At 49.0% G+C, this 70,687-nt stretch overlaps 1 protein-coding gene, 1 long non-coding RNA gene and 1 other non-coding gene across 3 annotated transcripts; 1 reads left to right on the top strand and 2 right to left on the bottom strand.

Annotated features, from left to right (window-relative positions):
- Positions 1 to 21,289: 21,289 nt before the first annotated feature.
- Positions 21,290 to 56,177, top strand: CD9 (CD9 molecule). The gene is made up of 8 exons (XM_020916561.2): positions 21,290 to 21,492; positions 43,525 to 43,627; positions 50,699 to 50,796; positions 51,570 to 51,644; positions 53,213 to 53,311; positions 53,421 to 53,510; positions 54,345 to 54,428; positions 55,647 to 56,177. Exons 1-8 carry the CDS (start codon positions 21,427 to 21,429, stop codon positions 55,710 to 55,712), a joined length of 681 nt encoding a protein of 226 aa, XP_020772220.1. The 5' UTR covers positions 21,290 to 21,426; the 3' UTR covers positions 55,713 to 56,177.
- On the bottom strand, positions 28,411 to 28,517 carry LOC139030731 (U6 spliceosomal RNA). Its single transcript, XR_011483134.1, has one exon. It is a non-coding gene; the product is annotated as a U6 spliceosomal RNA (small nuclear RNA).
- LOC139030540 (uncharacterized) lies at positions 43,334 to 46,271 on the bottom strand. Its single transcript, XR_011482875.1, has 2 exons — positions 46,150 to 46,271; positions 43,334 to 45,822 (listed from the first exon to the last, which is right to left on the bottom strand). It is a non-coding gene; the product is annotated as an uncharacterized lncRNA (long non-coding RNA).
- Positions 56,178 to 70,687: the final 14,510 nt, after the last annotated feature.

Below are 70,687 nucleotides of genomic sequence, written 5' to 3'. Positions count from 1 at the left end.
CTGTTTATAATAGCCAGGACATGGAAGCAACCTAGGTGCCCATCAGCAGACGAATGGATGAGGAAGCTGTGGTACATATACACCATAGAATATTACTCAGCCATTAAAAAGAATTCATTTGAATCAGTTCTAATGATGGAGTTCTAATGTATAATGGAGCCCATTATACAGAGCGAAGTAAGCCAGAAAGATAAAGACCATTACAGTATACTAACACATATATATGGAATTTAGAAAGATGGTAACGATAACCCTATATGCAAAACAGAAAAAGAGACTCAGATGTATAGAACAGACTTGTGGACTCTGGGAGAAGGCGAGGGTGGGATGTTTCAAGAGAATAGCATCGAAACATGTATATTATCTAGGGCGAAACAGATCACCAGCCCAGGTTGGGTGCATGAGACAAGTGCTCGGGCCTGGTGCACTGGGAAGACCCAGAGGGATCGGGTGGAGAGGGAGGTGGGAAGGGGGACCGGGATGGGGAATACATGTAAATCCATAGCTAATTCATTTCTATGTATGACAAAAACCACTGCAATGATGTAAAGTAATTAGCCTCCAACTAACAAAAATAAATGGAAAAAAAAAAAAAGAAACAAAAAAAAAACATAAGGTGTCAAAAATCGGGGAAACTGGTTGTTGATTATATGGGAATTCTCCGTACTATCTCTGTGCAGTAATTCCGTGAATCCAAAATTAAAAGTTTATTATAAAAAATGACTCATGAACTCTGTTTCATCTTCACTCACCTCTGAAGCACAAAGTACCAGGCTTAACTAGAGGACAGGGCAGCAGGCAGCTGAGAACACAAGCGCTTGCCTCAGACGCGTGAACTCTGAGACCCGGCTCTGCCACTCACCGCTGCTGTGTCCTGGGGTGGGGGTGGGGGGCTGCTACTGGGCCCCTCTAAGCTTCCTATTCCTTCTTATTTATGAGAAGAGCTGACAAAGAAAGCTGAGTGCAGAAGAATTGATGCTTTTGAACTGTGGTGTTGGAGAAGACTCTTGAGAGTCCCTTGGACTGCAAGGAGATCAAACCAGTCCATCCAATACTTTGGCCACCTGATGCAAAGAGCTGACTCATTGGAAAAGTCCCTGATGCTGGGAAAGATTGAAGGCGGGAGGAGAAGGATGACAGAGGATGGGATGGTTGGATGGCATCACCAACCCAATGGTCATGAGTTTGAGTAAGCTCCAGGAGTTGGTGATGGACAGGGAGGCCTGGCATGCTGAAGTTCATGGGATCACAAAGAGTCAGACACGACTGAGCGAGTGAACTGAACTGATAACTAGGGCATCTATTTCATGAAACTGTTGATTAGTGTGTAAAGCTCTTAAGCAGTATCTAAGTCAGAAAACATTCCCTGTGCTGTTGATCTGCCGTGTGGCTAAGATCTAAGGACGTCTGGAGCATGACTGCCGGTCATGGGGAGAGCTGGGCGGCCGGAAGCCTCTTCCATGAAGAGAATGGAGTCCGGAAGAGGAGGAGGAAGGAGGGTCTGGGAGACCTCCCGTAAGTGACCACACTGTAGGCCTCCTTGGAATGCGGGGAAGTACATACAGGGTGTTACTGTGTCTACAAAAAGGCTACAAAAGCATCCTGAGCACAATGGCCGGAAGAGCCACTCAGGGCGCAGGTCAGCAAAACACACAGCGATTTTGCCTCCCCTTCAGGTTCCCCCACCCCTAGGACCCATCACTGCACCACCCCCAAAGAAACGGCAGGGAACCTGGGCCTCCAGCGCCCTCATCAGCCAGCCTACAGCAGCAAGGCCACCTCAGAGTGGCCAGGCCAGCAGGGCCCTGAGCCCACCCCTTGGCATTTCTGGGCCACGTCCATCAGTGAGCGACCCTGGGGGGCATTTGCTATTCAGACCAGCATGGTGGGTGGGAACAGAGGCTGCGCTGGGCCAGTTAGGGTGTGCAGACACAACACTTCACAACGTGGGAATCAAAGGTCCCAGGTGGATTTAGGGGCTGGGGGAGCCCTTCAGGCCCCCCAGCTTTCTCACTCCCTAAGAAGCAGCAAGGGCCCTGGGAGACTCTGTGTGGTCTTGAGCAAATTTGTACACAGAACATGCTGGTTCCTAAAGGTGAAAGTTGTGGCCCTATTTGAAAGATGTGGAAACTGAGGCCCGAGGGCTGAAGTGACCTCAAGTCACCCAGCAGGTCAGTGACAGAGCTGGTCCCAAGCCAGTGCTTATTCCTCATCTTAGAGCTTAGAGGCTTTACCGCTGGCCTCAGCTGAGCCCGGACACTAGACTCCTGCGTCCACGGCTGCCTGGGCTCGACGCTTCATCTCTGAGCTTCTGTCCTCCTTCACCGTATGGAGAGAATAAGCACAAAGAACAGTCAGTTTCTTTGAGGGACTTTGGCAAGTCTCTGTAGTTCTACAAAGCAAACAAAACCACCTCAGTTTCTGCCCTCATGGAGAGTGAAATATAAGAATAACTAAATTAAAAAAAAGAATAAAGTTTGTTTTACAAACAGGGGTCTGAGACAGAAGTGTCAACTCACAATGCTCTGGCTGAATACCATCATACTTTCTACCTGAGGCACCATCTCCCAGGAGAGCTAGAAAGTGAGACAGAATTTGACAGTGACCATCACTTCATGTAGTATTCTCTCAGCTGCAAGTGACCAAAAACTAAATAAATAAAGGAGAAACAGAAACCAAATGGGAGCTCACATAGGTGAAATCCAGGAGTCTGGCTGGGCCGCCTTCCGGTGCAGGCTGCCTGGGGCTTACGCTACCTCAAAGACCTGGTTTCTCTCCATTTCTCAGCTGCCATCCCCTCAGGCCACCTGTGATAATAAGGGCAGACAGTGGTCCCAGTGTCTAATGAATCCAGGTTCAAGCCCATCAGGGAAGAGACCCTGCATTTCCCCCTGGAACCCTCAGCTGAAGTCTCTCTGCTCTACTTGAAGCCCAATCTCACTACCCCAGACGCTGTGGCTTTGATGAGCCAATGGAGCTTTGGTCAATGGGGCTGAGTTTCAGAGATGCGTCAATCTCACCCAAAGCAAAAGGGCAGAGGGTGGGGAGGGAGAATCTTGAAGGAAATTCAAGATACCGTTTTATCCAAAGGAGGTGAGGTGGGCTGACTGTTGTCATTCAGTCACTGAGTCGTGACACTTTGTCACCAACTTTTTGTCACCCTATGGACTGCAGCACACCAGGCTTCCCCGTCCTTCACTATCTCCCAGAGCTTGCTCAAACTCATGTCCAATGACTTGGTGATGCCATCCAACCATCTCATCCTGTCGCCTCCTTCTCCTCCTGCTTTCAATCTCTCCCAGCATCAGGATCTTTCCCAGTGAGTCAGCTCTTCACATCAGGTGGCCAAAGCATTGGAGCTTCTGTGCACGTGTGCAAAAATGAATTAAACATTGACTGACCTCATCTGAGTCCAGCGGTTTTGTCTCTGATTCTCTGAACTTCCTCCCCCAGATAACAATTTCTCCCTTTCAATGTCTAAAGCACAATCTTGAAATTCTGTGGAAGTCCAGTGGCTAGGACTCTGCACTTCCACTGCAGGGGATCATGGGTTGGATCTCTGGTCATCGAGCTAAGATCTGACAAGCTTCTTGGTGCAACCAAAAATCAAAACAAACAAACACACAAAAAAACATAATCTCCAAGGATACTTAAGTATTTTCAAGACAGGGGAAGCTGAGTAAAAACTCCACAATCCTAAACTAACATAACATCATAAAGCAACTATAACTCCAAAAAAAAAATTTTAATTAAAAAATAAAAAATAGTGGGAGAAGGTGAGGGTGGGATGATTTGAAAGAATAACATTGAAACATGTATATTATCATATCTGAAACAGATCACCAGCTCAGGTTCGATGCATGAGACAGGGTGCTCAGGGCTGGTGCACTGGGAAGACCGTGAGGGATGGGATGGAGAGGGAGGCGGGAGGGCGGTTCAAGATGGGAAACACATGTACACCCATGGCTGATTCATGTCAATGTATGGCAAAAACCACTACAATACTGTAAAGTAATTAGCCTCCAATTAAAATTAATTAATTAATTTTTTAAAAATAAATAAATACAATTTTTTAAAAAATTTGCAGTCCTCCTGAATTTGAATTGGAAATCTCAGAATTTACAGCTTGCTATGCAGCAATCATGGAGGCCTCTAAGGCCTTTTTCTGGTGGCCTCTCCTCCATGCAGACTGGACCAAGTCCCGAACTCAAAGTATCTCCTCTTCCCACAGCACTATGCAGAGCCCATCAGAGCCGCCATGACCTTTTCCTGGGACCGTTTCCTTGTCTATCTCCCTTCAATAGTCACTGAATCTATGAGTGATGAGGAGGAGACTTGTTTCCTTCTCATTCCCTACCCCATCTGGGGTTCCACAACAGAGAAGCAGGATTGGGCAGGGGTAAGAGAAAGAGGGACATGTACCCAAATATTCCCCCGCACTTTACTCTCCCAATCCAGTTCCAGGCTCAGACTTATAGACTAAAAGAAGACTTTCTTCTTGGCCTTTCCACTCTGGACAAGTGCTAGGTGTGAATTGTGTGGACCTGTTATCCACTGGGCTCCCTGCCCTGCCCCCAGGGCTCCAGGGCTACTCCGGCAGCCTCTGCAGGGCTTTCTCCAGAGTATCCCTCCCAACTCTCTCCTGGAGGGTGTCGAGGGGGACTCTGCTGCCCCTGCTTATTATTATTATTTGTTGTTGTTGTTCAGTCGTTAAGTCCTGTCTGACTCTTTGCGACCCCATGGACTGCAGCATACCAGGCCTCCCTATCTTTCACTATCTCCTGGAATTTGCTCATATTCATGTCCATTCAGTTGGTGATGCTATCTAACCATCTCATCCTCTGCCACCCACTTCTTTTGCCTTCAATCTTTCCCATCATCAGGGTCTTTCCCAGTGAGTCAGTTCTTCCCATCAGGTGGCCAAGGTATTGGAGCTTCAGCTTCAGCATCAGTCCTTCCAATGAATGTTCAGGACTGATTTCTTTTAGGATTGACTGGTTTGATCTCCTCATAGTCTGAGGGACTCTCCAGAGTCTTCTTGAGCACCACAATTTGAAATTATAAGCACAGACTTTTGTCAGAGCCTCTTAATCAGCCCAAGGGGATGAAATTAATTCTTTCCTTCATATATTCATTCATTTACCAAAGTGTGCTGAGCACCTCCAGGGTGCCAAGCGCTGAGGACACAGAATCAAGTGAGCACAAAGGACCTATAGTCTAGTGCAGGTGACAAAAACTGAAACAGCAAGCAATCCCTCTGATGAGATGGGGAGAAGGGGACAGACAGGGGAAACAGGACAATAGGTAAAGAAAGCCTGAAGCGGGAGGGTTCTCACAGGCAGCTCTCCCTCCCCTTCCAGCCTGAGCTCCAGAAATCAAGGGACCAGGAGACGAGCATCAGCAGTCAGGAGGTCCCCTCTTTGTTTCCTGGGTTCGTCACACAGGCCCACAGGCTGGGGGCTTAAACACCAGGCATGCCTTCTCTGCCTTTCTGGGGCCAGCAGTCTGAGATGGAGGTGAGGGCGGGCCAGCTCCTTCTGACCAGCAGAGGGCGAGGTGGGTGAGCGGGTTCTTATTTTGTTGACCCCTGCGCCCGTTGTACTCCTGACAGGGCCACTTCCCTAGTGTGTTTCCCAGCAGGCTGACTCACGGACAGGAAGGGAAGGGCAACAATAGCTGGCTGCTGAGCAGGGACCCCTCACATCTGGACACGCCCAGCACGACCTCCAGGGGAGCGCCCCCACTCCACACACCAGCCCTCCCTACTCTATGTGTCCTGCCTGGCTAGCAGGCAGCCACCCACCCTCCAGGGGCCAGGGGAGACCACATGCATGCCCCCCCACTCTCCCTCCCTGGACAGGCTTTCATCCAAGGGCCCAGCTGTCCTGAGAGGCTTCCATGCAGGTCACTCATTCATACATATGTACTGAGCCTTCATTTCCATTTCAACAAATGAGTATTAACACCCACATGGGCACGATCTAGGTCCTGGAGATGTAGTGGCAAACAGAAGGAGCAGCCATGGTCCCCATGAAGTTCACTTTCAAGTGGATGGAGACAGAGACCAGGAAAATCAACATACCCCACGTCGGCTGCTGAGAAAAGCAATGAGGAGACAATACATGACAGGCGACAAGGGTGCCTGGGCTGGGCTGGACCACACGTTGAGGGGAGAAGCTGATAAGGGTCCTTTAGAGCAAGGCTCAGAGAAGTATCCTCAGGGAGAGGATCGAGGCTGAGGGACCAGCAAGACCAAGGCAGGAGGCACAGTGTGCCTGTCAGTTTCAAGAAGCATTCTAGAGTCTGGGGTGTATGTTTTGGGAGAGGGGGAGAGGGGACCAGACGCGCCATGTGGTATGGGCGTCATATATCACAGGCCCTGAGGAACTGAGGTTTTAACCTGAGGGACTGGAAATGTTAAAGGTTGAGAACAAGATGTGCCATGTCTTCAAGGAGTTCCCTGTCTAGAATCAGAAGTGGGGCCAGGGCTATGTTGACAGTGCTTAGAGAAATACTGATGATTACATTAGACATGCTAAGGATGCTTACAGGAACTTCCCTGGTGGTCCAGTGGCTAAGACGCTGTGCTCCCAATGCAGGGGACCTGGGTTCCATTCAGGTCAGAGAACTAGATGCTGCCTGCCTCAAGTAAGACCTGGCACAGCCAAATAAATAAATAACAATTTAGAAGAGAAAAAAAGCTTGAAACTCAGCCTCAAGATGGAAAAGTGTCCTCTGCCAGGCTCAGGGAGACACTGCCCGCCTCGGTTCAGAAGCCTGCTGTTCTGCATCAGTGTCAGCTCTGGACTCTTTTGTCTCCAAAGGGAATGCTTGTTTGCTCATCTTAAATTTAAATCGAGGGGGAAAGTGTTGTAGACTCTTGGTTAACTGCCTCAGAAAACCAAGCTGATCCAGCCACAGCCAACCTTATGCCCATGGAAAGCAGAACATAGTATGTGTGGGTGTATGTGTGTGTGTGGTGTGGTGTGTGTGGAGTGTGTGTGTGTATGTGGTGTATGTGTGTGGTGTGGTGTGTGGGGGGTGTGTGTGTGTATGTGGTGTGTGTGTGGTGTGTGGCGTGTGTGTGTGACCTGTGTATATGTGGTGTGTGTGTGTGTAGGGTGTGGGGTGTGTATGTGGTGTGTGTGTTGTGTTTGTGTGTGTGGTGCATGTGTATATGTGACGTGTATGTGGTGTGTGTGTGTGGTGTGTGTAAATGTGGTGTGTGTGTGGTGTGTGATATGTGTGTGTGTATGTGGTGTATGGTGTGTGTGTGTGGTGTGTGTGTATGTGGGGTGTGTGTGGGTGTGTGTGTGTGTGGTGTGTGTGTGATGTATGCGTGTGGTGTGTGTATATGTGGGGTGTATGTATATATGTGGTGTGCATATATGTAGTATGTGTGTGGTGTGTGATGTGTGTGCATATGTGGTGTGTGATGTGTGTGTATGTGGGGGTGTGTGTGTGTGATGTGTGTGTGTGTGATGTGTGTGTGTGTAGGGTGTGGGGTGTGTATGTGGTGTGTGTGTTGTGTTTGTGTGTGTGGTGCGTGTGTATATGTGATGTGTGTGTGGTGTGTGTAAATGTGGTGTGTGTGTGGTGTGTGATATGTGTGTGCGTATGTGGTGTGTGATGTGTGTGTGTGGTGTGTGTGTATGTGGGGGTGTGTGTGTGTATGATGTGTGTGTGTGTGATGTGTGTGTGTGGTGTGTGTGTATGTGTGATGTGTGTGTGTGTGATGTGTGTGTGTGTGTGTGTAGGGTGCATAAACTCATTGCCATCTTCCCTCGCCCCTTCCAGCTTTGAGGTTTTCCTAGGGCTGCTCCTTCTTCTGGAGGGAGCGGCAGGGGAGGGGGACAGGAGAGAAGGAGGCGTTGGGAGACACTTTGGAGAGTGTCTGTGGCAGAAATAGACTGTGTACAAGCAAATGGGGCCGAGAGAGAGAAGCTCGAGCAGGGCCCATGTAAGTGTCGAGCCGGGAGCATTCCTGCGGTTCTCAGGACTGGGGAAAATGACTTGCAGATCTGGACAAGCCCAGGCAGGGAGGGGTGCAGTGAGATGGACTAAGGCCAGAGCTAAAAATAAGACGGTATTTCTAGCCGAGGAGAAGAGTTAGCATCTGTGGGACCGTGTGGGCATAGGAGAGTGTTGGCGCCACCGGGCACAGTGAGGCCAGAAAAGTGGGGAGGGGTCGCCGGGCCTCAGTCTCAGCCTTGAGAGAGGATGACGCTGCCCCCAAAGAGGAGACTGCTCTCCTCTTCCCAGCCCAGAGAAGCCCAGAGTCTGGGCAGGGGAGGACCCAGGCAAAGCCTGTCCCGCGGCAGGACAAAGGCTCGGGGCGTTACTGCAGGCCCACCCCCCAGACTGACCTGACTGCCCCTCCCCCAGAGTAGCAGAGCCAGGAGGGCCGGCCTGCAAACCTCCTCCCCATAGACCGTTAAGGAACCCAAGAGTGGCCTGCAGTCGGGGGAAGGGAGGCAGTATTTAGTGAGCATTCACTGTGCAGAGATGTTTCCCATAGGGCCCCACAGTGATCCTGGAGGTGGGTATTTTGTTCCTTTTCTACAGATTATGAAAACATGGTTAAGGACTTCCCTGGTGGTCCAGTGGTTAAGACTGGGCTTCCACGGCAGGGGGTCTGGGTTCAATCCCTGGTCGGGGAAGTAAGATCCCCACATGCCATGCGGGGCAGGAGAGAAAGAAAGGAAGGAAGGAGAGGAGGGAGAGTGAGCAGAAGACAGAAAGAAAAGCAGGGGGCTGGGGGGCACAGAGGACGATGGCAGGGTGGAGGTGGGTAGAGTTAGGGAGCCCAAGAGTCCGGCATTCTAGGGGGTTTCCCGGGCTGCTTGGCTTTCCTTCCCGGGTGGAAGGGTTGGTAAGCTGGAACAGCCTGAGGAAAGTCCCTGAGGCCAAAGATAATGCACTTTGTTTTTTTTTTTAGTGCAGTTTTATCTAAATGTGCAGCTGCTGTGAAACCACAGGAAACCCTCCACCCACCAAACCAAGCCAAGTGTTACACCAAAGCACCCCCAGACCGGGCAGTGCAAGAACATGGGGGTGGATCATCACACACCACAGAGGAGCTGATGAAACTCCCAGAGGTCAGAGACCTGGGCTCTGTTCCAACTCTGCTTCCAGCCACCTGCGCGATCCTGAAAAGCTCACCTGTAGATGCAGGCTCTTGAGTATGGGGGAGCAGGGAGTGAGCAGTAATACACACTAGCTCGGATTTGCATAAAGTTTACATCAAAACCAGGGCTTTCCTGGTAGCTCAGAAGGTAAAGCGTCTGCCTGTAATGCAGGAGACCGGAGTTCGATCCCTGGGTCGGGAAGATCCCCTGGAGAAGGAAATGGCAACCCACTCTAGTATTCTTGCCTGGAAAATCCCATGAACGGAGAAGCCTGGTAGGCTATAGTCCATGGGGTTGCAAAGAGTCAGATATGACTGAGCAACTTCACTTTCTTTCTTTCTTTCTTTCTTTCTTTCTTTCTTACATCAAAACCAAATGAGAACGGCTGGGGTGGCGGGGGAGAAGGAGATAGTGGGAGGCATGGAGAAAGTAACATGGAAGCTTTCCTTACCATATGTAAAATAGATAGCCAATGGGAATTTGCTGTATATGACTCAGGGAACTCAAACGGGCTGGATAACAGCCTAGAGGGAGGTGGGAGGGATGTTCAAGTGGAAGGTAACATGAGTAAACCTATGGCTGATTCCTGTCGATGTTTGGTAGAAACCAATGAGGTACTATAAAGCAACTATCCTTCAATTAAAAATAAATAAAAAACCAAATGAGAGTCAAATGAGATCTTGAGTATAGAAGGAACAGTGGAAATTCTCCCCATTTACTATTACAGCCAGATCTAACCCACTCCTATCATCCTCCCCCACGGTATCCCTGCTGGCAAGAGGGCTTGTAGTAGGCTAAATAGGACTTCGACCAGAACTGGGAATGGGAAAGTTATTATTGGTTTTTTTGTGTGTGTGTTTGGGGGGGGAAGTTATTGTAAACGAAGTAAATGACAGGGTCAAAGGTAGAAAGGCAGGAGGGAGCCCAGTTCATTCATAGAATTAAAAGGAATGCAAAGTGTTAAATCCCTGTAGGCTCTTGGATTGGACTCTGGGAGAGAAAAAGAATGTTAGTGGAAAAATGGGTGAAATCTGAATAAAATATGCAGTTTAGTTAGTAGTACTGTATCAACATTAACTTCTTAGTTTTGACAAATAAACGATGATTTTCTTAAAAGATGTGAACATTACTACTTCCCTGATGGTTCAGTGCTTGGGAATCCACCTGCCAATGTAGGGTAGACGGGTTGGATCCCTCCTCCAGGAAGATCCCTCAGGCTGCAGAGAAACTAAGCCCAAGTGCTGTAACTGCTGAGCCTGTTCCCTAGCGCCTGCAAGCAGCAACTACTGAAGCCTACACACCCTAGAGCCCGTGCTCCACAACAAGAGAAGCCACTGCAATGAGCAGCCTGTGCACCTCAACTAGAGTGACCCCTGCTCACTGCAACAAGAGAAAGCCCAAGGGCAGCAATGAAGGCCCAGGGCAGCCACAAGTATAGAAATAAATAATTTTTTTAAAGGATGTGAATATTAGGGGGAAGTTGTACTATCTTTGCAACTTTTCTGTAAACCTAAAATTATTCCAAAATAGAAGAGTTATTAAGAAAGAGAGACCTGGGAAAGGAAATGGCTACCCACTCCAGGATTTTTCCTGGGAAATTGCATGGACAGAGGAGCCTGGCAGGCTACAGAATATGCAGTCACAGAGAGTCAGACATGACTGGGCAACTAACACTTTTGCCTTCACTTTTTCCTTCAATTCTAACTCATCAACATTAAGACGCTGTTATCTGTCTATGTCAGGTGACAGCTTCCCGCCTGAGGACATAGCTGTTGATGGCTAATGTGTGTTGTACAAGATCACTTGTGCAAATATGTATTCTCTCTGAAATTTTGTTTAAAAAATTTATTTACAATGCTATTTGAATGATTTCTTATAAATGCTGTGAATCTATGTTTGTTGTTTTTGTATCTGTATATTAAAGCTAATTTGCAAAAAAAAAAAAAAGAGAGAGAGAGAGAGAGAGAAGGAAAAAAGACAAAAAGTATAATTGTACAAAAAGGCTAAAGCAGATAAGATGCCAGAAGAGGGAATGGGTGCTGGACATTGACAAAGACCAGGTTACGGTGAACTCTTGGGGGACACCATGAGGTCCAGATTCCATCTTTCTGCAAGCGACACTCCAAGGCGATGTCCCCTCTCATCTCCCTCTCCATGGGCCCCAGGGGGCCACAGCGTCTTCTGTTCAGGTTCATCTTAACCATATTTCACCTGCCCACATGTGTCCAAACCCACACACAAAGAACCCAGGAGCCGCATTCAGTGAGCAGCTGTGGCACCAGTCGGAGTACCGGAGTCTTGGGTTGGGGGTGGCGAGGATTGGAGCTGACTTGGGGGAGAACAGGGGTCAGGGGAGGGGGACAAGGAGAAAGGAAGTCAGCCTCTTGTACAGAGAGGCCCTCAGAGATTACGAAGTCTGATCTTGATGTTTATTTTGAGACAAGTCTTTCAGTTTTCCATTGCTTCTGTGACAAAGTACCGCAGATATAGTGGCTTAAAATAGCACATATTGGGACTTCCCTGATGGCCTAGTGGCTAACACTCCATGCTCCCAACACAGAGGGGCTCAGTTTCTATCCCTGGTCAGGGAACTAGATCCTACAAGCCACAGCTAAGAGTTTGCATGACTCAAGTAAAAAAGATCCTGCATGCCATAATGAAGATCTTGTGTATACAACTAAGACCCAGCATGGTCAAATAAACAAACATTTTTTTTTTTTAAATAGCACATGTCACTTTAAAACTCTGCAGGTCAGAAGCCTAAAACAAGTCAGGGAGGCTCTACTTTTTGCCTCTGGCAGCTCTACGGGAGAATCTTCTTCCTCGCTATTTCCAATTTCCATTGTTGCCTGCATTCCTTGGCTTGTGGCCCCATGTCCCTCCCATCTTTGCTTGCCTCCTTCTCTGGTTCTGACCCTCCTACCTCTTCTTCTAAGGACTCTTGGGAGTATACTGGGCCCACAAGCACACTCCAGAATAACCTCCTCACCTCAAGATCCTAACATAATCACATGTGCAAGATCCCTTCTGATGTGGAAGGTGGTGTCTTCACAGATTCTGGGGGTTAGGAGGTGGGGATATCTCCTTTTCCTATTTGGAACCAGTCTGTTGTTCCATGTCCAATTCTAACCATTGCTTCCTGACCTGTATACAGATTTCTCAAGAGGCAGGTCAGGTGGTCTGGTATTCTCATCTCTTTCAGAATTTTCCACAGTTTGCTGTGATCCACACAGTCAAAGGCTTTGGCATAGTCAATAAAGCAGAAACAGATGTTTTTCTGGAACTCTCTTGCTTTTTTGATAATCCAGCGGATGTTGGCAATTTGACCTCTGGTTCCTCTGCCTTTCCTAAAACCAGCTTGAACATCTGAAATTTCATGGTTCACATATTGTTGAAGCCTGGCTTGGAGAATTTTGAGCGTTACTTTACTAGCATGTGAGATGAGGGTAGTTTTGTGGTAGTTTGAGCATTCTTTGGCATTGCCTTTCTTTGGGATTGGAATAAAAACTGACCTTTTCCAGTCCTGTGGCCACTGCTGAGTTTTCCAAATTTGCTGGCATATTGAATGCAGCACTTTCACAACATCATCTTTTAGGATTTGAAATAGGGGATTTCTAGGACTAAGATCATGGCATCTGGTCATCACTTCATGGCAAATAGATGGGGAAACGGTGGAAACAGTGGCTGACTTTATTCTTTTGGTCTCCAAAATCACTGCAGATGGTGATTGCAGCCATGAAGTTAAAAGACACTTACCCCTTGGAAGAAAAGTTATGACCAACCTAGATAGCATATTAAAAAGCAGACAAATTACTTTGCCAACAAAGGTCTGTCTAGTCAAGGCTATGGTTTTTCCAGTGGTCATGTATGGATGTGAGAGTTGGACTATAAAGAAAGCTGAGCACCGAAGAATTGGTGCTTTTGAACTGTGGTGTTAGAGAAGACTCTTGAGAGTCCCTTGGACTGTAAGGAGATCCAACCAGTGCACCCTCAAGGAGATCAGTCCTGGGTGTTCATTGGAAGGACTGATGCTGAAGCTGAAACTCCAATAGTTTGGCCACCTGATGTGAAGAGCTGACTCACTTGAAAAGACCCTGATGCTGGGAAAGATTGAGGGCAGGAGGAGAGGGGGACGACAGAGGATGAGATGGTTGGATGGCATCACCGACTCAATGGACATGAGTTTGGGTGGACTCCGGGAGTTGGTGATAGACCGGGAGGCCTGGCCTGCTGCAGTTCATGGAGTCGCAAGGAGTTGGACATGACTGAGCGACTGACTGAACTGAACTGAGGGGAAGATTAGAGTAGAAATGGCCAACAGGCCCAAGAATATCATGATGAACTTAGGGAGAGGTCAACTCAAAAGAAAAATGGAGGGAGGGAAAGGGAGTGATGCGTGTCCAGGGAGGGAGGGGAGTAGAGAGCACAGGACAGGAGCTGTGCCCTGAGGAAGACTCACCCCCTTGCAGCTTTTCCACCTGTTTGCAGAGGGCTCCTCTGGACCATCGAGGAACTGGATGCTTGTAGAACATAGAAATCAACCATGCAAGTGTGTTTAAAGGAGTTCACCACCAAAGCATGGACACAGATGTGTGTGTGTGTGGCAGTCAGCCATGTTAAACTCTTTTGTGGCCCATGGACTGTAACCCAACAGGCTCCTCTATCCATGGGATTTTCCAGGCAAGAATGCTGTAGTGGGTTGCCATTTCCTACTCCAGGGCATCTTCCCAACTCAGGGATCCAATCCAGGTCTCCAGTGTCTCCTGCATTACAGGCGAATTCTTTACCATGGAGCCGCCAGAGAAGCCCAAGGAGCAGCAAAGAAGTTTCTAGAAGGAAAAAGAGTGAACCAAGATGGTGCAGCACCTGGGACAGTGAGTGGGAGGTGTCTAGAAGGAAGGGCTGGTCAGCAGGGTTACAGCAGGAGAAATGGCCACTAGTGTGGCGACTCGGAGGCCTTAAAGGCCCTGGAGAGTGGGTCCTTCTGCCACCTTCTGCATCGGGAGGCGGAAACACCCCACGCAGATGGGCGTGGCCGGTCTTCCTCGCCCCAGCCCTGTTTTATGTCTTACCAGCAGGTGGGGCACAAGAGCCAACGTGGACCCTCAGCCCCAGGAGCAGAGCTTTCCAGAAACAGGATCCCCTGAGGGAGGGGAGGAAGTCTTCCCACTCCTTCACCCTTCACCGCAGAGCCTGGAAGACCTCGCTGCCTCCATGTGATCTCTGACTCAGGGGCTTACCCAGATTTTCCCCTTCCAGTTAAAGCAAACCATGTTTTTTCCATCGCTCCATTTCCCGGTTGCCTGTAGGACAAAACACTCGTCACAAACACTCTCTGGAACAGGGATTCGTGGCACCGGGAATGGAGCTAAAGGCTAAAGGTGCGTGCTCAGTAATGTCGGACTCTGATCCACACTGTGGACTGTAGCCCGCCAGGCTCCTCTGTCCATGGGATTCTCCAGGCAAAAATACTGGAGTGAGTAGCCATGCTCTCCTCCACAGGATCTTTACCATCCAGGAATTGAACCCTTGAATGGAGGAGACCTGTTGTCTCCTAATTCAAAAAGTCATGGTACGGCTACTATGTCTGAAGTGGATGGCTGGTGAGAGCCTACATATAGCACAGGGAGGAGAAAAAAGAAGATATAATCTGTTTGTAGGACATATACTAACTTAATCCTAAAAATGCATTTCAGTATACTTTGTTGTTCTTCTTCAGTCACTGAGTTGTTCCATCTCTTTTCAATCCCATGGCCTCTAGTCCATCAGGCTCCTCTGTCCATGGGATTTTCCAGGCAAGAATACTGGAGTGAATCCACTATGAGGATCCTAGGATCCTTATGAGGTACCTAGAACAGTCAAATGCATAGAGTCAGAAAGTACATTGGTAGATGCCAAGGGCTGGGGGTGGTGGGGATGGGGACTTAGCATATCATGGGGACAGAGTTTCGGGTTTAGGAAGCTGAAAGATTTGGGAGACGGATGATAGTGAGAGCTGCACAACTGTGTGAATATACTCAGTGCCACTGAACTGTACAGTGAAATATGATTAAAATGGTGTGTTTTATATTATGTGACCTCTGGAAGAGGAAATGGCAACCCACTCCAGTATTCTCACCTGGAAAGTCCCATAGACAAAGGAGCCTGGCGGGTTATTGTCCATGGAGTTGCAAAAGAATTGAATGTAACTGAGTGACTGAGCACATATTATGTGACTTTCACCACAATTTAAAAAAAAAAAGACATTAAAAAATGTTATTATGCAGGTGAGGAGCCTGAGGTGATTCACTGGATATAATCCAGAGTTGGACCAAGAACAGAACTTGGATCGCCTCATTCACATTCTAAGGACCCCCTTGATTTTAAGTAATTTGATGTTTCACCATGGCCCCTCCCACGGTTTCTTGAGGGCAAATGATATCAGTAATAGTACAAATAGTAACAGTAACTGCCACCAACATTTCCTGGGCACTCCTGTGGCAGGTGAATAAAACAGTCAGTGTTCAGAATCACCCTAAGAAGGAGTTTAGGTTAGAAACTAAATGTTTCCTGAGCTCTTCCCATCTGGGCTTGTGAACAAGGGAGGGAGAGCGGTTCAGGGATTTGTTGTTTAGTGGTTAAGTCATGTCCTATTCTTTTGCAACCTCATAGACTGTAGCCTACCTGGTTCCTCTGCCCAAGGGATTCTCCAGGCAAGAATACTGGAGTAGGTTGCCATTTCCTTCTCCAGGGGATCTTCCCAATGCAGGGATCAGACCCAAGTTTCCTGCATTGCAAGCAATTCTTGACTGCTGAGCCACCAGGGAAGCCCAGTACAGGGTGAGGGTTATATTAAAAAGATAAAATCTTTCCTCTCCTTAGACCTGTTCTCAAAAGACAGGTGGACTCTGGTTGAGCATATGAGCCCTTGTCTGGTTTCCTGCCTTCTTTCAAGCCTGCCCTACATGTGGCTGGACCAAACCGTCCTAAACCCCAGTGGGTGAGGGGCAGTGACAGAGGGAAAACTCCTATGTGTGGCTGCTCGTGGCAACATTAAGGAAATTCTGTTTTCTCTGCTTCTCCTTCCCCTCCTCCTCCCTTCCCTGTCTCACCCACTGTGGTGATTCCCCAGCAGCGACCTGTGGTTTCCTGCCGTGTGCCTTTGCACGTGGCTCCCTCTACCTGGAATTCCTCCCCCGCCACCCCTGTCCCCCCACCACCCCCTTGTCTACTGGCCCGCCTTCCAAAGTTGGCTGCCGAGTCCCCCACAGAGGTTGGAAGCCTCTTCCTTCCCAGGCAGACCTGCGGGCACACCCCGGCCCCTGTGAGTTCCTAGGCCAAATCTCCCCTCTACAAGCACAAGTTCGTGCGCCTGGCACACAGGGAGGCCAAATAAACTGAAACGTCAGAGTTTGGAGCAGAGAAAGATTTATTGTAAGGCCATGCAAGGAGGCGGGTGCCATGTGCCCTAAAAAGCCCCAGGCTCTCCAAAGGGTTTCAGTAAAGAATTTTTAAAAACCAGGTGAGGGAGGTGGGAGGGATCACAGGGTCTGTGAGCAGCTTGTACACAATTCTCTGATGGGCTGTTGGTGAGGCAGCAGGTGGTGTCACAGGGGTGAACGTTATCAGTCCTTAGGCTTCAGGAGGCCTGGGGCTGTGTGATCTTGGTCATCTGGTAGTTAACATCTTCCTTTTGATGAGGAGTTTTCACATCTCTGAAACAACTCAGAAAATGTGCTTCAGACACTGTCATGTAAGTACCTTAGAGGGCTTCCCAGTTGGCTCACTGGTAAAGAATCCACTGGCCAAGCAGGAGATGCAGGTTCGATCCCTTGGTCAGGAAGATGCCCTGGAGAAGGAAATGGCAACCCACTCCGGGATTCTTGGCTGGAGAATTCCATGGACAGAGGAGCCTGGCAGGCTACCATCCATGAGGTCACAAAGAGTCAGACGTGATTTAGTAACTGAACAGCAACAACAGGGTACTTCAGAGAAGAGCTAAAGCAGAGGATATGGGGAAGACCTGTCCTGGGGAAGACCCCATAGGGTCCTGCTCAGTTACACTCCGAACAGAGACTCCTGGGGCTTAGTCTGGCCTGCACTGGGATTCTTCCAGGTGAGACAGAGGGCGTTGTCCTCTCAGCACCCCCTGTGTCCAGGACACACAGCAGGCTCCCCAGAAACACCAGAAGAAGTGAATGAGCTGCCCTGACTCTGACCTCCCCCAGCCACCCCCTCACACACTCATCCCCTCTCCCCGTTTGCCGCCTTCTCTCCAGCCTCCACTCTGCTGTCCCACCTCAGTGCCCCCCTGGGTCTCTGACCTGAACCCACATCCTCCTGATGTACCTCCGAGGGTCCCCAGATCACCTCCGTCTCCAGCTGCCTCAGTCCCCGACGGCAAGTGTGCCCACCTTTCAGTGTTAGCCACTCAGTTGTGTCTGACTCTGCGACCCCTTGGATTGCAGCCCGTCAGGCTCTTCTGTCCATGCAATGCTCCAGGCAAGAATACTGGAGTGGGTTGCCATTCCCTTCTCCAGGGAATCTTCCTGACCCAGGGATCGAACATGGATCTCCTGCTTTGTAGACAGATTCTTTACCATCTGAGCCACAGTCTAAGCCCCCAGTGCTCTGAGCCAAGGTCCGGAGACACAGACAATGGTCCTTATAGTCAAGGAGCCTTCTGCCTGCCCCTCCTGCTCCCCCACCACCCAACTACCCAAAACACAGGTTCCCCTCACTTAAATCCACCAGTGATCCCTCACCCCTGAGGGCAGAGTCCAGTGCCAGGAGGCACCTCTAGCTAGATGTCTGCCTCACTTCCCCACACACCTCCCTACTACTGTGAGCTTCAGCCCAGACTCCAGACAGCCCCTGCCCAACTTTGCCCAATTCTCCCTTGATTACAACCACTTTTCAAGGCACTCTGCAGCCTGCTTCCCTGTTTGGGTCAAAAGTCTGCTTTGAGCTCCCCTGGCCTTCAAGCCTCACTCCTTGAGGACATGTAACAGGCTCAGTCCCCTCCTGCTCTAAGAATATACCCTCATGTGCCTGGATACTGAAACCACATTTGGCCTGAATGAACAAATTGATAAGACAAGTGTAACAGTGATAATAAACAGAGCAAAACATAATTTCTAAGTGGTAATACAAGCTGTTTTGGGTGGGTGTTATTTTGAGTTATGTTCTTTTTGCCTATTGGTATTTTCTGATGTTTTGGTAACCAAGGAAGTTTTGCTTTTGTCATTTAAAAAAAGGAAACTTCATTTTGGAAAAGAAAAAATGTGAAAGGTTTTGGATTTTTAAAAGTAGGGGGAATCTCCTTATCCTTTGGTGAGAACCAGGAAAGGAATGTTTAAGGAGGCATGGAATTTTTACAAGTGAAGACAGGAAGGTTAGCCAGCCAGAGGGAACACACCACATGCCACATGCAGGGCTGGGGTGCTGTGGAGGGCAAAATAAGGAATTTTGACTTAAGTCATTGAATGTAGGAGAGCTGCGGAAAGTATTTTTTTCTTCTAGCTTCTTTGAGATGTCAACTACAAACTGGCACTTGCCAAGAGCATTGCAAATGACTGAAGAGCAAGGGCATTTGCCATCTGCCTCTGCGGAGACTGAACCCTGCACTGCTGTAGCTACTGACCTTAAACATCCCGAGGGGGTTCGGGGTGGAGAGTGAGGCACTCTGTGCTCCAGGGAACCTGGTGGAACTGGTTTTTAGATAGTTGGATATTTTCAGGAACAAATTTTATGATTCCAATCCTTGCCATCTTCTCATATCTAGAAAAGCATTAAATCCCTTCATGATGACATCAGATCCTCGTGACTAGCAGAAAACCTTTTGTAAAATGAGTGCGTGATGGTATCGAACTCCCCCTTCACCAAAATCTCATATATTGACCTTCCCCTCACTGCCCCTTTGGAACAGTTTCTCGGAGCTATCTGCGGTGCTGCCTCCTGGGCTACAGTCCTCATTTTGCCCCAAATAAAATTTAACTCACAACTCTCACACTGTGCATCTTTTTTAGTCAACAGAGATATAATTGATGTACAGCACTGTATATGTTTAAGATGTATGACAAAATGATTGACTCATATACATCATGAAATGATTGCCACAACAGGTTTAGTCACTATCCATGTCTCATATACATACATGAAAGCAATGGGTTTAGTGAATGTCCATGTCTCATATACATACATGAAAGAAACAGAAAAATATTTACGTTTTTTGTTGTCCTGAGAACTCTTAGGATTTGTTTTCTTAACAGTTTTCCTTATAACTTACAGCACTGTTGATAATATTTATCATGTAAGTTGTACATTAAATCGCTAGTACTTATTTATCTTATAACTGGAAGTTTGTATCTTTTGATCACCTTCATCCAATTTCCCTTCTCCTACCTCCCCACCTCCACCTCTGTTAACCACAAATCTAATCTCTACCTCTGAGCTTGTTTGCTTGTTTTTGAAGTATAATTGACCTACAACATTGTGTTAGTTCCTGATACATACATAACATAGTGATTTGATATTTCTATACATTTCAAAATGATCACCACAATAAGTCTAGTTATTATCTGTCACTGTCCAAAGATATCACATAATTATTGACTATATTTCCCACACTGTACATTTCATACCCATGACTCATTTATTTTGTAACTGAAAGTTGTACCTCCTAATCTCCCTCACCTATTTTTCTCCTCCCCCTACCCACCTCCACTTGGCAACCAACTGTTGGTATCTCTGTATGTATATCTCTGTTTCTGTTTAGTTATATTTGTTTTGTTTTTTTAGATTCCATTTGTCTTTCTCTCTCTGATTTATTTCACTTAGCAAAATACCCTCTAGGTTCATCTATGGAGTTGCAAGTTTTCCTTCTTTTTATGGGTGATATTCCATCATATATATTTTTTTTTTTTCTTTATCCATTCATCTATTGATGGACATTTCTGTTGTTTCCATATTTTGGCTACTAGAAATAATGTTACAATGAACATAGGGGTGCAAATATATTTCCAAGTAGTGTTTTCATTTTCTTTGGACAAATACCCAGGAGTGGAATTGCTGCGTAGTTCTATTTTTAATTTTTTAAAGAACCTCCATACTGCTTTCCATAGTGGTTGTATCAATTTTTTCCCCCTCAACAGTTGAGGGGGCTTCCCCGGTGGCTCAGATGGTCAAGAATCTGCCTGTAATGCGGGGGACCTGGGTTCAATCCCTGGGTTGGGAACATCCCCTGGAGGAGAGCATGGCAACCCATGCCAGCATTCTTGCCCGGAGAATCCCATGGACAGAGGCGCCTGGTGGGCGACAGTCCATGGGGTCGCAAAGAGTTGGACACGACTGAGCGACTACGCACGGAACAACAGTCTTGGAGGCTTCCCTTTTCTTCACATCCTAGCCAACATTTGTCATTTGCTGAACATTTTGGAGCAGAGGAGAAACACCCTAAGAACTCTGGCACAGGAGCTCAAAGATGTGGCAGTGGGCAGTGTCAAGGGCAAGAAGGAGGGCGATGAGAAGAGGCAGAACAGAAGCTAGGCTACAGCCCTTCTCTTCTCTGGGGCATCTGAACCACAAACCCAGGAAGCAATCCCACATTGCCCAGCTCTCAGACTTATTACTATTCATTGATGGTATTTCAGGATTACTTCCATAAGCCTCTACCGATCCTCCCATCCGGAAGGTAAGCCTCCGTGTGCCGAGTGAAGCGTGTGCTTCAGAGTGGAAGTGTGCAAGGAGCCGCCCAGGGAGACAGAAACCGGGCGGCTTCTCTTCAAATCGGGCCCCAAGCAAGAAGAGCCCTCATTCTGCGGGCCACCTTGGGTAAGGGGCCTCTGCCCTCACCACCCACAGGGGAAGTTCTCCCCAGAGCAGAGGGCTCGGGAGGGGCAGAATCCAGGAGAGAACCGAAAGGGCGAGGCCTTCACAAAATTCCAGGATGAAATCGGCCAGGGATGACGGCCTGGAAAGACCCCAGGACGGTTGGGAGGAAAGGGAAGGCAAGGCGGGAAGTCAGGTCCGGCCGTCTAGGTGGGGAGCATCAGCCAGAGGTGGGACCGGCGGCGGGCCCCGGACCTGGGCGGGGCGGGGCAGGTGGGCCAGGGGCGGGGCCTGCTGGGCGGGCGGGGGCGGGGCCCGGCACATGCGCACCGCGGCGGCGCGCGCCCGAGGAGTGGCACTTTTTAAAAGTGCAGCCCGGAGGCCAGCTCGCAGCCGCGCGCACCTCGGTCCCACAGCCCGGTCCCGCCCGTCCCGGCCTCACGCGGCCCCGTTTCACATCAGTCCAACCCAGGCCACTCTAGCTCGCATCATGCCGGTCAAAGGAGGCACCAAGTGCATCAAATACCTGCTCTTCGGATTTAACTTCATCTTCTGGGTGAGTGAGTGCCACCGCCGCGCGCGCCTCTCGGGGGCCACCTGTCCGACCCGCGCATTCCGTCCGCGATCGGGTTTGCGGGCACCCGCACCGCCTGGGCGGAGAAGACTCCTGGCGGGGAGGAGAGGGCACTGCGGCCGCCAGCTAACTCCTCGGCCCGAGCCGAGACGGGCGGGGCGGGCGGGTTGGTCCGGGGCGCGTCCGAAGCGAGGCGGGCGGCCGACGCGCGGCCCTGATGAGTTGCGGGTGGGGCTGGTGTCTGCTCCCACCCCGAGTCCCTCTGAGTGCAGGAGGAAGAATCAGAGCACCCCTCTGCTGGGGACTCAAGGCCCTGGTCGTGGGGGGCTGTGGCGGACTGTGCGGCTCGTGACTCGGGCGGGGTCCCCCGAGTGTCCGGAGCCGCGAGGAGGGAAAGGATGCGGACGCGAAAAGGGACTTATGTCCCGCCGGGGGCGCTCAGCCAAGAGCTGTTGGCACGTTTGCGCGAAGAGGGAAAGGGACGCGCCGACCGCGAGTGTTGGCGTCCCGGGACCCCATCCGTAAATGAAAGTCGAGGTCCCTCCTGCACCCCCGAGCTCTCAGACCGATCCTGAGCCGGCGTGAGAAAGTCCGAGCTCCCTCGAAACAACCTGAAAGACTAGCTTGTCTTGATTTTCTTTTTCCCCCAAGGGCGATAAGTATCTGGACTTGAGAGAACTCCGGGACAGTTGGGGAGAGCTGGGGCCGATGCTTATCGGCGCCTGTGTGGGATGAGTCCCGTGTTTCTCCATTTCCGGGAGGGATCAGGTGGCCGCCCCACCTCCCCCGCCAGCCCACCCAGAAGCCGGGTGGGGCCCCCGGGAGTTGACTGTCACCTGGGGAGGACGCAGGCCTGAGAGTTCCAGGACTCCCGCTGCCGGCCACGGGCAGCCTCTCAGCCTACGGCAGCCTGAGGCGGGCAGCAGGGAAGGGGAGATGCCCCTCGGAGCTCTCCCTAGGGCGATTAAGGGGCCACCCAGAGACAGAGGCAAAGAGTAGGGGACTTGGTGTCCTAGTTCCAGGGCCACATCCCCCGCTCACAGGTGGATGATTTTTGCCCCTTTGCCATCAGGAAGGTATTTGGAAAGGCAGGCCCTGTGCCGCTCTCCAGAGGGAGATGGCTGTAGAAGCAGGGGCATGCCACAGGAGGCTTGTAGCAAAACTGTACTTATTCACCGGGATCTGTTTCCCCATGAGCCCCAGGGAAAATCTCCCAAGATTTACTCCTCTCCCTGGAGCTGACTGAGTATGAGACGGACCTGCCCTTGCACAATTCATCACACCAAACACCTGCCCTAGTGAAGGTGGAGCATGGATGTGCCCTGCCCAGCCCAGGGCCTCCTCTAGGGAGACCCTCCTGCGCTGGGCACCCTTTCCTTCTGCTGTTCCCACCAGTCCCAGCAGCCAGCCAGCTAGCTGCCAGCCTCGCTTCCTCCTCACCCCAACAGAGGCACCAGAAAAGAATGTGGAAAGCCAGCTAGCCCCGCCTTGCCCCACCCTAGTCCTTTAAGGAGTTTTCCTCTAGCCCCTCCCTAGCACCTTCTCTCCCCTGCTCGTCGCCACCCCTTGGCTTCCCAGGTGGCGCTAGTGGTAAAGAACCCACCTGCCAGTCCAGGAGATGCAAGAGATGGGTTCGATCCCTGGGTCGGGAAAATCCCCTGGAGGAGGAGGGCATGGCAAGCCACTCCAGTATTCTTGCCTGGAGAATGCCATGGACAGAGGAGCCTGGCAGAGCCTGGTGGGAGACTCCCAGACCTCTCTGGCAGCCTCTGGCCTGCCACCCCACCCATGCCCATAGCTGCCCTCACCTGGGCTCAGTACTGCTGATGGGCAGTGTCACCTGAAACAGAGATGACTCACTCTGGGAACAGTTGGGTGTAGAATTAGGAATGACTCGGGGTCATCCTGTCCCACTTCTTCACAGTAAAGAAGTGGGAACCGGAACTGGGCTGATCGATCAGTGTCATAGGAACCAAGCCAGTACCTCGGCTCCTAGATCCTTTAGGTCCTGTCCTCTTCTGTCTCCATCGCAAAATCAACAAGGGGACCTGGTAACAGGTGGCGTGGGGGGTAAGCAGTAGCTACATAAATCTGAATCAGCTGTTGTTAAGTTGTGGTCGTTATTGTTGTTTCGTCGCTAAGTTGTGTCCAGCTCTTTTCTGACCCCATGGACTGTAGCCCACCAGGCTCCTCTGTCCATGGGATTTCCCTGACAAGAATACTGGACTGGATTGCCATTTCCTTCTCCAGGGGATCCTCCCAACCAGTGATCAAACCCACATCTCCTGCATTAGCAGGAGGATTCTTTACCACTAAGCCACCAGAGAAGCCCGTCGTTCGGTACTCCTGTATTAAGGTCTCTATAGAGATGGAGCCTTCATCTCCTAGGAGGTGATGGAGTAAAGGAACACTGTGATCCCTTGTGCAGCACGGTACAGCCTTCAAAGTCCTTTTCCAAGTTCCTCAATACGGTCAGAGCAGAAAGCATTATCCCCATTTTTACCAATGACCAGGAAACCAGTCCCCAGAGAGGTTCCATAACTTAGCCAGGGTCAGGTGGCTGGAAGAGTGTCAGAGGTAAGTGAAAACAGGTCTGGTGGGCTGCAGTGTACCCGATGCACTTTATGCCACTGCTAGCCACCATACCCAGCTGGATGAGAATGACAGGAGGGTGGCAACAAGCCCTCAAAAAATGATTTTTAAGGGAAGCTGTGGCCTGAGGGAACTGCTTGCTTGGATCATTATGATGTCATCACTTCCCTTTCTCTCTTGAGACCCAGAATTTATAAATTCAGTGTTTGGGACCTGATATGGGCCTCGAAGAGCAGGAGTTGGGAGGGTAGGAGTCACCTATACCTCATGGACAGGGGATGCTGAGAGGGGTGGTCCAGCAGGGATCCAGAGAGGAGAGGCCCACCTCAGTGGCAGGGGCAATCAAGGAGGGAGGGTGTACCTCTTCCCTGGCCCCCATTCTCATTCCTGAGGGACCCTCGGTGAGAGCAGAGCCTGCACAACCTGCCCCCCCACCTCCAAGTAAGACCCCCGGTGCCTGCAGCCAAGTCAGCAGTCAGTCTGTACTTCCAGTGGCCCCAGGACTCTTAACTTCCCAGTTCCATTTCAGTTGTTTTTGGGTTTCCTTCGACCTGCTTGCCCAACCACCCTCCAGAAAAGGTTGAGAAGGGGAAACCTGTTATGATGCCAGAGTGGCAACCTCCGCTGTTTAGTGGGGAACCAGAGCTGGGCCAGGCCAGGTATTCCCATTCTACCCTCACCTCCCTCTGCCCCTTTGCTCACTGTGTCACCCCACCTCATCCCTGTCCCCTCCCTCACTGATGGGAAGAGCAGGGAATTTCTCTTTCCCAAGAAACGCTATCTCCTGGGCCTAACTCTGGCTTCATGGAAACCAGAGTTCAGGGACCTGGGTATTAGTCAGCTCTGCCCTCAGCCCACTTTGAGCATGTCACTTTTGTTTGTGTGTGTGTGTGTTTTATTTAGCTGTGCCAGCTCTTAGTTGTGGCATGTAGAATCTAGTTCCTTGACCAGGGCTCAAACCCACACCCCCTGCATTGTGGGAGCACAGTCTTAACCACTGGACCACTAGCGAAGTCCCAAGCAGGTCACTTTTTTTTCTTCTTAATATATACATTTTATTGAAATATAGTTGACTTACAGTGTTTCAGGCACACAGCAAGATGATTCAGTTATACACATACACATTTATTATTTTTGAAGTTATTTTCCATTATAGGTTATCAGAAGATAGTGACTATAGTTCCCTGTGCTATACAGTAACCAAGCAGGTCACTTTTGAACTCCACAGCTCAGCTTCCTCATCTGTAAGACCAGTGAGTCAGAGCAAATGGTCCCCAAAGTTCAGCCTCACAAACCAGTCCCATCCCCATGACCTACAGCAAAGGACTTTCCCACACAACCCAAAATAGGAGTCCGGAAATGGAAGTGTACAGTGGGTACCCAGGCTTGGCTCAGAGAGTGGCTTCATTTGACCTTTATTTCTGGGACCTGAGTATTGCCTCTCCTGTTAACCCTGGAGTTGCCTCCACTCCCCCTGGGTGAGGTCTCCCCGTGGCTGAGCCTTTCATGGCAGTGCTGCCCAATGGTCAAAGCACCAGCAGCTCTGGGTTCGATTTCCCCGTCATCACGTGGAGCTGGTGCCTGCCCTCCCGGGATGGCAATGGGTTACACGAACACGTGCTTGTGATGCACTTGGCCCAGGAGCTTAGTCTTGGGTGTGGACTAAGCTTCCAACTGTAGCTCTTATCCCTGTGGGGAAAGGAGGTAGGGAGGGTGGGAGCCACAGCCTGAGAAGTGTGGCAGTTGAAACCAGAGAGATAGCCAGGTGCACACCCCTCGTCCACTCACGTCCGGGCTTCTCCTCCTCCTCCTCCTGCGTCACTACCAGCCTCATTCCATTTCATGGGTGGCCCCACCTCTGGAAATAAAACTGCAGAGGCGCCGGTATTCGGGGTCTGGGTGGGGGATGGACCAGCAGGGGTGGCGCTGGCTGGTGCCCCTCCGACCTAACCTGCGTCTTCCCCGCAGAGGATGTTTGCCTTCTGTGTGGCGCTCGGCAGGCCGCTGGGCTCTTGCATGAAATGGCTTCCACCCTTTGGCACCCGGACAGCCGGAGCCCGGCAAGAGCCGGCTGTGTTTGCACAGAGCCTGGCAGGTTAGGGGAGAGGGGAGGGGAGGCCAGGTGTCTGCCTCTGCTCCGGAAAATAGGACTTCTCCCTGCCTGGCTCCTGATGGCTTTTACCCCCTCCACTTTGCCCTCCAGTGGTTGTCAACAACAGGTCTGACTCCTGATGGGGGGCCTGGGGGCGGGGACGGGATTCCTACACAGGCGCACACACTCAACTCTTTCTTTTCAAAGTGGCCCACAGCACCATTCCACACCTTCCTCTTTATGCTCAAACGAAACCACTGCTGGTTCAGAACCATTTCGATAGATAGACAGCCCTTCCAGAGGGCTGTCCTCACTGGAATGCTTACTCTGCTAAATGAAGCCTTCTGCGGTTTTAGACCTCACCCATCAGAGTTCTCACGCTTTTCCTTTTTGTGTCCGAGGCGAATCTTCCCTCTTACACTCAGAACTGTGTGTCTGTGTTGGATGTGTCTGTTTTCCTGTTCAATTCCATTTTGCAAAGAGGCCCGCCCTTTGGGATCTGTTGCACAGTCTGGGGCTTAATACTCCTGGGACTTAACACAAGCACCTTTTCTACTGAAGAACACAAGCCTTGATTGGCTTTCTTGGGTACCTCTGGCTGTGAGGTTAGGGACCTGAAGTCACAGGTCACCATGGCTTCTGTGGTCCTGTAGCCTCCTTGGTGGATAGTCTAGGCAGAGGAGCTTGGAGAAGTTTCTGGAAGCTGCATATATATAGTTTATATATAGTGTTCCTGCTGCCCCCAGAGTAGAATCAGGGGAACTTTATTGGGAGCCGCTGCAGGTCTTTTCAACCAAAGTCTTGCAGAAACCATCATTCCCTCTAACCTACAGAAGAGCACTGACTTCATGGTTCAGGAACTTGAAAATCTGGGGAAGAGACTGTCGAACCCGGATTCACCCAGAGATCATCATTTGCAACTAAGGGAATTCAGGAGATCAAAAGCGCTAAACAATACATTTTTTTTTAATTTATGTTTTCCAAGTCTAACTGCAGATACTTGCCTGCTTCGTTCCGTGGAAAAAGTAACACTGGTCCAGGGACATGTTCGTTTTCCGTCAGACAATGGCAGGCAGCTGTGGAAAGCAACATCCTGTGTCCAGATGAGATAATTTTATTTTAATTACATCCATCCAGTAATTCTTCCCCGCCACCAAAAAAACACTGACTTCTGGATAGTTTTTAAATACTGCATGCTGTCATCCTTGACTGGCAGGTCTGAATTTGGGGGGGCAGGCAATCCCATGAAATCAGTAGGACTTGCCTCCAAAATCATAATGATTTGACATTTGTATACCCTGAAAAATGAAGGTACCATCTGTCACCAAAATCACAGCATTTTTTTTCTTTAATATATATATACCACATCTTTTTATCCATTTACATAGGTTGTTTCCATACCTTGGCTATTGTAAACAGTGCCGCAATGAACATCAGGGTGCATGTGTCTTTTTCTTGAAATGAGAGCGACTTTCAAATTCGCAAAACAGTATCACTGACTATAGTTGCCATGCTATACGTCACATTCCCATGACTTATTTATTTTATAACTGAAGATTTTGTACCTCTGGATCCCCTTCACCCATTTCTCGCCCCATCCCCCAGCCTTCTTCCCCTCTGGCAGCCACCCATCTGTTCTCTGTGTCTGTGGGTTTGGTTTGTTCATTTGTGTTGTTTTTCAGATTTCACCTAACATAATACTTTCCAGTTCCATCTGTGTTGTCACAAATGGCACAGTTTCTGTCTTTTCTTTATGGCTGAATAATATTCTGTTGTGTATATGTATGTCTGTGTATATATATATACATGTATGTATGTATATATATATACACACCACATCTTCTTTATCCACTTACATTGTTACCATATCTTGGCAATAGCTGTTTACAATAGGAAATACTATTTACAATAGTAACTAGTGCTGGAGTGAACATCAGGGTGCCTGTAACTTTTCAAATTAGTGTTTTTATGTTCCTCGGATACGTAACTGCAAGTGAAATTGCTGGATCACTTCCATTTTTAATCTTCTGCGGAACCTCAGTACTAGCTGCACCAGTTTACATGTCCACCAAGACTGCACAAGGATCCCTTTCCCCACATCCTCATCAACGCCTGTTACTTGTTGTTCTTTGGATAATAGCCTTTCTGACAGGTGTAATATATCTCACTATGGTTTTTTTTTTTTTTTTCCATTTATTTTTATTAGTTGGAGGCTAAAAAATATGGAACGCTTCACGAATTTGCGTGTCATCCTTGCGCAGGGGCCATGCTAATCTTCTCTGTATCGTTCCAATTTTAGTATATGTGCTGCCGAAGCGAGCACTCACTGTGGTTTTGATTTGCATTTCCCTAACGATTAGTGACTATGTGCATCTTCTCATGTGCCTGTTGGCCATCAGAATGTCGTCTTTGGGAGGTTTGGTGTTTTTAAGAGATAGTTTGCTATAGGGACTTCTTCGGCTGTCCAGTGGTTAAGACTCCTCACTTCCACTGCAGGGGGCATCGATTTGATCCCTGGTTAGAGAACAAAGATTCCATATGCCATGGGGGCATAGCCAAAGCATTTGTTTAAAAAGATAGGTTGCTATAGACTGTGTCTCTTCACATTCATATGTTAAATCCTAAGGTCTAATGCAGTGGTATTTGGAAGCATGGCCTTTGGGGTGATGAGTTCATGAGGATGGTGCCTTGATCTTGGACTTTTCCACAGGTCCGTGGTACTTTGTTATAACAGCCTGAAAGGACTAAGATGTAGTTATTTAAAGGTCCCAATCGAGAACACCTCTTCCCTTCTAGATGAACAATTGTAGTGTGCCCGTTTGCTTGCAGTCCTCATATCCATGTCTCCCTCTGATGGGTGGGAAGCTACCCCAGCAGAATGTGCCCTCCAGGGACAGGAAACTGTCCCCATAAGGCTCTTACTGCTGCTCATCCTGGTGCACTTATAAGCGCCTTCTTCTGATGTGGGGCTGTGGATTTCGTCCTGTTTTACTATTGTGCTCAAACTTTTTAAAGCCTCCTTTCTACCAGCCTACTTTCCCCCACTTCAATCACATTATAGCCCTGATTCCCCAAGACAGGTAACCCTTAAGAGACCAGAAAACTCATTTCAACTAGGCATTTAGATGCTCTTCCAGTGCTGGGGAGGAACCCTTAGGCTAGGGGGCTGTGACATGACCCTCATGTCACAGGTGCCTCCCAGAGTCCCATGCCCAGGGCTGTAACACAGGCATCTGCTGGCAGCATGGGCTGTGGGGGAAGGGCACAGGCTCTGGGTCCCACCGTGGGGCCATGCCTCTAAGGGATAGAAGGACGGTGGGCAGCTGCAGCAGTATCTGCCTGCCAGGCTTGCAGCAGTGGCAAAGCTAGGACAAGAAGGAAATGTACTAGGTTACTCTGGAGAATCTCTTTCCCAGAGCAGGGCTGTGTCCATACTCAGTTTCTGGCCAGTTCAGCAAGAGCATGGGCAGAGCTTTCCTGCCAGAGGTCAGGAAAAGGAATCAAGCCTCCATCCATCAGGCAGCTCCCCTAGAGAGAGTCCAGGCTCCCACGTCACCTGCAGGCCAGGTGGAGTGGCAGGTCCCTTCCTGTCTTGAGAAGGTAGATGCTCTGTTCATACACGGGGGCTCTCTTAGGGCCTTTAAGGTGAGAAGATGCCACTTTTGAAATAGAATCAGACGTGACTAGGAAGGAGAAAAGGCAAAACTGAGAACTTCTGACCCTGAAATTAATAAAACGGATCCACAAGACTTAGCAACATGAGAATTTAGGCTCTGTAGTCAGACTGTACTGGGTCCATGTTGTAACTCAGATACCTATGTGATCCCAAGACAAGCTGTTGAATTTCTGTGCCTGAAGTTTCTCATCTCAAAACTGGAAGTTAATATTACCTACCTGGAGAGTTCATTGAGAAAGTATAATGATTGAGGTGAAGTGCTTCGGGTGGGACTAGGAACCTGGCAGACAACAGACAGCTTGTTGTCTGAATGTTGGGACTAAAATGAAGGGGGCATCCTGGCAAACGAATAGGACAGGTACATCTCCCACTACTCAGGGTTGTGCAAGCAAGTGGTAACTGGTTCTACAGATGGAATGAGAACCAGGTCCTCATGGCTAAAGTATGTCAGCAAGAATGTGTGTGTGTGTGTGTGTGTGTGTGTGTGTGTGTGTGTGATCACCAGGCATCTTAGTGAGGCGTACACAATGGAAAACACAATGGTATTCTGGAATTTAAAGCCAAACAGCCCCAAAACAATCTCCCACATCAGATGATTTTGGTTAAAATCAGAATGCCTGCTTTCAGCAGAAAATGGATTTATGGGCTGGCTGACGTCTGCTACAAGTCTGGCAAACAGGCAGTGGAAACTTGAAATGAGATTTCTTGTTTAGAAGGAAGTTACCTTGGGCAGAGGCCTCCTTCCCATTCCCTCAGCCCTAAACCACTTAACACCAGCACCTCATAGGAACTGAAACTTTCTCCTCTTAGACAGAATAAGGGCTATGATTTTTGTTGTTGCTGCTGTTCTTTTCATTTCTATGGCTGCACCAGGTTTTAACTGTGGCACATGAGATCTTTTAGTTCGGCATGTGAACTCTTAGTTGCAGCATGTGGGATCTAGTTCCCTGACCAGCGATCGAACCTGGGCCCCCTGCAGTGGGAGCATGGAGTCTTAGCCACTGGACCACCAGGAAAGTCCCAGGGCTCTGGTTTTTTAAACGATGCTGGCTCAGTCCTCAGAAGGGAGGATTTCTCAAGTCTCGAACTTGTTCAAACGAACGTAGTCACTGCAGAATTCCCATAAAGATGTGCTATATAAAAGAAAAAGCTTTTATAGGTCCTTCATTCTCCACCACACCCCAGAGAGGGGACCAAGCTCCCTCCGTTCCACCAAGGATGAGACAGGCAGTCAAGTAGCTGACCTGTGCCTGGCACATGCTGTGCATACAACAGGGAGAGAGCTGTCTGCCAAGGCACTGCATGTCTGCTCTGTGACCGTGGGCAAGTTACTTTACCTCTCTGAGCCTGTTTCCTCATCTCAAGCTGGGATGATGGGAACTACCTCGAAGAAGGCAGTCCCACCGGCAACCTCAGGTTCAGAAGGGGTGTGCATGCATGCTCGGTCGCTCAGCCCGACTCTTTGCCACTCCATGGACAGACTGTAGCTCACCAGGCTTCTCTGTCCATGGGATTCTCCAGGCAAGAATATTGAAGTGGATAGTCATTTCCTTCTCCAGGGGATCTTCCCAACCCAGGAGCAGCAGGACCCAACAGTAGGACTCTAGTTTCCCATTGTTCCTCTTCTCCCCTGGAAATCCGCTCACTGTGCGCCTCCGGGGACTGTTCTCCTGTTAGCAAGCTGAACACAGTTGCCCAGGAGAGCAAGAAGGTGGCAGCCACCGACAGTAGCTATTGAGCCACCTCCCCTCCTCCCCCGAGGAGGCCCTCAGGTGTTTTAATATCCCAGGAAAGGGAAGCGAAGGGTCTGTAGGCAGGCTTAGCCTGTGCTCAAGGGACCCTGGGGAAGGTTACTTCTTTAGACTTAACATTTCAATTTTGATTTTTTTTGTTTTTAAAGTTGAATTATCTAGGTGGTAGGGTAGGTGCCATGATCTTCTTCTCAGTGTGTGTGTTAGTCATTAAGTCGTGTCTGACTTTTTTGTGACCCCCATGGACTGTAGCATGACAGGCCCCTCCTGTCCATGGGATTTCCCAGGCAAGAATACTGGAGTGGGTTGCCATTCCCTTCTCCAGGGGATCTTCCTGATCCAGGGATCAAACCTGAGTCTCCTGCATTGCTGGTGAATTCTTTGCCATCTGAGCCATCAGGGAATCATGTTAAGGGCACAGAATATCCATAAGAAGGGCTTCGCGGGGACAGCCAGTGGGTGACTCTCCTTAGGTCTCACTTCACTTAGGTGGGGAATGAAGGTAATGTGGCAACCTTCCTACAATAATTCAAGGTCATTGGGAGCAGTAACAGGATATTTAATGTAAAACTCCTATTGTGACATATTAGCCAGAGCTCAACTTCTGCAGCTTTCTGTAGTTGCTATTACGTAAGCTGCCTCTCCTTAGAAGTTTTCAGAAATTGAGGTTGCCCTGAGCTTTCATGTTCAGCCGCGTCATTCCTTCAGCTCTGTCAACCCGCATCCCCCAGCATAGCTCAAAGCTGAAATTTTGCCATAGGCTTCATCCCTTTCAGAAGGTGAAATAGAGAAATTATCTTTCCATCTGACTGCAAAATGCCCATTTCAGAGATTTCCCCAGTTTGGGAAAGGCAGGGGAGGGAGGTGTCAGTTGGGGGCACATCAGGAGGCTGGGTTGGCAGGAGCCCCTCTTGTGGAATCTGTCCCAGAGGAAAATCTGAGGAAGAGTTCACTTCCATTCGGGGCTTCCTTGGTGGCCCAGTGGTGAAGAATCTGCCTGCTGGTTCAGGAGACGTGGGTCCAATCCCTGGGTTGGGAAGATCCCCTGGAGAAAGGAATGCCAACCCACTCCAGTATTCTTGGAGAATTCTATTTACAGGGGAGCCTGGCAGGCTACAGTCCATGGGGTCGCTGACTAAACAGCAAACAACAACCCCTTCCATACACAGCTCAGCCTGTCCTAGGGAAATCGCAGGCTGCAAACATTAGGGATGTTTCTGCCAAGGATGCCCAGGTCGTTTTGGCATCTCAGGGAGGAGGGTTCACCAGGTGAGTCTGTGGGTGGAGGCATGTGGGGAAGCCAAATGCAGGTTCTGACTTGAGCATTTACTATGACTTCTTCCCTGCTCAATGGGTTCAAGAGAGTGTTGTCCAGCCAGTATGTATCTTTCTTACCTCTTCCTTCCTGCCTACCTGTCCTACATCCTCCCCCTTACCTGTCGCCGTGTAGCCGCCGAGGTGGTCCTTGGGCTCAGGCCCCCTGGCTTTCCAGTGCCAGCAGAGTAGCCGTGCGCCCAGGGGAGGCCCAGACCCCTATTCTGTGACTTTGTGCCCTTTGGCACTGGCATTTCGAAAGCTAGTCTCTGGGTTCAGAATCACCCCCCTGCCAAGAGAGCTTTACCATGTCCTCCAGTTGTTCGGTGTTTAAATGAAAGTCTCAGAGCAGTGGTTCTCAAACTCGAGTGGGCAGCAGAACCATCTGGGGGTGCTTGTTAAAACATAGCTTGCTGGAACTTCCCTGGTGGTCCAGGGGTTAAGACTGTGCTTCCACTGCGGGGAACTAAGATCCGACATGCCACGTGGTGTGGCCAAAAAAACAGCACAGTTTGCTGGGTTTCACCTTAGTTGGTGTGCTCAGCCGCTCAGCCGTGTCCGACTTTGCAACTCCATGGACTGTGGACTGGAACCTGCCAGGCTCCTCTGTCCATGGAATTCTCCAGGCAAGAAGACGGGTAGGTTGCCATTCCCTTCTCCAGCTCAGGGTTTGAGCCTGCATCTCCTGCATTGCAGGTGGATTCTGTACCACTTGAGCCATCGGGGAAGCCCACCTTACATGGGTTTCTAATCAAATAAGTCCAGGGTGGGTACAGCAAGTTTGCACATCCAACAAGTTCCCAGGTGATGCTGTTGTCACTGTAGCTGATTCAGGGACCACACACTGCTGGCCTGGAAAGAAGTCTCCCCGTGGCCTTTGAGGGTACTGGTTTCTGTAGATCCGCAGCTCAGCAGAAGCCCCAAGGGAACAAGATGGCCCCTGGGATGATCATATGCACGAGGAAGGAGGAAGTGGGGATCGGTCATTCCCCAGGACTGTGGTCTCTGGGGCTTTTCCATCATCTCTAATAAAACTAAGGTTGGTAATAGGCCCTGGTTGGCCTCTTTCCATTCTGCCATAACTAACAGTTTACTTGTGAATGTTGCAGAAAGCAAGTTATGGCAGTTTTTTTTTTTTTTTATCAGAGTGGAATTTGGTTTCTGTTCTTGTTATCTTGTCTGGCAGACCTGGAGAAGGCAGAACCCCAAGATCTCTGCTGTTGCCAAAGGGCTTCCTCCTTCCAGAGACAGCAGCTCGGGGGAAGTGGGCACCGGGAGAGGGTGAGAGAGGAGGTGGGGATCTGGCTGCTGTTTGCTCCTGTTTGCTCCTGCCGGCAGCACCCAGCCCAGACTTCTGACTGTGAATCAGCCCATCCAGCCCATCGAGGCTTGCCGCCCTGAGCCCAGGTTGCCATGGAGATGGGTGAGGCCGGAGCCCACAGGCCTAGGTGGCCCGACTGGTTTTTAAAGGCCTCATGAACACCGAGCCGCTTATCTGCACTCCCAAGGCTTCCATCAGGCATGGGCGGTGGGGCTGCTTGCATCCTCTTGCTAGCCTCTTGGGGCTCCCTGGGTGCCTCTGGCAGCTATGCCAAGATCTCCCAAGCCCAGTAAGTTAACAAAAAAATTCCAGGGCAGATACAGATCTTATCCAAGGAGGAAAGTCAAGAGGTCAAATCCCCTTCCTCTCTGTGATCTGCCCCTTTAATAACTGCCTTCTGCAGAGTGACTTTGCTCTGAGACGGAAGCAGCCTGGATCCCAGGAAGGACAAAGGCCTCCACTCTCAGCCAACCGTCTCCCTAACCCTCCCCGTCCCACCTCTCTCCGGCTGATTCCAGCTGATTCCAGCTGGTGTCTGTGGAGCCCTGGGAGGCGTGTCCCCAGCCACCACACTCAGACTCACAGAAGACAGACCTGCTCTGTCCTCATTTGCCTTGTGCCCACCCGGCCACCTTCTCAGATCAGGGAAGGACACACCACTGAGGTCGTACGTTTCCCCACTGTTGTCTTCATGTCATTTTCAAGGTTTATTTCTTAAAACAAAAACTCCTTATTTTGTGTTGGGGTATAGCCGATTAACAGCGTTAAGATAGTTTCAGGTGAATAGCCAAAGAACTCAGCCATACATATACATGTATCCATTCTCTCCCAAACTCCCATCCCATCCAGGCTGCCACATAACTTTGGGCAGAGTTCTCTGTGCTATTCAGTAGGTCCTTGTTGGTGATCCATTTTAAACATAGCAGTGTGTACATGTCCATCCCAAGCTCCTTCTCTCCCCATCCTTCCCCCCAACTCCGGCAACCATAAGTTCATTACCTAAGTGTGAGCCTGTTTTTGTTCTGAAATCATTTGTCTGATTTCTTTTGAAATTCCATATATAAGGGATGTCACATGATATTTCTCCTTCTCTGTCTGACTGACTTCACTCGGTATGAGTGTCTAGGTCCATCCATGTTGCTACCAATGGCATTTCATTCTTTTAATGACTGAGTAATATTCCATCGTGTATATAGGCACTACATCTTTATCCATTCCTCTGCCGATGGACATTTATTATTATTATTGTCATCATCATTGTTTTCCCCACAGAGTCTGGTTAGCTCTAGCACTCACAGTTTTCAGAGTGTTTTACATGCATCACTGCATTTATTCTTCACCTTCAACCTGGGTCAAAGGCAGGAAGGTATCAAACGCCTTTTTTACACATGGGCGCTCTGAGGTTCAGAGATGCTAAGGAAAGTGCTGAGTGTCACACAGCTCCTTGGAGGCAGCTCCTTGGAATCAGACCCCGAGGCCATGCCATCACGCATGCAACCCTTCTCAGCAGAGGTGTGCATTCTCCTGGCAGCACCTGGACGCCCTGGGGTGGAGCTGCAGCAGGGGCTTGCTTAGAGCTCCGCCAGGTGACTCACATCGTGACAGGGACAGAGCCAGGGCCCCTGCTCCTTGCCCTTCATTCTGTCCCGCCACCTGTCCCCTCACTGAAAAGTCTGCCGCATTCCTTAGGGACCACAGGCTCACCGAAGTCACAGATAGCCAGGGCTTCGTAGGATGGTGGGATGAAGGAAAGACAGCCCTGCCTTCTCCCCCACCTGCTCCTGTCACCACTGTCACCTCCAGCCGCTCCCAGGGTGGCAGGTGGGACCCCTGCCATCTGTGGTCGGCCCAGAGATCCGGCTCGTGAAGAATGATCTGCCCTGCACCCCCCGGGCTAGGACTGCTGGGTGGAGAAAGAGTCAAGAGTATGTGACCAGGGGCTTCCCTCGTGGTCCAGTGGCTAAGATCCCACACTCCCAAGGCAGTGGGGGACGGGGTACCATCCCTGGTCAGGGAACTAGATTCCTTGTGCCACAACTAAAGATTCAGCATGCCGCAAAGAATATCGAAAGGCCCTCGTGCCGCAGCCAAAGAATTTTTTTTAAAAAGTGTGTGACTAGTCAGCTAGTATTACAGAAGACAGAGGGGACTGTGTGGAGAGAGGGTAGAGCTGAGACGAGCCAATGTGTTGGCCGGAGTGGGGGCTTGTCCCATGGGGGGACATGGTTCCTTCTACCTGACAGATGAGGTGCAAGGCCACATGCACGCATATACACACATGCATGCACATACACACACACATGAAACCTCTTCAGTCAGCCAGCTGCTCTTCTCCTCCTCCTCACGTCCCATTTCTCAGACTTCAGGTGTTCTTGTTGGTGGGTCAGGCCCTCCTCAGGCTCTGGCTGGAAGCAAGCAGCCTTGCAGACTTGGCAGTGGGTCCAGGGCAGCCAGGAGCCTCTGAGCAACACTGTGCTTGGATTTGTTTTCGGTTTCCCCCTTGGAACTGGAGATTTGCAGGTCTGGCACTGTCCCTTTGGGGGTGACTTGCTGAGATCCCCATCGCCACATGGGCGTCTTAGATGAGTGGTGCTTTCAGCCCTTGCCAAGGGCCTGGGCCTGGGGTAGGGCGCGGCTTTCATGTCTCTGGGGGGAGAGCTGGCACACGCCCCCAGAGACTGGGGCACCTGTGTGCTCGGCAAGGATCGCAGGGTCTAGCTAGACCTCCCTGGATGGTGAGGACAGTGGGCCATGGCCTTTTTATAAAAACTCTCATTTTCCAAAAGAACTGATGTGGATCTGCCCCTAAATCTCCTTGTATACCGTATGACTCTTTCTCAGTGTTTATTCTGGGCAAGTAATTGTTCTTTGTAGTTTCTGACTCTTGCTGTGAGATGTTGGGAAATGAGTCTGGATGACAAGCCAGTGGGAAAGGAGGCTTGTCCAAGGGAAGAGAACCCAGGAGAGGAAATTCTGGAGGGCCTCAGAGATTCTCTCTTTGGCCTCAGAGATTCTCTCTCTTTTTAATATTTATTTGTTCATTTCTTCTATTTATTTATTTAGCCAAGCCAGGTCTTACTTTAGGTACACGGGATCTCTGATCTTAGTTGTGGTATGTGAAATCTAGTTCCCTGACCAGGGATTGAACCTCGGGCCCCTGCACTGGAAGCATGGAGTCCTAGCCACTGGACAACCAAGGAAGTCCCAGAGATTCTCTTTCATTGAAGTCGTCCTTCACTCGTTGTTCAATCACTAAGTCATGTCCAACTCTTTGAGACTCCATGGACTGCAGCACACCAGGCTTCCCTGTCCTTCACTATCTCTTGGAGTTTGCTCAAACTCATGTCCATTGAGTCAGTGATCCCATCCAACCATCTCATCCTCTGTCACCCCCTTCTCCTCCTGCCTTCAAACTATCCCAGCATCAGGGTCTTTTCCAATGAGTTGGCTCTTGGCATCAAGCGGCCAAAGTATTGGACCTTCAGCTTCAGCATCAGTCCTTCCAATGAGTATTCAAGGTTGATTTCCTTCAGGACTGACTGGTTTGATCTCTTTGCTGTCCAAGGAACTCTCAAGAGTCTTCTCTATCACCACAGTTTGAAAGCATCAATTCTTTGGTGCTCAGACCTCACTCACTGAATAATGATTTACCAAGAACTGTTTGGTCACAAGTGTGGATGGGGCAGGGGAGCTACTCAAATGAATTAAGAAGTCACCCTGCCCTCCAGGAAACTGTGGACAGAAAGGGAGGGGGCAAGGATGCTGGGGAGACCAGTGTGGAGTTAGGGGTCCTGTTTCCTGGGGTGGACATCTTGGTGGGGAAGCAGCTGGCCTGGATGGCCAGGGCAGCTGGCCAGGAGGAAGGGCTTGCTTGAGTGATTCCATCTAAGGGACAGAAGAGGAGGCAACAGCAGGGTTCCACAGAGTCACTGCTCAGAGATCCAAAAGTGTGAGGACGCAGTAGAAGCCTTCACACTTGGTGATGACCCAAGCCATCTGATCCTTTGAACAGCCGCCATCCTGTGTGAAGGATGGGGGACAGGGAGAGGAAAGGGGACCTCACAGGGACTCTTCACTGAGTGAGTACTCGGAGATGGTTTAGCTACAAACTCGGGGTTAAAGCACCGAGCAGCCGGGAGGAGCAAAGCGGTTGGAGGAAGAGAGGGCTTATTTTCTGATGGGTTTTTTTAGGACAGACAAACCTTCCTCTGTGTGTTGGCAGAAAGTGAAACAGTGGCTGCGACAGGCCACAGAGGCAGGAAGGAGGTGGATTAATGGAGCAGGTTCTTGAAGGAGACAGGAAGTTTTGAAAGAGAGGCCCCACCATACACATACACACACACAGTTTTATGACAGCTTTTGATTTACAGAAAAGTTGCAAAGATACTACAGAAAGTTCCCTTGTACTCCCCACCACCCCCATCTTCTTTCTCATCTACAGTTCATATTCCCAGGGTACAGTTGTCACAGCGCAGAAACCAACATCGCTGTATTACCCTTAATTAAACGAGACTTTCTCAGATTTCACCTGTTTTTCCGGTCCTGTCACCTTTCTGGTCCAGGATCCCACCCAAGATACCAGGTGATGGGTGTGCAGTCTCCTCTATCTCCTCTGGTCTGTGACAGCATCTCTCTGACCTCATTGTCCTCATTTTTCATGACCCTGACAGTTTTGAGATGTTCTGGTCAATTATTTTGCTAGGTTTGTCTAGTGTTTCTCTCTCCTGGCCCATCCTCTTAGAAAATGAACATTCTTGAAGAAATAAAGAAATCTCCAATAAAACGATGGAAAAAATTATACTCTTGCCCCAGTCGATCAAATGTGTAGGACTGTTTCTGGCCTAAAGGTAGAATCTGTCCTGTGGGCTTTTGTTATCGGTGATTGGGGCCTGGAGCTGGGAGTGGAAGGGCCGTACTTTCTACTTCATCCCCACCAGACAGGTTGGTGATGGCAGGCAGGTTGCTTCTCTCTTCCCAAGACCCTGTGAGCAGGGAATCGTCAGCATTCATGATCCATGTGCTCGAGTCCTGCCATAACGGGTGAGAGGCAAGGCTGCAGCTGCAGCATCGGTGTGGTCGACATTCCTGCCACGTGCTGTGCGTTAACCCGGGAGGAAACCATCAATTTCTTGCCCCACCCCCACCCCAGACCCCTATGTCCTTATTTTATGGAGTCCTTCCATAACTTGCTGACACCCTTTTAATTGAAGTATTGTTGATTTACAATGTTATCTGTTTCCTGTGTATAGCAAAGGGACTCTGTGATACAGATATATACCTATTCTTTTTCATATTCTTTTCCATTATGGCTTATTACAGGATATTGAATATAGTTCCCTGTGCTATTCAGTAAGATCTGTTGTTTATATATTTTATATATAGTGGTCTGTAAATGTTAATCCCAAACTCCTAATTTGTATCATTTTCTTAGATTACACATATAAGTGATATCATGTGGTGTTTGTCTTTCTCTTCCTGACTTGCTCACCTCGCTTAATAATTTCTAGATCCATCCATGTTGCTGCAAATAGCATTGTTTCATTCTTTTTTTGTGCCTGAGTAATATTCCATTGTATATATGTTCCACATCTTTATCCATTCATCTGTTGCTGGACACTTAGGTTGTCTTGGCTGTTGTAAATAGTGCTGCTATGAACCTTGGGTGACACTGTTTTTTAAACAGTAAAGCTCTTTTTGGTTCTTTCTGGTCGTTCCCGTTTGGTTTCTCCTAGGACTCAGGTAGCTAGGGGCGAAAGCCAGGTGTGGGGCTAGGGAACCCTCTGTGCACACCAAACAGTGGGCCCTCCTGAGAAGTGCTCTGAGCTCTCTGGATAGCACTGTCTGCACACCCAGGGAGGCTACTGTTAAGTGGTATCATGGCCCTGAGCTGTGCTATGCTGTGCTTAATCACTCAGTCATGTCTGACTCTTTGTGACCCCATGGACTGTAGCCTGCCAGGCTCCTCTGTCCATGGAGATTCTCCAGGCAACAATACTGGAGTGGATTGCCATGCCCTTCTCCAGGAAATCTTCCCAACCCCGGGATCAAACCCAGGTCTCCCACATTGCAGCCGGATTCTTTACCATCTGAGCCACCAGGGAAGCCCATCATGGATGGCCTTGTGACCTCTAGCCAGTTCCAACTGTTTATCCAACAGCACTACAGAAAACAAGGCAGTTGTTGACAGTATCCCCTCAAGCCAGTTAGCTCAACAATTCAATCAAAGCAGGCAGCAGGGCTCATTTGTCTGTGATTTTTGGTGAGCGTATATACAATGGAATATTACTCAGCCATAAAAAAGAGTGAGTGGGAACTGAGCCTCTCAGTCCTACCCCTGATATCCTTACCTCCTGAAAGGCTGAACCTTCTTCCTTGCTCATGGTGAGTTTTTAGGCATCAGAATCTGAGATCTATTACTACTTTTTCCACTTCTGTAGAACCAGTCTTTTCCTTCCTCTTGATGTTAGGTTTGGGATGGGGTCCAGATATGGCAGGACCCTGGACTGTCTCCTGTGTCTGGCCTTGTCCTTGGCCAGGTTGGGACCTTCTGGGTCCAGTTGTCACCTTGCCACCTGTGCACGTGTCCTTGAAATTACAGAATGGGAGTTTCATTTATGTGTCATTACCCATGCATGGAATCATTCCCCAAGAGACCCAGCTCCTGCCATGTGAAGCTTCTGGACAGAGTGTAGCCATCACCATCTTTTGTAGCTTAGTTCTTTCAAAAGGGATTGTTTTTATTTTGTGGGTGTGTGTGTGTGTGCTGACTCATTTAAGAATTTTCCCGGCAGAATAAAGGGTGGATGAGTACATTTATCCACAGGGAGAATGACTGGAGGATAATTCTTGGATGAGAGCAGGCAGCCTGGAGCAGAAAGGACAGGAAAGGACAGGCCTCTCAGGCCCAGGTGTTCTCAGCAACATCCCTGCCAGGATGAGGGCAAGAGGAGATACGGAGGCCAGGATTTGTTCTCAGTGCTAACCACGGTCTAGGACTACCTGCAAGTGCGCTCAAAGCTCCAGCCTCCAGGCTTTTCAGGTTAATGCTTTCACATCCCAAAAGAAGCCAGTGGCCTTCCATTTTCCAGGGGCCCAACTTGGGTCTCCTTGTGTTGGAAGTGGAGAAGGGGAAAGTCTTGCCTTCTTTCTTGTAACTCCAAGATCCCCAGATAGGTAGGCCAGGATCTTGGGCCTTAGTCCCCAGTGCATGGACATTTTCTAGCTGGGCCCCTGTTCTGGGCAGTCCTGAGAGTTGGGAGAACCCAGACTGAGTCAAAGGATCTGGGCTTACTATTCCTGTTTGCCAGATGGGAGAACCAAAGAGATAGAATTCTAAGGAATTCCAGACCCTCACTGTGGACACCCGCTGTGGATATAGACAAGGTTTTGTTTCTACTGCAGTCTGAAGTCTTGGGTCACCCCTCCCACTGTAGCCATCTACATGCTCCACTGAATATACCCAAATGCTGCCACTCATGTTGAAAAGGAGAGAAGCAGAGAGAGAGAGAAGAAGCCTGTCTACACCGCAGGCTGTCCTGGCCTCTGGGGCAGAGAACCCAGCTCCCTGAGTAGGGCTCTGACGCAGGGCGCCTGTCTCTGTTGAAGAGGGTGGGCCGGTAAAACCTGGGGCTGGGTGTTGGCCCCAAGCCCACACGCCCTCATCCAGCCGGCCACCACCCACAGCCTGTGAGTCACTCAGGCAAGCCCTGGTACAGGCCAGCTGTGGGGAGGGGAGCCCAGTTAGCTGGGGGGCTGGGCAGGGAGCCTCCTCCTGGCACCGAGTTCAGCAGTGCCTGAGGCCAGGACTGATGCCTCGGGCTTTCCTTATTGGGGAAATCTGCCCTTTCAGGTCTAGTATCTCAACTTGCCCACCTCTGAAATGGGCATGTGCATGCTTAGTCATGTCCAACCCTTTGTGACCCCATGGACTGTAGCCCACCAGGCTCCTCTGTCCATGGAATTTTCCAGGCAAGAATACCTGAGTGGGTTGCCATTTCCTACTGCAGGGAACTTTTCACTAAATTGTAGGATCGAATGATCCCTTGAAGGCTTCTTGTCTAATGTTTATGAGGATCACTCATAATGATGTGTCCAGCTAACCCTAGAGTTGGGTGGGTCAGGTTGTGAGGCTTCCCTGTGTGAACAGAATGGGACCAGATATGGGGGAGGCTTCACTGGGTGACATGGCTCAGGAATCACAGCTGCCTGAAGAGCCGGGGATGTGCCTGCTCTTTGGGTGACTTTTTTCTTTTCTTTTTTTTTATTGTATGGTATATGTACAGAAGAGTGCAGAAAACAGAGTAAAGAATAATTGTGAGGTGAATATCTGGACCACCACCACTCAAGTCAAATCTAGAACACTGCCAGTGCTATAGACCTACCCACCCCACCCTACCCCCACTGCTGTCCCTCATCAGAAACCCCGCCTCCCTACTGAGCACCACTCACTTGATTTTACCATCGTCACTTTCTTCTTTTTCTGTTATGATTGACATGCACCCCTAAATAGTCATTTTAACTGTTTGGCATCCTATTGTGTGTGTTTGTTGCTTTTTGCTTCTTCTGTGTTTTTGTTTTTTAATATTTATTTATTTATTTATTGTTGGCTGTGTCCGGTCTTGGTTGTAGGGTGTGGGATCTTTGTTGTCGCACTCGGGGTCCAGAGCTCATAGGCTCTGTCATTGGTAGGCTCTGTAGTTGTGCTGCTTCTTCTGTGTTTTTGTTTTTTAATATTTATTTATTTGTTTATTGTTGGCTGTGTCCGGTCTTGGTTGTAAGGTGTGGGATCTTTGCTGTCGCACTCGGGGTCCAGAGCTCATTCGCACTCGGGGTCCAGAGCTCATAGGCGCTGTCATTGGTAGGCTCTGTAGTTGTGCTGCATGGGCTAGTTGCCCAGAGGCACATGGGATCTTAGTTCCCCGACAAGACATCAAACCTGTGTCCCCTGCATTGGAACCACTGGACAGCCCGGGAAGTGCCTGCTTCTGTTTAACATGGTGAGATGCATTCATAGTGTCACAGCTGGTTCGTGTTCACTGCTTTATAATATTCTGTCCACACAATAACCATCCCTGTACTGCTGGTAGATAATTGTTTATTCCCCACTGGTTGTTATTTTTAGCAAATGGCATGATCCCCTGTCCCCACCCCAGCCTGGCTGCTGCTGCTACCAGGTCCCTGGTGAGGGGCAGAGGCCAAGGGCGGCTCCCCGGGATACCACCATGGCCCCAGCAGCCAGGCTCACACCGACGTCCTGTGTGTTTTGCAGCTTGCCGGGATCGCGGTCCTTTCTGTCGGCCTATGGCTCCGATTCGACTCACAGACCAAGAGCATCTTCGAGCAAGAAACTAATGATTCCAGCTTCTACACAGGTGAGTGGGGGGCCTTGCTGTTCCCTCCATCCAGCTTCAGAGAGAGAGTCCGTGTTGATCCAGGGACTTGGGCAGGGGAGGACTTTTGCTCTGGCCCACATTGCCAGTCGGGTCCACTTCCAACCCTGCTTTTGTGTAGTTGCGCCCATGAATTTGCATTTGACTGATGTGGTTTCTTTTTCCAAGCTGACCGAGCCTGGCACTTGGACCGTTCTCTGATGTGAAATTGGCTCTGCCAAAGCTGCTGCCACTCCTAGAGGGCTACAGAGCTTCTGTTCTCGTCCCTGGGTTTCTCTCTGAATTTCATGTCTGAGAAGGTTCATTCATCTCCTTAATTTAGAGAACTTGGTCCTGGAGACCCACGGTGCCAGGAGAAGCAGAGGGAACATCTCCCCACAGTTTAGACAGGGACTCAAGAGGCCCGAGGTCCTGTCTCCTGCACAATTGTCAGATTAATGTGAGAGACCAGAAGAGGCACCAGCTTTTCCGACCCCCTGCACTGGGGCACAGGCCATGCATGTTAAGTCTTACTTGTTTTCTAAAGTGCTTTTGCTTCAGGGCAAAGGCGTCCAGTTGGAACATGAATAGATTTAGCAGGTTTCTTTCTGCACATAGGTCCTTTGGCATCTTTTTCTGGCACTGTTCTGTCACTTTCACCGGCAGTTTGCCGTGTAAGCACCTCTCACAGGAGCGAGAGAGCCCCGGCCTGTCCACGGCAGTTCCCCGGTTTCTGAGTTGCCTCATAGAACCTGAAACTCTCCCCTCACCTGGGTGGGAGTTAGGAAACAAACACTTCATTTGCGAGAAACAAAAGCAGCCCCCTATTTTAGGAGCATACTGTCATGTCATCAGTCTCAAAGTGTAAGTTTGGTCACTTCCTTTCCACCCACCAAAGAAGTTATTTTTAAAAAAAAAGACGGAGCAAGCAGTCTAAAGAGCGTTATCACCCGGACCTTCAGGAAGAACGCGGTGGCCGGAGGCCCATGACCCCCACCCATCTCCCAGCGCCATCCTTGAGCTGATGGCCTAGCAGGCGCCTGGTTTCCCTACTTTCTTGGCTTTTTTGGTGGTGGCGTTAGTTGGGTTTTTTAGGGCGTGCCTCCCTGTTGTCAGAAAGAAAATGAGAGAAGAGAAAGCACAACATGTGTTTTTTTAAAAAACTACACACACGCAGAGTCTTTGAAAGCAGATTTCCATAGTGCCCTGACTTGTTTTCGCCACAGCGGGGTTTTTTGGTAAGTTTTTTGGTGGCTGCGGCAGGCCTGGAATGCCACCCCTTGAGCTGGGGCAGTGGGGCTGCAGGGTGGGAGTGGGGGTGGGGGGCGAGAGCAGGTCTTAAGCTGTGCATGTCATGTCACAACAGGGAGCTGGGGACCCTCTGGGGGGGGGACAGCGGGTCTTGGGACAGACATGTGCAAGCAGTTGGCAATGACCGAGGGAGCCCCCTGCCCCCCAACCCGACCCCGGTGCTCTGCAGGTGGCTGGCTCACACCATCATACCCAGCAATTGTTTCTGTCTTGTTATTTAGGACTCTAGCTCATTTTGTGTATTTTTTTTTTGGTGAGGGAGGAGTGTATAGTTGATTTACAATGTTGTATTAGTTTCAGGGGTATAACAAAGTGATATGTGTATATTAGTTACATATATCTGCTCTTTTATTTTTAACTTTTTAATTGTTTTTTCTTTTTAAGTTGATTTTTTTTTTTTTTTCTGCCTGCAAGGCTTTCAGGATCTTTGTTCCCCAACCCAGAATTGAACTTCCTCAGTGAAAGAACAGAGTCCTAACCACTAGACCACCAGAGAAGTCCCTCTCTGGGCGTTTTGAGTTCACCCCAAACTGTGCTCGGGAGACAGGCCCCCAGCACTAGCACCCCGGCAGGTGCCAGGTGGGAAAGTCAGGCAGCTGGTGGGACAGTGCTGAGCATACAGCTGGAGGGGCCAGGCCTGCTCCGGGGACCTCCCGGGGCTTGGGTCCCCCAGGTTATTGCAGGGCCCTTCTGATGGCCCATGTCCAGCTGAAGTGACCAGGAGCTGGTCTGAAGGCACATCCCAGAGAGACACAGTTGTCCTCACTCAGGGACCAGCGGCCACTGTCCCCTGAGCTCTGATGGACAAATACAACCTTCTGCGCTGGATCCTCTTCTGGGCAGAACTCGGCTCTGAAGACTCCGTTCTGCTGGCAGAAGCCTGGGACCTGGAGGGGATACAAGTGACATCACATAGAACACAGTCAGCAACTAACCACCTGGGTCTGCCCGGGCCCCGTACTTAACTGAGCGCTGTGGGCAACTGAATAATTGTCATCTCCGGGCAAATGGCCAAGGAGGCTCCATTCTCTGTGTCCCCTTCCCCCTCAGGCTGTGATGTCAGCCTTTGCCTTGACCCACAGCCCCTCTTCCAGCCTAGAGCACCACCAGCCCCACCCAGCCACTCTTCCTGACATCATGGGGTGACTGTCCTTGCACTGGGGCACAGACTATCTGCAGGGCAACCCGCAGGCCAGCCTGGTCACGGAACTCACCCTTCGGGAAACCTGAGGGACCCAGGGATGTCTCCTCTCCAGCAGAGTCACAGTGTTCCAAGTTGAGAAAGAATGCAGAAGGAGGCTGAGAAGCGAGAGCAGAGACTTGGCCACATTCAGAGCAGTCTCTAGTGGATCCCGAACAGCTGACGGCCTTATATGGGCCTTCCCTCCAGTTCAGGCCCTGGAGATCAGCCTGTCAGCAGGACCTGTAATCCCTGCTGCAGACAAATTTGGGAATGGCTTTTTCTTGGTCCCAGGCCAGCTGCCCTTCTTAACTCCTTGGTGTCCCTTCCAGAACCAGAATCACCGAATGAGGGCATCTGGGGGGGCTCTAACCAGAGGCTAGGCATGCCCACCCTGCAAGGACTGTCCCCAAGATGGGCTGAGCTGGCTTTCCCAGTCCAGCTCGTGGTCTGGGGTGGTTTGTTTTATCACTCTGCACCTGGTTTCCCCATCCTGACACTGGCAGGGCCTATACACACACCTCTCCAGGCAGAGAGCTACCTGCTTGACAACCGGAGCTCACTATGGCCTCATGAATGGGAAAAGCCATTGATGGGATGGAGAGGGATGAAGAGAGAGCCACTGAGGAACCGACTTAGGGTTCCTCGGAACCCCCACTTGAATTATTGGAGATGATAAAGTGTCTTCAGGCTTCCCGGGTAGCTCAGTTGGTAAAGAATCCACCTGCAATGCAGGAGACCTAGGTTCCATCCCTGGATGGGGAAGATCCCCTGGAGAAGGGAATGGCAACCCACTCCAGTATTCTTGCCGTGGGAAATCCCACGGACAGAGGAGCCTGGTGGGCGACAATCCATGGGGTCACAAAGAGTCACATACGACTGAACAAACACATGCACACACAAGCGCGCACACACACACACAGACTCACAAGGTGTTACCAGCAGGTGGAGGTCAGAGGCTTTGCCCAGTGTTACCCTGCACACAAACAGGTGTGCTGAGTGCTGTTTTCATGATGGGGTTGGGGTGATGACAGGAAGCTGATTGTCCCCTCCCTTCCCTAGGCCAAGAGCCCCAGTAAACAGGTGAAAAAAGAAGGTTCTTGTCTAAAGGACCCTCTGGAAGATGCTACAGCTTCATGAGAAGCTTTATTTTTATTTATTTTTTTGCACTAGGCCTATGTCAGCCTGAAACAAGCAGAATAAACAGCCCTTAAGCAAATGAATACAGTAATCCTAGAGAAGGCTCCGTGACGAATAACTTTTTCCATGAGTCAGACCGAAGGCTAACATCCACTTGCTTTATAAAGGAGAATGCTTTGTCATTTATTACCGGCAGCCTCTGCTAACAAGCTCTGGGTGCAGACTAGGAGGAGCCTGTCCAAAGGGGAAGCCCCAGATGGCCTTTTGGAGCAGCAGCCTCGCCCTGCAGTGGATCAAGGGTTTCAGGGCTTGCTGCTCACATCTGAGCCGCCCTGTGGCTTGATGTTGTGTATGCTCAGTCATGTCCTTTGCAACCCCATGGACTGTAGCCCACCAGGCACCTATCTTCATGGGATTTTCCATGAAGAGAATACTGAGGTATAGTATACTGGAGTGGGCAAGAATACTGGAGTGGGTTGCCACTTCCTCTTCCAGGGGAGCTTCCTGACCCAGGGATCGAACCCGTGTCCCTTATGTGTCCTGCATTGGCAGGTGAATTTTTTTAACCACTGAGCCTCTGTGGCCTGATGGCCGTTACCAAAACCCCCATAGATAGCTACCAGGGAATTGCTCCTCTTCATCACCACCCGGAGAGGGTAAAGCCAAGACACCTGAGATCTGCAAACTGTCTGAGCAAGATTGAAAACCAGGACACTTGGTCCTAAAATCTTTGCTGAGCCCAGAAATGAATATTTAATATTAACCGTCAGGCCCATTAGGGGAATGTTCTCTCTGCATGTTAAATGCTTTTGCATTTAATGGCTCTCTGAGGCCACCGATCCAGCGCCCCACCTTCTGCCAGGGTCACCCAGGCTTGTGGACTGGGAGCTGGACAGAAAGAAAATTGTCTGATCATCCCCACTCGACTCTATTTTATGGGCTTGTAAATCAGTCACTAAGTCATGTCCGACTCTTTGCAACTCAGTGGACTACAGCATGCCAGGCTCCTCTGTTCTCCACTATCTCCAAAAGTTTGCTCAAATTTATGTCCAATGAGTCGATGATGCCATCCAACCATCTCATCCTTCTCCTCATGCCTTCAATCTTTCCCAGGATCAGGGTCTTTTCCAACAAATCAGCTCTTTGCATCAGGTGGCCAAAGTACTGGAGCTTCAACTTCAGCATCAGTCCTTCCAATGAATATTCAGGGTTGACTTCCTTTAGGATTGACTAGTTTGATCTCTTAATATGCCCTATTTTTCCAGCCCCTGCAATAGGGCTCAAAGGGGTGACCTCATCCTTCGTTGTCATGCCCTGATGGGGAGAGAGGAGGCAATGGGGAGAGACAGGGGCCCAGTTTACTGCCCCCGCTTGCTGGGCTCCCAACCTTGGAGTCCAGACCCAAAAGCACTGCCCTGTGTGTGGGCGGGGCGGTCTGGCCTGTGGGCCTCGGAGTGGAGGACTAGAAGGGTGGACTTGACTCAAGAACAAGCTGCATTTGTCCCCTTGCCCAGTCTGGCTGGACGTGCATGGGAACAATACCCATATTCATCAGGGTTTGCCAGCCCACGTGACCTGACATCACAGCAGATGTGGGGGGATGAGCGGAGGACAAATGCTCCCTTGTGTGCACTCCGCGCTGCGCTGCCGGTGAGCCTCAGCTGCGGGCCTGCTGCGTGGTTTGCTGCCTGCGCAGCTCTGGCGAAGCGGAGGGCACAGATGGGGGCAGTGAAATCACTGTGACACCTGCCGGCAGGAGACGGTTTTCATTGCAGCATCCTGTTGTGTATTGTGGGGAACATCCCCACTTCGGGGCAGTCTCCCTGATCCCAGGGAGAGGACAGCAGGGACGCCTGTGAAAGTCATCGTCACAATCGTGATTATTCATAATTGTCGTCCATCCTTGCTATTGTTAAGATTGACAGTTGTTGATTGTACATCTTTTGTTGCTGTTATTTAGTCGCTCAGTTGTGTATGACTCTTGCAACCGTGTGGACTGTAGCCCACCAGGCTCCTTTGTCCATGGGGATTCTCCAGGCAAGAATACTGGAGTGGGTTGCCATTCCCTTCTCCAGGGAATCTTCCTGACCCAGGGATCGAACCCAGGTCTCCTGCACTGCAGACAGATTCTTTATTGTCTGAGCCACCAGGGAAACCCTGATTGTACCACATCTATACCTTAATGAAAAGATACCAATTTTTTAAATTTAAGTTAGAAAAATCAACAGTAGCTAGCACTCGTGTGCACTTGGAGCACATCCCCTGACCCTCAAGGCAGTCCTGGAGGCAGGCATTTTTCTCACCTCTGGATTGCAGGTGAAAAGCTATTGCACAGAGAGTGAAGTGGATTTCCCTGGGTCACAGAGCCGGCTTTCAAACCCAGGCATTTGGTCTTCAGAGCTGGTGTTCTCACATGTGACAATCTCCCCTCCCAGGAGTGGACAGAACATGCCTGCAAGCTGGGGAGGCCTGGGACATTTTTGCCAGTTTTCCCGCGGGGCCATGGGGAATGAGGGGGGTGGGCTGGGTTAAGAAAATGGTCACTGCAAGACAGCTGTGCTTCTCAAGAAGATAACTGCATGCTGGGCCTCTCTGGGTGTTCCCTGAGGGGAGTGTGGAATGACCAGGCCCGAGCCTGTGTTCCCCATCCCAGGCCAGAGTTGTAGAACTCACAGCCTCTCGCCACCCTTCTCCATCAGACACCCAACTGAGTGTTTAGAAACCATGTCACTCAACCTCCCTTTACCAAGGAGGGTCCTTTTCACGCTTACACTGGGGTGACTGAATTGCAGCTGTAAGATCCCATTGGTGTGCTATAAGGCATCTTTTGAAGTTTCCTAGCAACCAACTTCTCATTTTACTTGTAAGGAGATTGACACCCAGGGAGGGAAAGTGTCTTACCCAAGATCACACAGCAGTTAGAAGCAGAGTTGGTACTGAAGCAGGGTTCTCTTGCCCTTGGATGTTGTTAACTGCACCTGCCTGGCTCCCACCCGCCATCAAGCATCCCCTCTGGGAACCTGGTCGAGCTGCCCTCCCAGGGCGTAGTTGCCTGCGTGTGCGCAGCCCCTTCCTGATGAAGGCTTGCTCTGACAGCCTCTTCTGTCGGGTAGAGAGGTCAGCACGACGCTTGTCAGAGTCCCCGGGAAGTTAGTCCCTAGTTCGGAGGGTCTAATTTAGCAGGAGTGGATCCATCCCAACTGGAAACAGCTGATCGACTGGACCAGTCTGTCCTGGGTCAGGGGGGCAGTGGGCACCTTGCACGAGGGCTGAGGGTCTGGTGGGAGCAGGGGCTTGATGGGCGGGTCATGGAGGTGGGAGAAGACCTGCCCACAGAGGTGGAGGAGGCTGATGGGATTGGATGCAGGGCCCGCCAGGACACGGGAGAGGAAGGGGATTAAGAAGCAACTGGGCCTCCCCGCTAACCCTGCCCTGTCCCCCAGGAGTCTATATTCTGATCGGAGCCGGTGCACTCATGATGCTGGTGGGCTTCCTGGGCTGCTGCGGAGCCGTGCAGGAGTCCCAGTGCATGCTGGGATTGGTGAGTGTCCCCTGCATGCCCACGGCCCCTGGCCTCCCAGGTCCCCCCCTCCTGGGGTCCCATAGACCAGGGGGTGGGGGGGGGTGGGGCGGGTCCCCAGGGCCCTAACCCCAAGTGTCTCCTCCCCTATGTGGTGACACGCTAGCCCCTCTTCCTTCCTGGAGCTACTGTCTTGTCACTTCCCTTAGGCAACTAAATGCCAGGACTTTGTTTATCCCTTTTTCGAGGACCACGTTTGCCTTTTTTCCCTGAATCCACAGGTACCTTCACCTCCTCTTCTTATTTCAAAGTTTGTGTTACAGTTCTCCTTATACTCCAGAGTGTATTCACTTCCTTCTTTCCTCAAATCTCTGTGGGTTTTGTGAGCGGGTGAGGTGTTTTTTTTAATCACTGCCTCTTCATTAACACCTTTAGAAATACTGGTTCTGACCCGGAAACTAATCCCGTCACCTTAAAACCAAAGACTTTCAGCCACGTGGCAGAGCAGTCCTCCTGCGTTCCCTTACCCTCCTGCTCTCCCCCACGGCACCCCTTCCCAATCAAGTCTCTTGCTTTGTGAGGAAAAAAGGAATACTAGTCTGGGGTCTCTGATGCTTTCCCCCTGTGGCTTTTCCCCGCTTCTGGCCTTGGCCAAGCGCTGGCAGCTCTGAACCTCCTCCTGCCCCTTCCAGCCCCCGATGCCAGGTCCCCAGAAGCCTCGTCTCCAAAATGCCCTCTGCTTGTTTTGGCCAGCTGGCTGGGCCTGCGCCTAACTCCAGCCCTTTCTCTTCCAGTTCTTCGGCTTCCTCTTGGTGATATTTGCCATTGAAGTAGCTGCAGCCATCTGGGGATATTCCCACAAGGAGGAGGTAGGTTTTCCTGTAAGACCTCTTAGGAGTCGGGGGCATAGGGGTGATGACGGCAGAAGGGTATCCCAGCTGGTCACTTGGGTCAGCCTTCAGCCATCAAACGTGCCTCTAACAGGGGCTCCCCAGAGCAGGGGATGGGAGTGAGCACCAGCCTCCCGGGCGCTGTCGTAGAGAAGGGTTCGGGCAGTATGGTCGGGTCGATATCTGCCTCTCACACCTCTGCAGCATTCCCGCAACTTCTCTGGTACACGGCTTGGGAAAAGAGTGCTTTGTGTGGCCTAGCCCCCTCCCCTAGTTTATAAACACATGCCACCAGCAGCCAAGAGCTATGCCACATTCTCCGCGGGGTCCAGAGATGGATGAGCTGTGCTCCCCGTTTCAAGGAACTTTGCCACTTCATGAGGGATAAGGACTGACTGGTGTTACAAAAGTCATTTTCATATTCCAGAAACCCCCTAGGATTTGAAAAGCTGGCGTAGGTAGGCGAGGGGTGTCTTTTCTGGCTTTGTGGAGAGGGAGGCATTGACCAAAACCTTGATGGAGAAAGGGGATGTCAGGAGGAAAGTTGGTGCACAGCTGGGTGTGGTCTGGGTGGGGGACCAGGGTGGGGCTCCATCAGAGCAGTGTTTTAGGGAGGGATGTCATTTCATATTTAGCAGGAGGGGCGAAAGAAGAGAGACAGTGGAGGTGGGGAAGGGGGGGAGGAAAAGATTTAATTATCCGGATGATAAAGCCCACGGCCATGGAAATAGGAAAGGCTGATTATGAAAGCTGCTACAGGAAATGCTGGATGTTGATCAGTTCTGGTTTTGGGGGTGGGGAGCAAGGGACAAGCATTTGTTAAATGGAGATGTGCCCAGGTGCAGGAGGATAAGAGTATCTCCTTCATGTTATAATATAATAGCCAGTTCTTATCCCATATGTACTCTGCACCAGACACTGTGCTACAGGTTTAATGCAATATCGCCAGTAACTCTTCAAGATAACCTCTGAGGTTAGAACTATTACTATCTCCATTCTATATACGCAGAAACTCATGTGCAGAGAGGTTTGGTAATTTACCAAAAGTCACACAGTCTCAAAGTGAAGGAAAAAGATGGAAGCTAGAAGGAAAAAGAACTAGCCGTGTAAATCCATGGCTAATTCATATTAATGTATAACAAAAACTACTGTAATGATGTAAAGTAATTAGCCTCCAACTAATAAAAATTAAAAAAAAAAAAAAAAAAGAACTAGCCGGATCAGGAATAGGATTTTTGCTTTTAATTCCTTATATTGAGGCAATTTAATTTTCTTTTTCTCGGTAGAAGGGAAAGAGCTAAGTGGGGCTACAGGAGCCAACCAAAGGTTCAAGCAGAAGGGGAGATGGCCGGAGGGGTTCCTAGAGGATGTGGGAGGAGATGGGGGGCCCCAGAGATCCTGAGGGGGCTGTCCTAGCCCCCAGTGGTGCCTCTGCCCTGTGACATTTCAGAGCAAGAGAATTTGTGGCTGCATGTGAGCAAGATGGAACAGGTGACATTTGTTCGTAAAGAATCCACCCCTGCTCATCTCTTGTCTGTGCTTCCCAGGTGATCAAGGAAGTCCAGAAGTTTTACGAGGACACCTACAATAAGCTGAAGAACAAGGACGAACCTCAGCGAGAGACGCTGAGGGCCATCCACACTGCGGTACACCAGCTTCCCGTCCTGCCTGACTTTCTTCCAAACTCATGTGCATCTCTGCCTCCGTCCTCGTTATCTGTCTCTCTAACCCCCAACCCTGTCCTTCTCTCTGCAGCTGGACTGCTGTGGTTTGACCGGGGTGGTAGAGCAATTTTTCACCGACACCTGCCCCTCAAAGAATTTAGTTGGCAGCTTGAAAATGAAGGTAAGCTTAGCACAAGACCCTGTGCCTTGCCCAGCTGCTCTGGGTAAATCCCACCAAAGAGGACATGTGTTCAGCCCCCTTGATCTGTGAGGATAGCACTGTGGTGCTTCCTAAATGCCTCTTCCCCGTAGGAAGCACCCAGGGTGGCTGTCCCCTTTCTCCCCTGCCCTGGGTCTCTGACTCCTCCAGGGCAGCGAATCAGAGACCAGAGAAGTGGCAAAGCCTTCTAGCTGCCTGCAGCCGCTGGGCCTCCATCCAGCCCTCGTGCACAGGGGGTCCTCCCAGCCCTGGAGTCTTGCCTTCTAGACTTGTGAGCAGCTCATGTGTGTGAGCTGGGGCAAATGTACAAACTTCCATAATAGTAATAGGAAGTAACTCTATGGCCAGGGTACCCTGGTGGCTCAGTGGTAGAGAATCTGCCTGCCAATGCAGGAGACACGGGTTCAATCCCTGGGTCGGGAACATCCTCTGGAGAAGGAAATGGCAACCCATTCCAGCATTCTTGTCTGGAAAATTTCATGGACAGAGGAGCCTGGCGGGCTACAGTCCATTGGTTTGCAAAAAAGTTGGACACAACTTGGCGACCAACAATAATAAAAACCCTATGGCCAAATAAGACCCGGATCCCAAAGCAGGGGCTCAGCCCTCTTCCTTCCGTGGTTTCTTGCCCAAACTTGAGGGACCCTTTCCTGGTTCTCCTTTCCACCCATCAGCCAGTCCCCATCCCTCGCTTTGGAACCACAACAGCCCAGGAGTCAGATGAGTGCCATGGAGGGAGGGGGTGAGCCTGGAGTAGGACTGTGTGTTGATCTGGGTCTTGGTTTCCCCACTAAGCCCTGCCCTGAAGCCATCGACGAGATCTTCCGAAGCAAATTCCACATCATCGGCGCCGTGGGTATTGGGATCGCCGTGGTGATGGTGAGTGTCAGGGGCTTTGGGAAAACACCTTAGCAATTACAATTTATGAAGTTCTTACTCTGACCAGGCACTGTTTTCACTCACCATTAATTTATCAATGTATATAACCCTTGCCATACCCATGAGGTGGGAACTATTCATATTCCCGTTTTACAGATTCCAGAGAGAGAGAGGTTAAGAACGTTGATCAGAGTCTCTGAGGTCAGGAGCGAAGCTTCTGAAACTTGAACTCAGTGTTTCTCCAGAATCCATTCCCACTACCTGAAAGGTTTCAGGAATAAGTGCAAGGTGATTCCATTGTGTTTGGTCCATGGGCCACACTTGGAGCAGCAAGGATGTAGGTCACCCAGACACCCTGTTAGTGATCCCAGATAATCTTCAGGACATGTTTTCACAAAAAGCACCTGCTTTTCTTTGTCCTATGAAAGCAGTTTCAGTAAAAGAAACGTGGATGTGAACTGTCTCACGTCCTGCTATAGTCGGAAAGACACCCAAAGGTGAACAACTAGAAGGGGACTGAAAGTTTCCAACCATCTCTCTCTTGCCAGTCAATCCCCAGAAGCTATCAGGGGCCAGTCAGGTTCCCCAGGGGAGCCCCCATGAGGGAGTGATGAGATTCAGTAGGAAACACAGCCCTCCTCTGCCCGTCGCAAAGACTCCAAGAGAGAGAACCACTTCCTCTCTTAGTGGTAGTTGGCATCCCTCCTCTGCATCTAGGAAAGCCTTGAAGCCACTTTCAGTAAAAAGCACAAAAGTATCTTTAAAACTAAAATATAAGGGCTTCCTGGTAGTCTGGTGGTTTAAGACTCCTCCACACTTCCATTGCTGGGGTCATGGGTTCATTTCCCTGGTCGGGGAACTAAGATCCCACAGGTCACGTGATGTAGCCAAAAATTTTTTTTTTTAAAGAATTTTAAAAAAAAGTAAAACTAGAATATGAAACACAGGCACAAAGAGGAAAGTGAAAGTTTCTTGAGGGATATTGGAATAGTTGGAATTTGAGCATTAAATTTTGCTCCGGGCCTGTCTCACGCTGAGCGTTCACAAGAGCTGGCTTGTGCAGTGGAAGTGTGGAGTCTGAACCACTGGAGAACCAGAACCCCCCAGTGTCCTGCCTCCCTGTCGTTTGTCATGGCCTCAGTGGCTCCCGTCTCCCCCCGTCCCTCCACCTTCCAGCAGAAAGTCAGGCAGTCCCTCACACCGCTTCCTGTCTTCCAGATATTCGGCATGGTTTTCAGCATGATTCTATGTTGTGCCATCCGCAGAAACCGAGACATGGTCTAGAGTCAAGCTTTGTGCCCTGAGCAGGAAAGTTCACCCGTGAAGACCGCTGGTTATTTTTCCGGGGTTCTGTTTTTATGGGGTGTTTTGTGTTTTTTTTAACCCTTTGCCACTAACTTTAGTATTCATTCTGCATTTCTAAACAAAGAAAGTTATTCAATGTTTGTGTTTTTAAATGCTTTATTCAACTTTAATGTTTGTAGTTAAGGGACTTGGGGATTTGGGTTTGCTTTGGTTTTATATAAATATATATATTTTTTGGTCATTTGTTTTTGCTTATTATATTAAGCAGAAATCCTGCAATGAAAGGTACTATGTTTGCTAGACTCTAGACAAAAGATATTGTACATAGGGAGATTTTTTTGTGTGTCTTTAAATAGATAAAAATGTCTATCAAGTTTAATCAGGTTGTAACTTAATGTTAAAGACAATTTGATACATAATAAAAGATGATGACAACATTCCAAACTGGTTTTGGAGTTTTGCCTCTTATGATTTTTTTAGAGCTGCTTATTTTTTCAGGCGTCTTTCACCTGCTCTTTGCTCTGTGTTTTGTTTTAATATTTATTTATTTATTTGGCTGTGCCAGGCCTTAGTTGCGGCACATGGGAGCTAGTTGCTGGACCAGGAATTGAACCTGAGCCCTCTGCATTTAGAGCACAGAATCTAAGCCATGGGTCCACCAGGGAAGTCCCTTGTTTTGTTGCAATATTTGTGTATTTACTTGACTGCACTGGGTCTTAATTTCCACATGTCAGATCTTTCATTGCAGCTCACCACAGGCTTAGTTTTCGCAAGGTACATGGGATCTTAGTTTCCCGGCCAGGTATGAAACCCACGTCTCCTGCATTGGAAGGTGGATTCTTAACCACTGAACCATCAGGGAAGTCCTGGCTCTGTGCTTGGATGAGAAGTAGGTGAGAAGGTTTTACTTGTGAAGACATCAGGACATCGAGAGATGAAGGAATTTTGGTCCAGATCTCACCATTGTTCATACATCAACCCTGGAACCTAGCCCAGGACTTTTCTTGCAGCAACACAATGTGTCTGGAGGATACAACTATAAACATGAGCTCCCTGATGGCAAGAGTCTTTGTTTTACTCCCTGCCCTACCCTCAGGACCCATTGTCTAGTCCATGGTAGGTACTCAAAATTTGTTGGTTGAATACATGAGGATATACCCATCAGGGTTTAAACAGAGATGCAGAATATTAAATACTTTTCTAAGGGATTTGACCTCACCCAACCACAAGAGCTGGTTAAGCAGCCTCTGTAAGACTATTGTGTTTGCCCCATCGTTGGAACTCGATGCCCACGGGCAGAGAGTCAGGAAACACAAATAGATGTAACCTGGGTGAAAAGGGAACACGTGGAGCCCATGAGGACAACAAATCCGAATCTCCTCTTATTCTTTTATTTATTTTTCTGCTCCAGGTCTTAGTCATGGCATGTGAACTCTTAGTTGCAGCACGTGGGACTAATTTCCCAACCAGGAATCAAACCCAGGCCCCCTGCATGGGGAGCACAGAGTCTTAGCCGCTGGACTGCCACAGAAGTGCACGCGCACACGCACGTGCACACACACAGACGCACACTCCGTTCTGGTGCTTGATATTGGTGGTGTGAGTCCTGCAGAGGCCAGGATCTGATGCAGTGGAGCCAAATACACACAGGCTGGGACGTAGAGAAGCTGAGTGAGCCAGGAAAGCGATAGCAATTTGTGTGAGATAGCCAACAACCCCTGCTCCTCCACCCCCACCCCTAGTGGTGCTCCATGCTAACCAGAAAGGAGGGGTAAGGGGATTCTGGGGGTGTCACTCGGTCTTACCAGGCCACCAGGTGGGAGACAGTCTTCATTCAGGAAGTCTGCAATCTAGTGAGCTGCTGAGCATCAAGCCAGCAATTATGACAGTGAGATAAATAACATGGGGTTGGGGGCAGGGGAGAGTACAGAAGCGTAGGAAACCTGTCTTTATTTTCCACTTCTTGATTCTGTCTGGGCTCTATCTTCACATTTAAAAAAAAAAAGAAAAAGAATAAAAATAGCCCTGAAAGCCATTATAGTAAGAATTCAGAACACCAATGAGCAACATTATTCACAATAACCAAAAGGTGGGAACAACACAGATGTCAGTCAACAGATGAAGGGATACACAAAAATGTAGCAGATCCTTAAAATGGAGTATTATTTCTCCTTCAAAAGAAATGAAGTTTGAACACAGGGTGCAATAAGGATGAGTGTTGAAGACGTGTTACCAAGCAAAATAAGCCAGATAGGAAAGAACAAATACTGTCAACTTTTGCCCCAATTCTATGCTGAACTCTCCTCTCCTCAAGCCTCTTCATCAATATGCATGGACTCTTAGTTTAAATCTTCCCTGATTTTGCTCTTTGGGGAACGTGCTAAATCTCTTCAGCTGTGTCCAACTCTTTGCAACCCTATGGGCTATAACCTGCCAGGCTCCTTTGTCCATGGGATTTCCCAGGCAAGAATACTGGAGTGGGTTGCCATTCCCTTCTCCAGGGCATCTTCCCTGCTCAGGGATCAAACCCAGGTCTCCTGCATTGCAGACAGATTCTTTACCATCTGACCAAACGACCCCACTTTGAAAAAGACCCTCAGTGTTCTCATTAGTTTCAGCAAGTAATAAATCCTTTGATATGATCTTGGGTGACCTTGGCCTGCAATGCCTTGAAGCAGGGCTTGGATTCCCAGCCTGAGACTGAGGCCAGGTCTAGACAGTAAGCACACCCGATCCTAACCACTAGACCAGTGGTCAGTGACAAGGCCCTGGCCCTTTGGCTCTGCAGAAAAGAATTTACACAAAGACAGAAAGTTTTGAGGTAAGTAAAATTGTATTAAGAGGACAAAGTGTACAGTATGTGTGGATAGGCGCACAGTCTGACTCAGGTGGAAGAGCAAGTCACCAAGTCGCACCCTCCTGGCAGTTTGAATCACTTTTTTGGTGTATTTCTTCCAGATTTCCTTTGGCTAATCATTTTGATCTGCCTGGTTCACAGACCATATTTCGTGTATCTCAGGATCCTCCCGTATGTATGCACACATCTCTCGGTCAAGCTGGATTCTACCACGAAGGCCTCTGGGTAGACCGCCATTAGTTAGCATCACTCCCCTTTGACCTCCAAGGACCCCTTCTGCACACATGTGGTCAGGGAGGTATTCAGACTTTGAGAATAAGAAATATATACTCTGGGCAGGGCCCCCTTCCCGCCTTGTGCTGTTCAGTGGCTCAGTCATGTCCAATTGTTTGCGACCCCATGGGCTGCAGCATGCCAGGCTTCCCTGTTCATCACCATCTCCCAGAGCTTGCTCAAACTCATGTCCATTGAGTCGGTGATGCCATTCAACCATGTCATCCTCTGTCATCCCTTTCTCCTCCTGCTCTCAATTTTTCCTAGCACAGGGTCTTTCCCACTGAGTCAGCTTTTCACATCAGGTGGCAAAAGTACTGGAGCTTCAGCTTAAACATCAGATTATCTTGCTATTCTCATCTTCAAGTTTCAGTCCACAGGGGATGAATCTTCAATCACTTTACCCTGGGGGCCCCATCTACCTCCTGCCTCACTTCTCCCACTCTGGTTCGACACCCACCAGGAGGCAACCCAGTTTGGGGGTAACAAAAATGCAAAGAAAAGAGAACTCCAACCCTTAAACAATGGAATTTGGGAGCAGATATTCAGCATCTCAGTAGCCACATTGTAGCCTGGACTGCACAACAGACCTGGCAGAGGCCGTAGACAGTGGCTCATCCCAGCTCTGCATGTGGCATCTCTTTACAGAAAGGGCATCTCTTTACAGAAAGGGTCTAAACAGGTGGCCGGCACTATCCAATAAGAAAAAACCCTACCAGCACCTCTTGTCAGGATGCTGACCCCTGGTCCTAGGGGTCATGGCAAAGGGGGCAGTGTCCCTGTTCAGGGAACCCTATGGCCCCATGGCCTTCCAAGCACAAGAGATTGGGCAAAAAGAACTTCCTGAGATACCTTCCCCTGTTAGAGCAGACTGGCTCGTGGACCACCTGGGACAGCCTCCCTAGACGAGCCCGCCTCATCACGTTCACACCCCATGGGGATTGGCAGTGGAAATCTCAGTAACTAAGCTATGGAGGGGTGATTTCCTTGAATAAGTGACCATACTCCGAGAGGGCAGGGATTATTCCTGTGGGTGTTTGGGAAAGGGAAGTTCCGGGAGGGTCTAAGAGCCATGCAAAGTCGATGTCAGAGTCAGCTGCAGGTTCATGGTTCCCAAGCCAGGGCTCATCGGGATCTTAGGACTTTATTCCACCAAGCTAAGTTCTCTACTCTCCCGCTCAGCCCACCTCACCCTCAGTTTTAATGCTGTCTTAGAGAAGCCTGAGCAGCTAATGCAATAGTTTTCACTCAAGTATTGGCTGGCAGGCCCTTGGAGAACTAATTTGATTTCTTTCCTTTTAAATTGGATTTCCCCAAACCATCTGCCTCCCCTGTGGTGATGCAGACAAGATCAGGACTTATCCCAAAGTAGAATCCCCACCACTCTGCAATGCCCCAACAGAACCAGAGTTGGCCAAGCCAGGCAGTGAGGGACCCAGTGCTGTTCTATACACCCTGATATCTAACGACCTATAGATCTTGGCAGAGGTTGGGCTGTCCAACTGGCCCCCAGGACTGCCCTGAGAATCAGGGATTCCAGCCAAAAACTGTCGCTAACCATCTGATTCTACAAGGATGAAGTCATGAGCCACTGCAGTCGCTGACCTTCAACACATCTTAAAAAGGGTACAAGGTGAAGATCAGGAATGAGGCACTCCATGGTCTGGGGCAAAACTGGCAGAGCAAGACTTCAGACAGATATTTGCAGGAGAAGATGTAAGCCCAACTTCTTGCATCTTCTCTATCTAGAAAAGCACTAAAATCATTAACAAAGATTGTTTTTTGTGGGCGCTACCTTTGCTGACACAGCAGAAACAGATTCTCGGTTTATTTTTTACTTCCACTGTATCATAGTTTAACAAAAATTGTTTTTATCTTGGAAAAAAAAAAAAACCTTTTTGTTTACAAATAAACAAGTGAATGTTGGGAATTAGTCTGTTAATGTACTTAATAATAAAGTGTTCTTAGAGTTTAACCTTAAAAAAAAAAAAAAAAACCACTGCCAAAATGTGTGCTTGATGGCACAGAGCTCCCTCCACCAAAATCACATTGTGTACATGTATACACTACTCTGTTTAAAATATATAGCTAGTGGGGACCGGCTATAAAGCACAGGAAGCTCAGCTCTGTACTCTGTGATGACCTTGAGGGGTGGAGATGGGAGGGAGGTCCAAGAGGGAGAGGATCGGTTCGGTTCAGTTCAGTCACTCAGTCGGGTCCAACTCTTTGAGACCCCATGGACTGCAACATGCTAGGCCTCCCTGTCCATCACCAACTCATGTTTGCTCAAACTCATGTCCATTCAGTCAGTGATGCCTTCCAACCATCTCATTCTCTGTCGTCCCCTTCTCCTCCCACCTTCACCTTTCCCAGTATCAGGGTCTTTTCAAATGAGTCAGTTCTTTGGCCACTTAGGTGGCCAGAGTACTGGAGTTTAAGCTTCTGCATTAGTCCTTCAATGAATATTCATGACTGATTTCCTTTAGGATGGACTGGTTGGATCTCCTTGCAGTCCAAGAGACTCTCAAGAGACTTCTCCAACACCACAGTTCAAAAGCATCAATTCTTTGGCACTCAGCTCCATACATGACTACTGGAAAAACCATAGCTTTGACTAGATGGAACTTTGTTGGCAAAGTAATGTCCCTGCTTTTTAAAATGCTCACTAGGATGGTCATAACTTTTCAGCCAAAGTGTAAGTGTCTTTTAATTTCAAGGCTGCAGTCACCATCTGCAGTGACTTTGGAGCCCAAAAAAACAAAGTCTGTCACTGTTTCCATTGTTTTCCCATCTATTTGCCATTAAGTGATGGGACCAGAGGCCATGATCTTAGTTTTCTGAATGTTGAGTTTTAAGCCAACTTTTTCACTCTCCTCTCATTTTCATCAAGAGACTCTTTAGTTCTCTGCTTTCTGCCATAAGGGTAGTGTTATCTGCATATCTGAGGTTATTGATATTTCTCCTGGCAATCTTGATTCCAGCTTGTGTTTCATCCAGGCCAGCATTTCTCATGATGTACTCTGCATGTAAGTTAAATAAGCGGGGTGACAATATACAACCTTGACGTACTCCTTTCCCAATTTGGAACCAGTCTGTTGTTCCACGTCCAGTTCTAACTGTTGCTTCCTCACCTGCATACAGATTTCTCAGGAAGCAGGTCAGGTGGTCTGATAATCATATCTCTTTAAGAATTTTCCACAGTTTGTTGTGATCCACACAAAGGCTTTGGCGTAGTCAATAAAGAAGAAATAGATGTTTTTCTGGAGCTCTCTTGCTTTTTTGATGATCCAACAGATGTTGGCAATTTGATCTCTGGTTCCTCTGCCTTTTCTAAATCCAGCTTGAATATCTGGAATTTCATGGTTCACATATTGTTGAAGCCTGGCTTGGAGAATTTTGAGCATTACTTTGCTAGCGCGTGAGATGAGTGCAATTGTGTGGTAGTTTGAGCATTCTTTGGCATTGCCTTTCTTAGGGATTGGAATGAAAGCTGACCTTTTTCAGTCCTGTGGCAACTGCCAAGTTTTCCAAATTTACTGGCATATTTAGTGCAGCACTTTCACAGCATCATCTTTTAGGATTTGAAATAGCTCAACTGGAATTCCATCACCTCCACTAGCTTTGTTTGTAGTGATGCTTCCTAAGGCCCACTTGACTTCTCATTCCAGGATGTCTGGCTCTAGGTGAGTGACCACACCATAATGATTATCTGGGTCTTGAAGATCTTTTTTGCATAGCTCTTCTGTGTATTCTTGCCATCTCTGCTTAATATTTCTGCTTCTGTTCAGTTCAATTCAGTTCAGTCACTCAGTCGTGTCCAACTCTCTGTGACCCCATGAACCAAAGCACGCCAGGCCACCCTATCCATCACCAACTCCCAAAGTTTACCCAAACTCATGTCCATTGAGTCGGTGACGCCATTTAACCATCCCAGTCTCTGTCATCCCTTTCTCCTCCTGCCTTCAATCTTTCCCAACATCAGGGTCTTTTCAAATGAGTCAGCTCTTCATATCAGGTGACCAAAGTATTGGAGTTTCAGCTTCAACATCAGTCCTTCTAATGAACACCCAGGACTGATCTCCTTTAGGATGGACTGGTTGGATCTCCTTGCAGTCCAAGGGACTGCTTCTGTTAGGTCCATACTATTTCTGTCCTTTATTGTGCCCATCTTTGCACGAAATATTCCCTTGGTATCTCTAATTTTCTTGAAGAGATCTCTAGTGTTTCCCCTTCTATTGTTTTCCTCTATTTCTTTGCACTGATCACTGAGAAAGGCTTTCTTATCTGTCCTTGCTATTCTTTGGAACTCTGCATTCAGATGGGTATATCTTTCCTTTTCTCCTTTGCCTTTCACTTCTCTTCTTTTCACAGCTATTTGTAAGGTCTCCTCAGACAACCATTTTGCCATTTTGCATTTCTTTTTCTTGGGGATGGTCTTGATCACTGCCTCCTGAACAATGTCACAAACCTCCATCCATAGTTCTTCAGGCACTCTATCAGATCTAATCCCTTGAATCTATTTCTCACTTCCACTGTATAATTGTAATGTTAGGGGAAGAACACTGATTGAAACCGCCCACCCTGGCCAGGCACCATGGTAACCATTTGCATGAGTTGTTTTATGACAGGAGATCCTGATAAGGAATACGGAACTAATAAGCCACCACCAGCCGGAAGAGTTCGGGAAAGGTCAAGAGGAGACACTGCGAATCCGTCCACTTCCCAGAGTCCCTCTTGCTAGCACCCATCTTGGCTGAGCGATGCGTGCGCCACCAGGAAAGACTCTGAATTAGAATGATTGGCCAAAGACCACCCGGAAACTAATCCCATCACCATAAAACCCAAGACTGAGAGCCACGCAGCAGAGCAGTTCTCCTGGGTTCCCTTACCTACTGCTCTCCACCCGGGTGCCCTTTCCCAATAAAATCTCTTGCTTTGTCAGCATGTGTCTCCTCAGACAATTTATTTCCGAGTGTTAGACAAGCACCCAGTTTCGGGCCCTGGAAGGGGTCCCCCTTCCTGTAACAGTAAGGGATTTGATTTAGGTCATAACTGAATGATCTAGTGGTTTCCCCTACTTTCTTCAATTTAAGCCTGAACTTGGCAATAAGGAGTTCATGATCTGAGCCACAGTCAGCTCCCAGTCTTGTTTTTGCTGACTGTATAGAGCTTCTCCATCTTTGGCTGCAAAGAATATAATCAATCTGATTTTGGTATTGACTATCTGGTGATGTCCATGTGTAGAGTCTTCTCTTGTGTTGTTGGACGAGGTTGTTTGCTATGACCAGTGTGTTCTCTTGGCAAAGCTCTATTATTAGCCTTTGCCCAGTTTCATTCTGCACTCCAAGGCCAAATTTGCCTGTTACTCCAGGTGTTTCTTGACTTCCTACTTTTGCATTCCAGTCCCCTATAATGAAAAGGACATCTTTTTGGGGTGTTAGTTCTAGAAGGTCTTGTAGGTCTTCATAGAACTGTCCAACCTCATCTTCTTCAGCATAGTACTGGTCAAGGCATAGACTTGAATTACTGTGTTATTGAGTGGTTTGCCTTGGAAACAAACAGATCATTCTGTCGTTTTTGAGATTGCATCCAAGTACTGCATCTCGGACTCTTTTGTTGACTGTGATGGCTATTCCATTTCTTCTAAGGGATTCTTGCCCACAGTAGTAGATATAATGGTCATCTGAGTTAAATTCACCCATTCCAGCCCATTGTGATGACCTAGACAGGTGGGATGAAGGGTGGAGATAGGAGGATGTTCCAAGAGGGAGGGCATATTTATATGCATATAGCTGATTCACTTCATCTTACAATAGGAACTAACATGACATTGTAAAGCAATTACACACTAAATAAATAAGATCTTAAATGTACTGACCTCCCTGATCTCGGGTGGCCTCAGCCTGCAGTGACTTGAAGCAGGATTTTGATTCCCAACCAGAGATTGAGGTCAGGCCTAGACAGTGAGAATACCAAATCCTGGCCAATAGACCGCCAGGAACCAGTGGTCAAAGACAATGCCCTGGCCCACTAGCTGTGTAGAAGTGAATTTTCACACAGAGACGGAAAGTAGTAAACCAGTAAAGTGTTTATTAGGAGGTAAAGAGTATGTGTAGATAAACTCATGGGCTGACTAAGAGAGTCACGCCCTCGTGGTGGTTTGAATCACTTTTATGGGACATTTCTTCCAGGTTTCCTTTGACCAGTCCTCTTGCTTTGCCTGGTTCTGAGTCTGTATTTGCTTTATCTCTGGGTTCTACCAAGTGTGCACTCGCATCTCTTAGCCAAGATGGATTCTAGCATAAGAGGATTATGGGTAGGTTGACATCACTCCCCTTTTGGATCTCCAAGGAGCCTTTCTGCGCATGTGTAGTCAAGAAGGTCTCTGTGACTTCAAGAATGAGGACTATGTGGTCCTTAATCCCAGATAAGATCTTTTATGTTGGATTTTCTGTCCACAGGGGAGAAAACAGCTGTTTAGCCTGGGGCCGTCTTATCCCCTGCCTCCTGTGTCCTGCCTCTTCAGAGCAGTTCCTCTGAGTTGCGAGGCTGTCTCCCATTTATAGTTCTCATCTGGGGCTGTGGATGAAAAATGCTGCCTGCTATGTCAGTAAACAAAGAAAATTGAGGCTAACAAGTCATCAGCCACTGCAGATGCCCCAAACTGTGCACCCTGAGGGAATTCAGGATGGAGAAAGCAAGATCTTGGCCCCAGATAGCTGAGGTGCATGTCAAAACAATGATTTCAATAAGCCCAGACTCTTGCATCTTCCCAGATGTAGAAAAGTGCTAAATTCATTAACTTGAGATGACTGGTTTTTCTTTAATGAACAGTGATCCTTTGATATTCCAACTTTGTTGTTTTTTGGTAGCTAAGTCGTGACCATATGGACTGTAACCCTCCAGGCTCTGTCTGTAGGATTTCCCAGGCAAGAATACTGGAGTGGGTTGCCATTTCCTTCTCCAGGGGATCTTCTCAGACCAGGGATCAAATCGGCATCTCCTTCATTGGCAGGTGGATTCTTTACCACAAGGGAAGCCTGAAGTTCTGATTACCTGGGTTTTTCATGTTTTTTAGGGTTTTTTTTTGCAAAAGCTTAGCTATCCTGGCTCCTCACGTCTTCAGAGCAGTCCCTCAGAGCTACCTGAGAGGCTGCCTTCTGAGTGTAAGTCCTCAGAAAGTCCACCAAATAAAACATGAATCTCAACTTTTTGGTTTTGCTTTTTTTCCCCTTAATTTATTTATTTTTAACTGAAGGATAATTACAATATTGTGTTGGTTTCTGCCATATGTCAACATGGATCAGTCATAAGTATACATACATCCCCTCACTCTTGAGCCCATTGTGGTTTTTTTTTTTTTTTTTTTTTTTTCTTTTCAGTCTACAAGGAGACACATAGATTATTCTACTTTCTCAACATGGGGAACTCTACGGGCCAAGAAAAGAGGTGTGAACTTGCCCAGGACCACAAAGTCCAGGCAGGCCTAGAGAAGCCCCACAACCATTGGGAGGGGGTGTCAGGGAGGAAAACCTTGTTCTTACCCTCCAGGCTAATCTGGATGATATAAGAATTAAATTGGCATGAGACAGGTTAGCAGGAGAAAATCAAACAAGAGCTTCTAACTTGTCTATGCAGGAAAAACCCAGGAAATTTAACTAAACTTTGCCTCAAATACCATCCTTAGCTGAAGGTAAAACAGGGTGCTGAGGGTGGAGAGAGCCAGTTGTAGAAGGGAACCAGAGGAAAAAAGCTCAGCAAACAAGGTTAAATGTTGTAATGCAGATTAAAGTCTTTGCTTCTCCAAAGAGTTTCTAGAGATCTGGTCATTCTCTTCCTAGTACAATGAGAAAGACACCCTTACAAATGGAGATTTCCCTTACAAATGTCAATGTTTCTTACAAAAGAATGACCCTTCCTTTGGTTTGCAGCATTTCTTTCAGGTGTCCGGTTTCTTAGAAAATAACAAGCTTAAAATAATTAACATGCCAATGAAACACATTTGAGGGTGGCAAATTCTGGTCCCCCACTGGCCAGAGACGTTGAAACTGATCTACATTAAAAAGACCTGACCCTGGCATTTGATTAACAGGGCCCTGGGTCTTAATTTCTTCCTGTGTAAATTGGAGATGATAAAATGTATTTCAGAGAGTAATTTTGAAAATTAAAAAGAAATGAGGGGCTTCCCTGGTATTCCAGTGGTTAAGACTCTGCCCTCCCAATGCAGGTGCCCTGGATTCAGTCCCAGGTCAGGGAACTAGATCCTACATAGCACAACTAAAGATCCCACGTGCTGCAGCTAAACAGCGCAAATGCTGCAATTAAGGTACAAGGTACAGCCAAATTTAAAAAAAGAGAGAAAGAAAGCTTATCAAGCTGCGGAAAGACCTGGAGGAAACTTAAATGCATATTACCAAGTGAAAGAAGCCAATCCAAAAAAGGTTATCAATTATATAATTCCAACTACATGATGTTCTGGAAAAGAAAATTGCCCCACAGGGTCAACAGAAACTGGTAACTAAGAGAAATTCTTAAGAAAGAAAAAAAGAGAGAGAGAGAAATTCTTGACCTTATCTTACAGAACACCAGTTAAGGGAACAGATAGTTTAAAAAAAAAAAAAAAGCTCTCAGGCTGTAATTTGCCTTCAGTTACTTTTTTTTTTTTTTTTTTTTTTTGGCCACATCAGGTCTTAGTTGGGGAACCTGGGCTCTTCGTTGTAGCACACAGACTCCCTAGTTTGGGGTTCTCTAAGATCCCCATGGCATGTAAGATCTTATTTCCCTGATAAGGGATGGAACCTATGTCCCCTGCCTTGCAAGGTGGCTTCTTAACCACTGGACCACCAGGGAAGTCCCCCATTCAATTATCTTTTGACTCCTTAACCACCCCTACAAATAACACCTCTGACCTGTGGGGTGCTTTAGTAATGGGGTAAGAGTGGGGGTGCCTTAGGATGTTTTGATACTTGGAGTCAGCTCTTGTCCAGTAGTAGTTTGGCCCATGAATGACATTCTGGGCACATTTTGGTTTAAGCAAAAGCAGAGAAGGATGGTCAAGGCACTTCAATTAAGTACAAACCTCTCTCCCAGGGAAAGTAGTAGTTTATCCAACCCTGGCTGACATAAGCAAATATTTCATTATTTTCTTCATAAATCACTGGCTGTTATATTTAGTATATTTTATATCCGCTTTCTTTTACTTGTTGCAGCTCTCAGGCTCTAGAGCTCAGGCCTCAGTAGTTGAGGCACATGGGCTTTTTTACCCCACAGCATGTGGAATCTTCCCAGACCAGCGATCAAACCCGTGTCCCCTGCATTGGCAGGCAGATTCTTTAGCACTGAGTCACCACTACTCCACACCTACAGCCACTACATCTGCTCCCAATTGTGGTAGGTTGGAAAGTGTTAAATAACCAATATATAACCATGATCTTATCAAGAAGACAGGAATCCAAAATAGGTAATTCAGCAGAGAGAATTTAATATAGGGAATTGGTTAAACAAATTTTGGAGGACTAAAAAATCAGAAGAACGAGGAAATGCAGAAATAATAACCACAGGAAACAGCTATCAGTCCTAAGGCTGGGGACAGAGGGTGGAGGTGGGGTTCCCGGGCCCTCGAAGCTCAGAGGAGGGGCCGAATCCCCACTGCCACCGGCACCTCTGCCACCTGCCAAGAGGCTGGCTCTGTGAGAACCTCATCCTATGCTTATGACTGTCGGCATGGCATCCCTGAACCTTCACTACATGGGAGCTCAGAAGCAGAACTTGAGGGAGCAGAGGTGAGCTGGCCACACACCTTCCCAGGAGCAGGCCCCTCGAGGCCCAAGGAAAATGGTTGTAACTTTGCAGTTGGAAGCCTTGGCTAATATCTGAGACTGAACGTATCCTTCTCAAATGAACGTCCTTCTATACCTCGAAGATACTGTAGACTTTCCCCTGAGAGTCGCCAGGGAAGTGTAGGGGCTGCCACACAGCACCACAGGGCCAGGGAGAACTGCCCCACGGAGCAGTCAGGAACAGGGCCAACAAGAGAGGGTCACTTTGTTAGGGGAAGCACACTGCCTGAAACCATCCACCCTGGCCAGGAGCCATGGTCACCGTTTGCGTGAGTTATTTTACGACAGGAGGTCCTGATAAGGAACATGGAACTAACAAGCCACCGCAAACAGGAGAAATTCAGGAAACGTCAAAAGGAGACACCGCGTGTCCCTCCACCTCCCAGAATCCTTCTTGCTTGAGTCTGTCTTGGCTGAGCAATGCTTGGGCCGCCAGGAAGGACCCCGAGTCAGAATAATTGGCCAGAGATAACCCAGAAACTAACCCCATTACCGTAAGACTTGAGACGGAGCCACGTGGCAGAGCAGTCCTCTGGGTTCCCTTACCCTCCTGCTCTCCACCCCAGCGCCCCTTCCCAATAAAGTATCATGCTTGGTCAGCATGTGTGTCTCCTGGGACAATTCATTTCTGAGTGTTAAGACAAGAGTCTGCTTTCAGGTCCTGGAAGGGGTCCCCCTTCCTGCAACAGCTTTGACACTGCCACCCACAGGCCTGGTTCACCTACTAGGTGCAAACCTAAGGCACCCGCCCCACAGTAGACACACACTAGGTGGAACTCCTATTTTGAACCTGGCCCCCCTGCCTCGGGAGCATGGAGTCCTAGCCACTGGACCACCAGGGATGACCAGTCATTCAAGAATTTTAAAGTTTATGCCTCAGCACTGTGGGAGAACTGGTGATATTGTGAATTATATTGTGAATTATAACAAGAAATGTACTTGATTTTCATCCTGTTTCTGGCACAGAGCTCTGAAAACCCTTGGAATTTCCTCAGTGATAAGAGCAATAAAGGCGCCACTATCTTAGCCTATTTCTTTCAGCCACACTTGAGGTTAAAATGAGGTGACTTTTGGAAAGTACCTAAGGACGGGGCTGGTTGTCAGGGCAACCAACCAGATGATTGGAAGCTTGGACATTTCGGCCCCACCCCTTCACCTCTGGGAAGAGGAAATTGTTTAGAGGTTGAATCTACCAATAGCCGATGTTTTAATCAACTATGTTTACATAATGAAGCCTCCATAAAAACCAAAAGGGTGGGGTTTGGAGGGCTTCCTGCCTGGTGAACCAGAATAACACATCCATGGGTACTGTGCTGGCCTCAAGATTCCCCAGGAGCAGAAGCTCCTGCCTTGGAGGCCTCACTCCATGCATCTCTTCATCTGGCCGTTGACTCATATCCTTTCATGCCCTTTGTAATAAACCCATGATCTAGTAAGTAAACTGGTTCCGAGTTATCTGAGCCACTCTAGCAAGTTAATGGGACCCACGATGGGATCGTGGGAACCTCTCATGTATAGTTGGTCAGAGCATTGGACATGCACAGACATCTAAAGTGGGGTGGGCCGCCTCGTGGGATTGAGCCACCAACCTGTGAAATATGGTGCCATCTCTGGGTAGGTGGTGTCAGAACAGAGTTAACTGTAGGACCTGCTGGAGAACTGGTGTCAGAGCTATAGAACACAACAGCCCTGAAATGAGTGCTCCGTAGTCGTGCTGAAGCATGAACTCTGAACCTCATGCTGTGGAGATGGTCCGTGAGGGTGCATCAGTCAGCTGGTAGGGGAGGTTGGAAAGAGCCTGGCAACGGCTACACCTGGGAGTGAGAAGGACCTGAGTATAAACCCTGCCTCTGATGCTAAGTGACCTTGGACAAGGCTTTCAACCTCTGGACTCCTACCTCTCCTCTATAAAACAAGAGGTAATGTGTGCCTTGTGGGGTTGCAAGAAAGGCACATAGAAGTCACCAAAGATGGTGACTGACCTT

The sequence above is a fragment of the Odocoileus virginianus genome, chromosome 23 (assembly GCF_023699985.2).
Source record: "Odocoileus virginianus isolate 20LAN1187 ecotype Illinois chromosome 23, Ovbor_1.2, whole genome shotgun sequence".
Classification (NCBI taxonomy): domain Eukaryota; kingdom Metazoa; phylum Chordata; class Mammalia; order Artiodactyla; family Cervidae; genus Odocoileus; species Odocoileus virginianus.
The sequence above is the reverse complement of the archived record's forward strand: the minus strand, read 5'-3'. Positions and strand labels throughout refer to the sequence as shown.

What these genes read in the sequence shown, in the direction of transcription:
- CD9 (XM_020916561.2), top strand. Translation starts at nt 21,427, where the DNA reads ATGCCGGTCAAAGGAGGCACCAAGTGCATCAAATACCTGCTCTTCGGA. An exon ending in GATTTAACTTCATCTTCTGG is followed by an intron (nt 21,493 to 43,524) that starts GTGAGTGAGTGC and finishes TGTGTTTTGCAG; the next exon opens with CTTGCCGGGATCGCGGTCCT. An exon ending in TGAGGGCCATCCACACTGCG is followed by an intron (nt 53,312 to 53,420) that starts GTACACCAGCTT and finishes TTCTCTCTGCAG; the next exon opens with CTGGACTGCTGTGGTTTGAC.